Below are 69,562 nucleotides of genomic sequence, written 5' to 3'. Positions count from 1 at the left end.
AGCTGCTGTTCCTTCTGCTATATTTACATACATTCTCTGGTAAATACCTTTTTCAGAAGTACATGACATGTTTTATAGCAAAGCAGTGCAGCAAAACTCTAATTGTAGTATTATGACTCTTGTTTTCTCATTGTCACAGATTAGACGTAGAATAACACACAAACAGGAAAGTGGGCCGTTGAAACACCCTCTTGGATGAAGCGTATGACTTCCATTACTTCAGAGCTCGTACCCGCTGAAGGCTGCACACAATCGGGCAAGTGTTTGTGGGCCGTGACCCAGATACTTATTTCCAGTCCGGGACTTTGGACACTGCACCGCGACATCATCTCCCATTTCAGTCCACACAGTCATGAGCAAGCGGTGCGCCCACTGAACAAAGGCACTGTGTTTCCTGTGTGAGCTCAGAGACGACGCTCAGGAGCGTGAAAGCTCCCTTTAGCGGTGAACATCTGGGAGGGCTGTGATTACGGCCCAGCCGGGGATCCTGTTTACTGGGTGTCAGCGAGGAAATGAAGGTTTTTTAACTTGACAGCAGGACTTTCACCGGTTTGATCTGTGGGAGGTTCCCAAACCAAACCCAAAGCCAAGTGTAGTGGACCAAAATAGAGTCATTTACTGCATGAAAAACACCCAAACTCTCAGGCAGCAGCAAGCTCCTTGTTCACAGGAACTTCAGTGCATCAAATGTGTTCATTACAAGTCTAAAAAAAATGAATTCAGTGACCACCTTTAAATGCAAACATTGTTTGAGTGTGTGTCTGTAACTCAGCGTGCTGCAGGTTCAGTGTTTGTGAATATGGCGCCATCCACAGGCCAGCATGTAGAATACAAACCAGGTGGTTTGATCTGTTCTCACCATGAGGAGAAAAGAGCAAAGTGTGAAGCAGCCAGAGAGATCACGCACATTAGAGGGATCCTCACACACTTTTAAGGGCACATGAGGTCACTTGACAGCTATTTGGTGGCTGTGACTCATTCTGTAGACTTCAGTGGAAAGTTATTGTCGGCACAACAATCTGCAACCGTATCGTGATCTTTTTAAAGCCTTATAAGGATCTAAAAGTGACATTTAAGTTTTCAAACATGATCTGAATCTAATGAGATGAACAGTGCAGCTGAAATATGACACTCGCAGATTTAGAGAGGAGGGTGTCACAGCAGACTTTAAAATAGAAAAGCAGGGAAACCAGTTTGCCTATTAGCTCACTAAATGTCTAAATGGCTCAGAATGAATGAAGTGTAGTAACAGACACACCCAAAGCTCGTCTGCGTCCTGCAAAGCCTTAACAAATAAAAGTACTGTTGTGAGGACCGGCCACCTGATCGTTCCCGCGCTGATTAACATTTGAGCTTCTGGCTGAGTTTCTGCAGAGGAAAGCTCAGGTTGCCTTTTTCATTGTGCAAACCTGCTGCAGCTGTAATCCTCAGGACTCTCCAGGCAGCCGTGGAGTGTGTTTGTGTGTGTGTGTGTGTGTGTGTGAGTGTGTGTGTGTGTGTGTGTGTGAGTGTGTGTGTAGGTCTACCTATGAAAACAAATTTTAGTTTAAACCTTCATCGTGTGGACATTCCTGTGTTGTGAGGATGATTTGTCTGGTGCCACAACCTCAAAGGGCTGTAGGTTAAGGTTAAGGTTAAGGTTAAGGTTAAGGTTAAGGTTAAGATTAAGGTTAAGGTTAAAGTTAAGGTTAAGGTTAAGGTTAAGATTAAGGTTAAAGTTAAGGTTAAAGTTAAGGTTAAGGTTAAGATTAAGGTTAAAGTTAAGGTTAAGGTTAAGATTAAGGTTAAAGGGCAGGGGATGCATTATGTTATTGAGTGTCCTCACAACTATTGAAAGACATGTATCTGTGTGTGAGAATGTGTGTGTGTGCGTGTGCGTGTGTGTGTGTGTGTGAGTGTGTGCGCGCGCGCGCGTGTGCGTGTGTGTGTGCGCGTGTGTGTGTATGTGTGTGGTGTGTGTGTGTGTGCGTGTGTGTGTGTGGTGTGTGTGTGTGTGCGTGTGTGTGTGTGCGCGTGTGTGTGTATGTGTGTGGTGTGTGTGTGTGTGCGTGTGTGTGTGTGGTGTGTGTGTGTGTGCGTGTGTGTGTGCGCGCGTGTGTGTGTATGTGTGTGGTGTGTGTGTGTGTGCGTGTGTGTGTGTGTGTGTGCGCGTGTGTGTGTGTGTGTGAGTGTGTGTGTTAATTTACTCTTTTCACTCCTCTGAGGTTTTCATTGTATTTTTGTCTTTTATTAAAACATGGCTGTAAAAGTGTCTGCAGCCACCAGCACAGTTTTCCTCCTCACTTTACATCATTAAGTGCTTTTACAGTCTGATTGAACAACCTGATGTGCATATAAACAGAAAACAGTAGAAAAGAAAAAAGAAAAACAGGGCGTCTTTGACTAATTAACATGTTGTATTTACAAAAAGGCACACGGTGGCATGCAGGTGCGTTTGTGGTCTCAGTAAATGTTACACATTGGATGTTCGTAGCCGCAGAGAAAATCTGGCCACAGGGCGAATTTCCGGATGAAAGGTGCTTTTCTCAAACATTTGGCAGCGTCTCTGTCACACTTACACAGCACCTTTTCACATGTGTCCTTCAAGTCATCTGCAAAGAAGAGCAAACGTGTCCGGGTCTGAAAAGACGATTTCCACTGAAGAAGCCTTTTTTTATACTAGTTTTAACATTGCTTGTTAAGTTTGTTTGCCTTTTCTCTGAAAAACAGTCAAATGTGGCCACTGAACAAACAGTAACTGTGGATATTATGAATTTATTTCACATAAATCTCATAAAGAAGAACCACCCACTGCTATTGGTGCTGAAGCCGAGATCTTTTTTATGCACTGGTGAATTTTGGAGATTCAAAATACACATTTTGGTGTTTATTTCATTGAACTCTGTCTGTTTGCGTCTGTGGATTTCTTTCTGAATTCATCTCTTTAAAGTCTGTTTTCTCAGAATTAGTTATTTTCTCGCCTCAGCAGCTCTCACAGACGCCAAACCCTCCCGTTTCATTCCTCTCTATACTCTGAATGTTTTTACAGATCAGTCCGAGCCTGATTTATAGAACATTTCATTCCTAAAAACATGGCGGTATTACTTTTTTTATGGCTGTTCATGGTGTTTTCTGTGATAACAAAATGTATCTTTGCCCAAAATACAAAAAATAATGTAAATAATCAGCTGGGGAAGTTTCACGCTGACATGTATTAGTTATATTTTTGGACTTTCTTCACTCGTAGCGTCCGTCCTTAAATGTGGCTCCCCCATTAAGGCTGTTTCTATATATAACCAGAGCTGACTGTGGTTTCTGGGGGCGTAAAATACCATTAAATATATGTTATACATCCTTCCCCGTCAATCAGCTGCCTGCTTTCTGTTTTCATAAACTCCATGGATATTTGTGGACCACACACATGGTGTTAAACTGGGAACAAACAAGTTTTCATGTGCTGCCACTATGAGAAGAATGAAAAATGTTCACTACCACACTCAGCCGTCTTGTCCTCACACGTCCACCGATACCGGTCTGTTTTGGTTTGGCAGCCGAGGCGCTCTGCATCTCCGTAACAGCAGTCATGTCTGTGGCAGCACCTGCATACAGGCAGATTAATGTTTTGAAGGCTAAACAAAACAGGGTGAAGACAGCAGTAGGTGGAGCGTCACAGCGTTGTGGTTTAACTCACACCAGGGCTATTTTAGAGGCAGGGTTGGGGTTAGGATCACCACACGAGCCTCCCCAACAGATAGTTAGCAGTTAACCAGCCTGAGGGGGTTCGGTGTCTTGTGGTGAAGAAGGAAAAGAAGCAGACGGCAATTAGGATTTGGGTGTGGAATTTTTTGGGGCCTATTTTGAAGCGCCCGTTGGGCCGTGTGAGTCTGCTGAATTTGGGCATCATCCCCTCTCCTTCCATCCCGTCGCACAGCATTTGCGGTTCGTTCAGAAACGGAAACTGTGTGTACACAAGCAAGATGTCGGACGACTGAGGAGGACCAAAGGCATCCAGGAGGAGCACATAATGTGCACACACCATCCGGGGGAGTGGAGGCCTAAACATCACCGTCGCGTGCTGAATTATATCTTTAACGTGATATAATGTATAGGTGGACCATATGTAGAGCTTTGCATGCTATCATCAGGTGATACTCACCAGTCTGCCCTGTCTCTGGGCCAGCCTTCACCCCCGAGCCCACAGTAGCATCCGTACATCATGTAGGCTAAGGCGGATCTCCCTGTGCTGCACTTAATGGCTCCTGCCAGCTCCAGTAACCCTCTTTTTGTCCGCTGGGAGCTGCGTGTTGCCACAGATGCCACAGCCACTGCAAAGAGAAATAAACAAGAGGAGAGGAGGAACAAACTCATCTCTCTCCTTGTAAACACATCTGTTTTTGTTGTGAGGTTTGACATTCAGGGAGTGGACACAATAACAGAAACACTGCCGTCTCTCTGACACAATAAACACTGAGAAGTCTTCTGTTCTTTTTCCCTTCGTCCAAACTAACGCAGTCTAATACAACAGTCCTGCAATAAACCCCACCTTCAAAGGATTTAATGTTCACTTATTGTGTGCAGTCGTTGGCTCAACTTTATGATCACTTTGGAGGTGTTTGTGTTCGTCTGTCCGGCCTGCTTGAATCAAGAGGAGCAGGTTAAACAACAGAACCAGCTCTCTGTGTAATGTAATAACATCAGAAACATGATGATCATAATGATAATAAAGGTCAAAATAATGGCAGCTGAGTGTGTAAACAGCTTCGTGTCTGAGTGGCTGCAGAAACTAAGAAATGTGGACAGAAATGGCACCTTTCAGTCTTTTTCCACACACACACACACACACACACACACCTGTGTTTCTGCCGGCCCGCTGAACCCCCACAGCACACCGGTGAAAAGGACTCCCAGGAGTGACTCTACACTGACTCACCTCTCACACCAGGAAGCTTCACCTCGGCCGTGGTGAGACGGTAATGTTATAGAGCAAAATGACTTTACTGTGTTTGCTCAGGCTTCTATAGAACAACTCTGTGACTGAATCACTGAGCATGAGTAAACACAGTCTCCCCCCCAGGCTGGTACACCTGCAGGGACTCACTCTGAGCCCTCGGAGTAACTTCTCCAGTCTGCTGCATTTCATCAGAAATTGGAGCTTCCCTACAAAGTCAATAATCAGCTTACCTGACAGCAGCAGAAGTATCCGGTAAAACGCAGCCATGGCAGGAAACAGGCAGCTGGACTCGTTCACTTACTCTCTGTGAGCGTAGTATAGAGGGAGAGCTTTTTTTAGATGCTGTTGGACTAATCTCCTGAGCATCACTATTGGCCAGAGGGTAATCCAGGGTTTGAAAACCTGTACGCCCCCTAGAGGGAGCAGCCTGGAGGGCGTTTACTGCTCGGAGGGACCAGAGTCAGAGTGTTAGCATCTGAGAGAGAGACTGAAGAGAAACCGGAAGACTTTTAGGTAATTAAGCATAAATCTGAGTTTACGTCACATTTCAGAGTAATACTGTAGTTTTTACTGCATCACATTTATCTCACGGCTTTAGTTCATTCACAAGTTTAGATTTTTGCACACAAAATACATGAAGATCTTACAAAATATGAAGCTTTCTTATAAAGTAAACTGTATATTCAGGTACTGCTAAAACAGAAAATTAGCTTTCAACTATTCTGATGATGGTTTAAGTCATTTTAAATGTAAAAACATTTCCTGTTTCCAGCTTTGGTTCCAACTTTTGCAGTTTTTCCTTTTTAGTTTTTTGATAATTAGTAATTAGTTATTAAAAATTTGAAGGAATTTTAATTTGAGTGGGGTTTTTTTTAGTTTGTTTTTAATAATTTTTCAACTGTTCACTTTGGGCTCCAGCTCACTGTGACGCCATTTCTCTCTGATTTCACCATTTTCCCAAACCAAACAATCAGTGTGTTGATGGAGAAAATAATCAGCAGGTGAATCCAGAATGAATAATCATCAGCTGCAGTCTGATACTGAACAGTTTCAAAATGAGCTCCAACAGTAAAAACCTACTTGTCCATCAAAGATGAGGAAAAAGAATCTACTGATCACACTTTACCGCATTGCTAATTAATACTTAAAGTTCCAGATCAAATGTACATACGTTTACTTAAGGAACACTTTTGATGCAGAGTTTTTACTGTTATTAGCACTTTTACTTTAGTAAAGCTTCTGAGAGAAGATGATTAATGTTCATTAATCATCTCATTTAGTTATTTGGGGCTTGTCAGACGTCCTGTATTCATCCAGTAGGCTGTGTATTAGGTAGAATAGACAGATGTGGGACACAGAACAGCTCGTGGTCCCACTTCTTTACAACAACTGCATCCAGACTTGCAGATTATGGTACTTATACTTTAATGATATAGTTTTCCCTCCATAATGATAAAGATTCACGCCTGACATCCATCTTCCTCCTGTGCTGGGCTAAATAAACATTTCACTCAGGACACACTGCGGCTATCGTTATTGTCACCATGATTTACTGAGCAGCCCTCCAAATGTCTGACTTTAATAGCTGGGATTGTTTTTTTTTTTTGACAAATTGCAGAAGGGATTCTGAAAATGGTTTGCGTTGCGTCTTATCATTGCATTTCATCTTTTTATTATGTTTTCTGAAAGTGTATTCTCGGCCCTGTCTCTCTCTGGACCCTGTTGTCATCCGTAACGTGGTAATGTCAGGGCAGCTAAATCAAAAGCAGACACACGCTCTGGCTTTTGATAACAGGGGACGTACAGTTTAGTCACAGTGTTTTTGTGATTCAGCTCCTCAGTGCTGCTTCTGCACAACGTGAGATAAGCGCCTCCTCCTGGCAGTGATTGTAGCTGCCAGGACGGCTGAGGAGCCGCATCCCTCCATGCCTGCATATCTGATTATTGGCAGCTCGGCCAATCCGGTGCCACCGAGCATCCAGTCAACACTTAGATGGTATCGAGGTGAGCACACCTGGCTGAGAATTTTAATGTCAGTCTGAAGCCTGAATAAGACACACAGTGAACTGGACAGACAGACGAGCACATCCCACACAGTTAAACACTGGTTTAATAGCAGAGTGAGACTGTGTGTGTGTGTGTGTGTGAGTGTGTGTTTGTGTGTGTGTGTGTGTATGTATGTGTGTGTGATTCAGAGATGCAGCGACCAGGAGACTCACTTCAGAGGAAGCTCTGCAGGCTCGGTGGTCTGAGCTGTTTGTATATGGAAGAAAGATGGAAACAGGAAGGAGAGATAATTAATGTTTGACTTAAAATGGAGTCTTCTGTGTGGATTTTTAAGGTCGCTGCATAAATAAACTACTGTTATTAACATTATTTTCTCCCCCACACATGCACATTCATGCATAAACACATTAGATATAACAGATCTCTCTTAAAACAACTATTTAATTTGCAGTAACTGCAAAATGCCACTGTTTTATTATGATTACAATGACTGTTAACTCCACGTTTCTTTCAGTATTTGTTCTGTTTTATGTACTGTATCATTTCTGCACACCATCCTTTCCCCCCCACACCTTTCTTCTTCCTCCCTTTTCTTTTCTTTTCCTCCTGTTTCATTCATTGCCTGCCTCTATGTTTTCTAAAGTTGTCCCTTAAAGTCAACACTGTATTGTTTCTGCACCAATAAATAAAAAAAAAGTTGAATTACATAAACTGGCAAATGTACATTAAAAAGAAGAAATCAGTCAAAGTTGCGAATGAATAGATTCTGAAATGATGGATGGATACAAATATATTTCATCAACAATGGTCATTTATTATCACATGTGTGTTTATTCTCTAGTTATTCTTCTAGTGTTTGATGATATTGGCAGCAGGAGGGAAGAAACTCTTTGAAACTGCTGCTGACTGTGTTACTGGTCAGTGTCTGCAGCAGCTAATCTGATAAGCTTCTCAGTCAATAATAAAATTTAAATTCAGTGGAGGCATTTATCTAAAGGAAGTCATTACTTTTATATCCACTCACTGGTTTGCTTTGTTTCCTCTTTAGCATATCAGGAAGACAGATTAAATGAAACTACACGATGCAACAACAAATTCAATGTAGCCATAAAAACACTGATAGTAATAATTAATCATAATTAATTCATTCATCTATATAATATATTTCTTTGTGGCCTTCATTTAACCTGTTTTATAATGAGGGACGCCAGGCCAGGAATTACAGCAACAGTTCGTTTCAACATGAAAACACATAAATACATAAGTGACATTAAAACATTCCCACACAGACGACCTGGATTCAACAGGTTTCACCGCAGCACTAAAACCAGACTGGAAATTCATCCATGTGGTCGGTGCCGAAAACCTAAAAGCTTTCTTATCCTGTTCAGTTCAGGCATCATGAATATATGAAGAATAACAAAATAGGTTAATATATACTAATAACATTATTATTATTACTAATGTTGTTAATGTTATTACTAGTAGTAGTGGTGATAGTAGCAGAGAGATAAGACCTTTATTTGTCACATACACAGTTATACACAGTATAACAAAGAGAAATATATATATATATATAAATAAATAAATCATAACGTCTAAAACTGTGCAAAATATGTGGATGTATATACAGTAGCAGTAGTAATAGTAGTAGTTGTAATAACATGATAAGATTTGTGGTTTATTGATCTATGTTTGTTGGAAGATGTACAGATTCAGATGACATTAACTCAAAACCTACATGTTCAAACATATTCTCCATGGCTCGCTGCACTTTCCATTGCCAGTTTATAATGTATTTTATTGTTTTTATATTTATAATCATAACAATAACAATAATAATCATAATAATATCGATTTATTGATATTTAAAACTGCATTGTCGTGTCCGGCCACTGCCTGTAGGGGGCAGCAGTGCGCTGCAGTCGCCGTTGGCGGCACCTCGTCTCCCCGTAGAAGAAGAAGCAAAGGGCGGCCTTCAGCGGTTCAGCACATCCAGTCAAGTAATTTTAGCTTTAGCGAAAAACCACTTTCCCTCCTTTTAGACAACCGACGTCAGGTTTGTTTGGAATAAAGACACATTAATGTAAGTACACGCAGCGGAGACTGTTGGGGAATCTGTGTGGTAGGCGGCAGGTTTCGGGCAGGAGCTAAACATGTAGTGATCGCTATTGTTTGCGTTGGGGAACTAGTTAAACTTGGACATGCCTGAGCTTTGTTGGGTTCAGTCTACTTCCTAGAAACTTAGCCGATGAGGTCTGTGTGTTTCCAGCGCCTGGCTCCCGCCCGCCGAACTGAACTGAACTGTGCTGTGACTGCTAATCTTTGCTAGCAGATGATGTTTGCTAACGAGAAATCTACACTCGGTGGTCCCAAGCCGCGGGTAACACACGTGCGCTTAAAGACCGTGCCTCCATTATCGGACACCTCCGCCTACGAGGCTCTTCCTCATTCAAACAACTTAATTTAAAGGATGTCCTCCTCCTCAGTGAATCAGTCGTCTTCTCACACACGCGATTGTTTAGAAATAAAAGCTTCCCTACGCTTAAAATTCCCAACAATGGAGTTAATTTCTGGCTTTGTTGACCAAAACAGAGCGGGCGTTGGGAGCTGACATCACCATCTTCCTGACTCATGAGTTGGGCTCAGTGTGGTGATGTAACCTGGTGTGTGATCTAATGTGCTGCTCACTTCTCAAGAAGTGTGAGGAGAAATGTTAAGTCAGAATAATAGATTTAAAACAGGGCAGTGCTGATGCCCTCTGACTGCAGTCCTTCTCATCAAAGCATGAAAAATGGCTGATAATAACCTTTTTATATGCTTAAAAAAACACTTAAAGTTCATTTTTTATATTCGTGTCGTGTGAATGACTTTTATTTTGACTTTATTCACACAAAAAGGCGTGAAAAGCTGAATATTAGTGCAATGGAAACGCTGTCCGATAATGGACCTCCTGCGTTTAGGTGCTATGATTGTTCCCCCCCAGGCTAATAAGCTAATAAGTGCTTCCTTTTACGGTCCACAGCTTTTATAAACGTGTAGTTTGAGTGTCCCGCTGGTCACAAACAACTGTTTTAGCTGTGTCATTAGCTCGCAGGCTAACAAAGATGTTTAGCTTTAATATCCGGAACTACACGTGTGTCGTCATGACTAAATGCGGAAGCGATGCACACTGAGGGATGAAGCCCATGAAGACTTTGAGTGAGAGACTGCCAGCTAGAGCTGAGCCCGTCAACTGTTAGTTAACCAGTTAGACAACCTGCTGCAGGTGACTAATGATGAGCAAGGAGTGTTTTTCTTGTCAATGTTGTCACTGTTTTTTTTTTTTTTTAAACCAGTGACTTATATGCAGGTTGATGTAGTAATTGTGTGCCATAATTTCAGGTGCTGACTGAGGAGTGGATATTAAAACACGCAAACATGTCCGAAGCGTGTCAGGACAGGAGGAGTCGCTGGCAGGAGATCCAGAAAGGCCTGCAGTTCATCCAGTAAGTGTCACTGGTTGTTAAAGAATGGGCGCTCTCCTTTTTAAAGGGTCCCCGAGTAACTGAATTCCACTAATACAGCACTTTAAATCCTATAAATATACACGTCCCGACATCTGGGAGATATTATGTAGGATAACTAAAGCATTAGCTTGTATTTCTTGAGGTGAAGAGTCACATCAGCTGTAAGTATTATTGTGTTTGTGGGTCCTTTTTTAGTGGAAAAGCTTTGGTATATCGATGCAGACCGCGTGATGCAAGAATGATTTGTCAGCCCGGCATTGTTGCTCCGATCAGCTGTGTGTCAGCGCTACAGCTGATTAGTGGCTTTACTTTAGTTTTGTTTTTAATGTGGGATATTTTCCAGATCTGATCTGAGCTTTGTATTCATGCGTCAGGCAGAGTCGCAGTATGTCCACGTATTGTTTCAGGGCTGTGCAGTGTTGCATTTCATCTAATCTGACAGGGCCTTTTATTCATAAAACAAAAGTGATACTTAAAATACTACTCTGCATCATCACTGCGCGGTTCACTTGAAAAACTCCCCTGATGTCCTGTTTCACTTTAACTTCAGTAAATATTTAAGTGCACCAGCCCACATCCTGGGGACCAATAAGTGACGCTAGAAATGTGTCAGAGAGAAAAGCAGCACCGTCAAAAGGAATTAGATTTAGTCACATTCAGCTGTTTATAAGAGTTTTTAATTGAGATCGTTTACACTCCAGCATGTAAACATTACAAAACTTTATTATACTGTTGTTGCTTCAGTATAAAAACCAGTTTTTAGTGATATTTTGGTATAATTGGCGCTTATAATTACAGTGGAAATCTCTTACAGTGATCAAAAAAGCCTCAGTTAGAAGACTTGGCACATAGCAGTGGAGTTGTTTGCTTACAGTGCTCAGTTTGGGTCTTTTCATACGTGACAACAAATGGAAGAACGTTTTAAAACTACATTACGTGTATTTTTTTACTCTCCCGTCTGCCTCCTGCTGGCTACCGGAGGCTGCTGCTGTGTGCACATTGAAATCATGATGGTAAAAAGTATGAATATGAATGAACAGGGTTCGTTCAAAGTCCTGAATGTTTGGAAAATAGGTGATTTTAACCAGTTTGTTTTTAATGCCAGGAATATGCTCACATTTGAATCTGAAAAGTGCTCGATTTCCAACATTATCTGATGTTTCTCCTACAGTCACGTAAACCAAAAGTCTTTTTAGTATTTGAAAAGAAACTAACCTGTTGTTGTGTGATGATAAATGCGTCAATAATCTGTTTAGGCAGCTTGAATTTTACTCTCAAACACTTTTAATGGGAAAAAAGTCATCTTCTCAAAGCTGCTGACAAACAAAAACAATGAATGAATGTGTGTTGATGGGGGGGGGGGTTGCTTTGGGATTGCACTGCGGACCTGCGTCGCGCCCTAAAAGCTGCCGCAGGAGCTCACAAGCGGCACGATTTAACCCCCGACCTCGCCAAGTGGATTAATGCCGGGATGTTTAATGTATTAAAAAGCAAAACTGTCCATTTCATCTCTTAATAAACATACAGATGTCAATTAGATGGTGATCTGCGTGAGTAATAAAGGAAGGAAGGGAAGAGAACTGGTCATAATAATAATCCCTTTATGGCGAATTCGAGCCGGACAGACGTGATCACTGACGTGTTTCCACAGTATTTTCAGTTCTGAGGCGAATCTTTTTGTTTTGAGGGTGAGGGGATGTTTACAGATTGTTGCTTCTGCTGACTTGTTAGCCTTGAGCAGCTGCACACTCAGCAACCTGTCAAACCACTGACACAACACACACCTACACACCTTCCTGTCTGGATGCCCCTGCGTCTTAAGTTCAGATCTGTTTTTTAATGATGGCACAGAAACAGTAGACGCTGCACCAGCCGAAGATATCCACGGATGACTCACACATGCTAAACTAACATATGATGACATTTACTGTTAATTTAAGTAGACGAGCTGATTCACTCAATTGATTTTTGATAAATATGACAAATTGTTGTGTAGGAAGACCAAATGTTTACCTGAAAGAGTAATTGGGTGGATCAATAATAATGAAAATCATTACCTTGTACTGAATGAATGAAAAAAACGAGTGTAACATGAACCTTTTTTTTTATTTTTTAGATCAACGCTTCCATTTCCTGGAAATCAAGAGCAGTATGAGGTAAGCTATGCAAATTTAAATGTGGGTTTTCCAGCGTTCCTCTCTTCTATCAACACACAGATGATGAACGGGTCACATGAACGGCAGCCTGTGGTTTTCTTTCCTCAAATACAGGTGGCCTGAATTAAAGGACCAATCAGCTGTTTAGTAGTGACTCCATTCTCCTACTACTCCTCCTATTTTCAGGTGTTCATTAAGGATCTGGTGTGGAATCTTTTTGGAGAAGGGAATGACGTGTTTAAAGAAGGGGAATGGACTAAATCCATCGAGATGTACACGGAGGCCTTGAGTATAGCTGAGTATGCTGACTCTGAAGAAATCTGTGTTCCAACGGGTTTACTGGAAAAACTGTATGCAAATCGAGCTGCTGCGTACCTAAATATCGTCCCGGTAAGTAGAGGGTGACGGTCACACTTCACTTTCAGGTACCCCGGTAGAGTTAAAAGGGGGGGGGGGGTATTGAAACACTTGACACGTGCACTTAATAAGTACAAGTTAAGCTCAAAACACAGTTTTTGGTCTCATGAATTCATTTGGATTCTTACACTCTTTCATATTATGTAAAAATATCAGTCTGGGTTCAATGTTAAGGTGTTTTTTGTCATTTAAAAATCAGAAACCAACTTTTAGACTAAAGTTAATAGTTATGTTTAATCTTTGTTGACACAATCAAAAATTAAAACCGACTTTCACTGTATTCATGCCACAGAGCTCCTGTAGAGTTAACAGTAACTCCAGGGTTACTCCCAATAGTTCTCCTCACACACACTTAAGCACGATCGAAACCAGCTGTAGAGTTTGTCTGAAGTCTGGATTAATTTATTCCAGCCTCTTAAACAGCAGCCATGTCGGGTAGGGGGGGGCGGCAGCAGCAGCCCCAAAACACAGGAAACATTAGCACAATAATCTCATGGAGTCTGTTTTTACTACCTGACTGGTTGGACAAGGGAGTTTCTAGATTTATTAGCCTGATTGGTGTTTTACTTGCCCCAGGCAATCGGGCAAGCCTCATTATTGAACCAGGCAGCCTTCCTTTAAAATGAGCTGCACCGTGTCTGTCCTGTGAAAGCACAAGACGAGCACAAGTTATGGTGCGAAGGGCCGAGAGGGCACCTGAAGCAGCTCCATATCATAACCCCCGTCTGACAGCCTTTCCTCTGTTGGTTTTGCCCTGATGGTCTAGTGTTTGGGAAATATGCTTATTTACCTTAATGAGAAGGTCGATACAATCCATTATGTCTGTGTGAAGCTGCATCCAGCAGCTGTTTAGCTTAGCTTAGCTTAGCTTAGCACAAAGACTGAAACCTGGGTGAAACTTGCCTAATCCTGTTCAGCTCACTAATTACCACTTTAGGGCTCATCTGCTAATCTGCAGTGCAACATTAAACAATAGTTTGGTACAAATTTAATTTCTGTCCTCTTGTTACACAGAATTACTTGGAAATAACCTTAGTTTTGCAGCACAATGAGATGCTTCGAGGTTCCGAGAGATGAACAATAATTTGTCATCCAAAAAAAGGAATCGATTACCAGAAACAAAAAGAATGAGGTTAAGGGAGGAAGTTGCTGAATTGCTTGTTTTTAATCAATGATCCATCTGAAAGGTTTGAGCAATGAAGTGCTGTATACTTTATACTAAATCCATTATACCTGCTCCATCTTAAGCATCCCTGGGGGGCTGGGAGCGAGAGGCGGGGGACACGTAGAGACAGACAACCACACTCGCACCTCAGGACAGTTTAGAGTCACCAATTAACCAGAGAGCACACATACAAACTCCCCACAGAAAGGCCCCAGAGTTGAACCTGGAGTCTTCTTTCTCTACTCATATATATACTTATTATACTATATAATAAGAGCAGAAGGTGAAAGTTTAGCGGTGAAGTTGTCAGTTTAGTAGATAATGTCAGAGATTGATGGAAACACTATTTATTCATTAATGGCATCACTTGTTTTTTGTTGGCCAAGTTTTGTATGAAGCATTTTTAATTTGTTCCACACATGTTCTTGTACCTGTTGACGTTTGGCCGTGGGGCCAATCAGTCAGCTTCTTCCTGCTCCAAGCAGTCGAACTCTAGTAAATGTAATTCCTGTGCGTTTGTCGGACGTCGAGGATTATTTCAAGTGGCGTTGCTATGACGAACACAAAAACAAAAATCTGAAAACAAAAATCCAGGAAAGCAGGCGGTATTAAAAGTGAGTAGAGGAACAGTCGGTCCGTCTTCCCGGCCTCCGTGTGTTGAATCGTGTTACATGGCAGTAAAAACTGTGCTGTCTTCAGGGAGACCACACCTAAACCTGACTCGGCTCACCCAACACCTAAAGTCAATTTGTGATCAGAGTGGTTTCTTTGTTCTGCGCTCACACAGCACTCGGGTTAAGTAAAGCTCTCCCAACTCTGGAACATGTTTTCCTCTCCGTAGGGGCTCTATGACCAGGCATTAGAAGACTGTGAAAAGGCTCTCCAGCTGAACGAGGGAAACTACAAAGCGCTGTACAGGAAAGCAAAATCCTTGAAGGAGATGGGGAGACATCAAGAGGCCTACGAGGCTGTTGCCAAATGCTCTCTAGCAGTGCCTCAGGTAAGGTGCAACACCTGTGTGTGTGTTCTGTTAATTCATTAAACGTGCAGAGGAAAGCCGCTCACTTCTTTGTCTCAGCAAATTTGTCAAAAATTAAAGCAAATTGGAATGCAGCCAGCAGGAGCAGCACACCTGGTGCAGTCAGGCTGTTTCTGGCGCGATGCTTGATGACTGAGTCCGACGGCTACATCAAAACATGAGCTCATCATCGGAGCATGTGACCGTCGGCACGTGACTCTCATATATAAATTTACATTTCATGTAAAACTGCTGTAGGCCCGACTTTGGTGTCACTAGCAGCCACGTTTGATTTCTTTTAAACATCAGGCCTAAGAGCCTTTTTTATTTTTTTTTTATGTTGCAGTTGCCCGTCTTAATTTATTATATTTATTTATTTTCGTGCAGCGCCTGCATGAAAATGAGGAAATCTGTGTGCTTGGCAGCTGAGTATCTCTGCTTTAGTAGCTTCACATCTACATCTCTCTGCATTACTGACCTGAGAGTTGTGTGAGACCTTATATGGATTTTATATGATTATATTTTGAGATCTAGACCTCAATTCATCTCCAGTATGACAAAATACTAAAGTTTGAGGGCAGTTTGCACAGCACTAGTGGTGTGATCACCCTCTAAAGGAAGCTGAAAGTCATAAAAGGTTCACAAAATATGTAAAGATTTTAATCATGCATGAAAAAAATATTTCAACATGTCCGTTCAGCTGCCGGAAACCCTTAAATGCTTGAATTTTAATGTGGCGTTTTCAAAGTTTGGAAAGTGCTTGTAAATAAAATAAGTCAGCGAGAGCCTAATTGATCGAAGTGTTTTTAATTTACCACACGTTTAAAGTGCTTGAAAAGCTTGAAAATGCTCAAAGTGCTTTAATTTCACTGCTGAAAAGTTGTGTGAAGTGAAGCAGGTGAGAAAATAATGATTCACTGCCTGTAATTAATATGTAGAAAAACCAAAATGCAGAAATATTCAAATAAAAGTGTTTTCTACATTTCCATGAGCATGACGTGTGATGTAATGATAGAAATGCACAAACATCAAAGGATGCGTCTGAATCAACATTGGCTTGGTTCCTCCAGGACTCCAGTGTCACGCAGCTGACTCAGGACCTTGCCAAAATTTTGGGATTGAAAGTCCGTAAAGCTTATGTGAGGAGTAAGGTACGTTTGTCCCAGGAGTCTGAAACATTTTTACTCTGCATGTTATAGCTGATGCTTGAATCTCTTCTTCACCCGAGTACAACGAACATTTGAGTTACTTTGAGGGGGGTTTCCTGTTTTCACAGCCTGTTTTGCGAGGATCAAGTTATCAAGATGCATCATGTGAAAAGGTAAGCAGCACCTTTTTTTTTTTTTTCCATCTGCGCAGTTTAAAATACGTCATTACATCTTCATCCTTATCTAGTCTCTGCTGAGACGTTGATCAAAGAATTTCTTCTGTGTTTCCTCAGTTTGCTCATGGCTTGTCTTCAGTTGAAGATATAGAAATTGGTAAGTTTGAAACTTAGAACCACTCTGATTTGGTAGTTACAGTGGAAGAGTGGCTCACCCTGTTTGTTCCCCTGGTGTGTTTTTAGAAGTGCCTCGGCTGACCCAGGAGAGCAGCGTCGGGGCTCCGGTGCCGGAGCCGATCCAGGCTCCGGCGGCTGTGCACCTGCCTCTGAGTGAAGCAGTGGTGGATGAACTTCCTCCCAGCAACAGTATCTCATCCGTGACCCCGTCTGAGCCGCCGGGCTTCGAGTCCGTTCCCCTGCCTGGGTCTGTACCCACGTCAGTCCCTCTTCCCGTACCCACATTTGTTAATGGGTGCCGAACCAGTAAGCCTTGCCAAATGCTTGAAACCAGCCAAGATTTTGACGCCGACATCATCGGGGACGACCTGGATGACCTGTTGGACCAAGCTGGCTCTGAATCCGCCATGGTCAGTGAGCAGAAACCGCCGCGGGGTCTCAGCCGGGACTGAAATTGTAGCGTTGATACATGAGCAGAAGTGTGACTCTTGTTTTTCTCGCCCCTTCCTCCAGGTTATCCCCACAGTGAAGGGGCCTCTTCCTTTGCCAACCAGTATTGCCTCGGGCAGCTCCATGTCGAGTCCATTCCTCATGCCATCACACATCAATCCTTTTCTCCACAGCAGTAACCAGCACTGCACTGTAAATCTGCCCCCGCTGTATCACAAGTCAGGGTCAAGTGCGTATTTTGGTATGGACACTTTTGACCCACTCCCCCCTCCGCTGGACTCCCTGGATAGTCTCTCCATATCAGACTTCAAAACAGGTATGCAGCTCTGTTACCTGGCCTGACAGAGCAGAGTAATCATAACTCTGTTTCTTACTGTGGTTCCAATCAATATTTGATGTACTACTAGTGATCAGAATCGCTGACTAATACTCTTCGTATTGTCTTTTTCTCCCTTCTGTTCAGATTATGGTCAGAGTCCATTCATTCCACAGGTAATGATTGTTTAGTGTTATTACTGTTTAGTTTTTATTATTAGTCTAAATATTGTTACAGGCTTTTTAAAAAAAATCATATTTGGTCTTTTTATTTCCTAACAGCTGAACAATAGTGAAACCCCGATGGGAATGGCTGTGGGTATGCCTGAAGTGAAGGGTCTCCCTGCTGCTGTGGACTTAGCAAAGAACCCCTTAGCTGACACCCATGAATTCAAACAAGCGTGCTCAGTCTGCTACATCAAAACCGGTGAGCGATCGTTCTCACGGTCCGCGTGTGTGTGTGTGTGTGTGGTGGTTATCATTCAAAGGTCAGGCCTGATGTGGTGTTTTCTACCCACAGGGCCCGGTGTGCTGGATTACACACTTCACACAGAAGAACACAAATGCAAAAAGGACGCTTTACTCGGCAGGATTAAACATTCGGCAGACAAAACGTGGAAGCTCATCCGGCCCAGACCAACGAAAACTCAATATGTTGGACCTTATTACATTTGCAAAGGTAACACTCATGAATCTCTCAAATTAATTTCTTCACATTAACACTAATAATTTGTATCTCTGCCAGACGTAATCCTGCAGGGGATCATGTGCTTGGTTGTCTGTTCGTGACTAATATTTTTTTTTTCCTGCTGACTCTGAACATTAGAGAGCAAAAGAGCAAAAGTTTGTTCTGGTTTCAAACTGGAGCCTCTGCAGATAAATTCCATACCTGATCCGATCTGATCCGCCAAAGTTAATCACATTTGACAAGACTGAATGTTTCTGTGTCTTTGCTGCCGTCTTGACTGACTTAAGTAAGGTTGTTTTTTTTTTAAACAACTTTATTGAAACAGTTTACAGCTTGAGTCTACACTTATGAATGCACCAGAAGGACCAAAGGTTGTATTAATAAAAAGACAAACAAAAAAAGAGTTAAATACCCCTTTAAAGCTCACAGGGGCTATAGCTTCATGTTAGGTTATGGTTGGCTGAAGCAGAGATTTGCCTGTGGGAGGTTTGCGCTCTACTGAGTGCACTTTTCTTGCTTTCATTACCTACAACTCCCGTCGCATCGCATCACGTCATGTCTGGATAACGGCAAACACCAAAATGTTCCCCGTGCCGTTTCAGAGGTGGCTGTTGGAAAAGAGTGCCTGTACCCCGGCCACTGCACGTTCGCGTACTGCCAGGAGGAGATCGACGTTTGGACTCTGGAGCGAAAAGGCTTCATCTCCAGAGAACTCCTCTTCGATCCCTACGGGCCCAACTCTAACGTCAGGCTGACTGTCCCAAAGATCCTCCAGGAGCATCATGGGATATTCATGTTTCTCTGTGGAGTGAGTATTTAGTGAGTTTATTGTTTTAAGAACTAGTCTGAGGTCTGATACTGCTGCACCTTCATGTTGTCGCTTGGTGCACCAGCTGTTGGGGAGTTTTCCTGATATTTGATGGTATTGTCTCGCTGCAGGATCAAACTAAAGTATCAGCCGTGTACCATTCTTTTAGTAAATGTTTTGGTTTTATAGAAAAAGTAAAATTTCCAAATGCTTTAAATGTGCAGGTGTGCTTTGACCACAAACCCAGAATAATCAGCAAAACCAATAAAGACGACCCCTCACTTTGCTCTCATCCGGTGACGAAGCACGACTTTGAGGATCATAAGTAAGTGATTTCACTTTTTTTACAGCTCTGAGTCCATAAATCGGCTTGTGGATGTTATAGTTCAAGCAAACACTCGATTAAAATGTGTGGATGTCGTTGCGTTTGTCTCTTAAAGGTGCCTGGTCCACATTTTGAAGGAGAATACAGTCCGTTATTCCAAAATCAGACCCTTGACTCCTCAGTGCCAGCTGGATCTCTGTCGCCATGAAGTCCGCTACGGCTGCGTGAGGGAGGACGACTGCTTCTACGCCCACAGCCTCATTGAGCTCAAGGTCTGGATGATGCAGCACGAGCTTGGTAAGGCTGCTTCTTTAATAAAAATACTCCTCCAGGGACGGGATGGTGTTCTTCTAAAATGTTCTTTAACTTCCCAGTAGCCAACTAGAACTCCTTATGCAGCGTCTGTCACTGCTAAAGTGAACACGAGTCACACAAAGTCTGGAAAATGCTCAACTGTTCTCAAAGGTAGTAATATGGCTCCATTTTCAACATGATGTGGTGTTTCATCAACACAGTATGTTCTTTGACACCACTAATGATTCACACTTTGCACTCATTTATCAGCTGGAAAAGATCTTTGAGCTCTTACTCTGGAAATTAGCAAGAATTAAATCCTGAACATCAACAGCTGGTGAAATAAAGTGACAACATACATTGTTTTCTGTGACTTTAAAGGAATTGTTCAAACTGGAGTCTGGAAATAATTGGTTTCTTTACCTTAAATGCTTGAAAAGTGCTTGAATTTTACACTCTCACTCATTATTGCTTTGTATCATACAGGTATCACCCATGAAAGTATTGTCCATGAAGCAAAGAAGTTTTGGAACTCAACAGCTTCGTTGCAGGGAGCCCAGGTCAGCCGAACCCCCCCACTGCTTCATATTTATCATAACCTGTTACACGTTGTGTACAACGATCTTAACCAACCCTTCGACTGTGCCCTGCAGCTTTCCGGTGCACAAAGGAGGTTTGGGCCTCCGAATCTGAAGATGATGTTTGTCTGTGGCCAGTGCTGGAGAAACGGCCAGCTAAGCGAAGCTGACAAAAACAAGAAGTATTGCTCAGCCAAGGCGAGACACACGTGAGTAGAGGCAGCCGTGTGGAGCACACGAGGAGCCGTGCGGCCCAGAACATCAGCACAAACCGCCTTCTTCTCTGTTTCAGGTGGGCCAAAGACAGGAGGGTGGTGCTTGTAAGTTCCCATGAAAGAAAAAAGTGGACAACAGTTCGACCGCTTCCAACCAAAAAACCCATCCCGTCTCAGTTTGAGGTATCTGTCGACCCCTTTTCTGGTTTGCTCTGTGTGTTTCTGATTAAGATAAATCCCCAGGAATGCTCACCAAATGTTTTTCTGTTTTTAGATTTGCATGCACGTGACAGCTGGCAAGAAGTGTCAGTACATTGGGAATTGCACGTTTGCTCACAGCATAGAAGAACGAGACCTTTGGACCTACATGAAGGAAAACAACAGTGAGTTTTGTCCAGGAGATGCACTCTCTTACACGTGATGCTCCAAAGGTAACGGCACTCATCCCGTCTCCTGCTTCAGTTCCAGATATGGATCAGCTTTATGAGCAGTGGCTGCAGTCTCAGAGGCCTGGCTGGGGCGAGGAGACCTCCAGTAACTCAGTGAGGGAGAACGGCAAACAGATCCACATGCCCACAGACTACGCCGAAGAAGTGGTGAGTTTAGCGGAGCAGCAAATACGAGGCGAGGCTTCCCTCTGGTGATAAACACACGGCCGGAGTAGGAAGTGGTCGCTGGTGTTTGTTTGTACTGGGAGTTCTGGTGAAACCCTCCAGCAGGAGCGCTCAGAGTTAAGTGTGGCAGTTAAGGGAGCCACAAAAAACACACAAGACAAAACACTTCCACAAGCAGCGTTTATTTATTCAACGTTAAGATGGAAGGAAGGGGAGAGATTTTCACTTCTGGCAGTTATAGGAGCTTAACATATACAACACAATATTATTATTATTATTATTATTATTAATGTGTGATATACAGATTTATGCTTTGGCTTTTTCAACAAATGTTAAACTTATTTGATCACATTTAGAGCAAAAACATTCCACTAAATTCCACAGATTTTCACTCTATAGGAATAAATAAGTTTGTTTGGGTCTCTTGATAACTATGTTGATAACATTATGACTTCTACACACCTTGTAAGATTTACGGTGCTGATAAGACGTAACTACAGGGCAACCGTTTGAGCTTTGTACAGTTTGAGCGTCATTTTGTTTGCTTGTGTCAAAATGCTGTTAGTCATGTCAACACTGTTCTGTAATGAGAACAGACTCATTAGAAGCTGCTGGTGTGTTTTGTTTCGCTAGAGAATCAGTTAGTTGTCAGAATCAGTAAAAACCTACGAGGGCCTAATTGTGCGAACAGTTTTATAATTTTTCATGTCATTTGCTTCGTGATTCAAATGAACAGACTGTAATTAGTCACGTGTGTTTTTGCAGGCCGGCAATCACTGTTGGCTGTGTGGTAAAAACTGCAACAGCGAGAAGCAGTGGCAGCAGCATATCACGTCAGATAAACACAAAGACAGAGTTTTCAACTCTGAGGATGATCAGAACTGCTGGCAGTACCGATTTCCCACAGGCACCTTCAAAGTTTGTGAGAGGTAAGATTACCAGAATGCTGCTTGGCTCCGGTTTCCAGTCTGATCTTCCAGCCGCTCTTGATGGCCGACATTTGATCTTGTGTTCGGCAGGTTCGTCAAAGGCACGTGCACAGAGGACGACTTGTGTAAGCTGGCGCACGGAGCGCTGGAGCTAAAAGAGTGGATGGAGCGCAGGGAATTCCTTTTGATGAAGCTCGCCAAAGCCAGAAAAGACCATCTTATAGCCCCAAACGACAATGACTTTGGAAAATACAGTTTTCTGCTTAAAGACATTATATAATGATGTGACGACAGTACTCGTGCTCCCTTGCAGTTAATGCAGAATTGAAACTGTCTTGAGTCAGGTGACCCTTGAGGGCCTCTGAGGTGCACAGGAAACAGCCTGGCATGATTTTAAAGAGGGCGCTCAGGACCAGCCCTCTGATTGGTGGCTGCTTTACTCTGATCCGCACCGCAGGAGAGATCTCGTTAACAGCAAATACTGAGTGTAGGACACTTGAAGCTTTGCTATGCACCATTCAGTAGAATATCTGAAAACGGCATGTGTAAACCTTGATCAGAGACTTACAGTTGACCTAAAACTTATTTCTTTTCATACAGTTTGTATATGTTAATTACTTTTACCCTTCAATAAGTTGAAAGTATGGAATACTTAAATTGAGAGCTCAGTTGACACTCATTTTCCATTTATCTAATAGTGTTACCAGTGTATTGGGCACCACACCAAATAAAGCCTCTTTTTTAATCTGCGTTTAAACTGTTTTTATTATTTACATCTGTCACCAGTGGTACTTCATTACAAGTGCATTGAAAAATAAGGTAAGTATTATTCAAAGGGTTCTACAAGCATCAAACATACACAACATGACTGTTTCATTATATTCGGCTTTTAATACAACCATCCAACATCTTTCCAAAAGTAAGTTAAAGGAGAACTCGTGTTTTTAACCTGGGCCCCATTTTTACATCGTTTGGTACTGAAACGTTTGGTACTGGTCCAGAGACTGACCTGGAAGATCCATTTGGTTTAACCACAGATAGCTGTTCTTTAAAGCCACCAGACTTCATTGACAAAAACAGTAATTTTACAGTTACTTTGTGTTATTGTGTGAAAACTAACTCTTGTTTTTAATGGTTAGTTTGGATCAAACCAGTATTTGTATAATACACAATAACACAAAAAGCTAACTGATTAAGGCAGCAGTAGAAAAGCCCCCTGCTGTGATATGTGAGGTAAAATTACTGTTTTTGTTAATGGTGGGGTTATATCACTCTTTAAAGCCTGTGTAATTTTACACAGGAGCTGCTGCAGACAAACTAGATGTTTGAAACGGCAGTAGACCAAAACTCCTGTGTTCTGCAGGGTTACTAATTAAAGTACTTGCAGTAAAAGTACTCATTTCTTTCAATTGAGTCTGGTGGCTTTGAATAACGAGCTATAACGGCTCTTTCTGGTTAAACAACAAGGATCATCTCGCTGTTGGAAAACATTTTTGTACCTACCAGACATTTCGAACCCAAAACATGTAGAAAAATAAATAGGGCCCTGGTTTAAAAACACCAGAGATATCCTTTAAAGGAGCAACATGCCCCGAAGCATTAGCTGATCAATAGAGGGAATAATTTAAGGAAAATTGGTGGTGAGATCATTAATTTAGCTGAATAACCTAAAGTTTAACCACGTGTTAAGAAGAGGGGCACTTTAGCTCCACCACACAAACCCTCCGGAGGCTGAACTATGAACCTAAATCTCTCCTCCTCTATCGGACCATCTGTTATTCTGGCATCATCACACTTCACAGTATAAATACGGTTTTCTCCCGTCAAAGTCTGTGTCTGTCAGTTTGCATCATACCTCCGAGTCAGGAGCCTGACATCTCCGCAGAATCCTTGGTTCAGTTTTTCTGTTTTGTCAAGAACCACTTCGGTGCTGCACGGCCAGCTGGACACACATGACAGGAGCACGTCGTGCTGCCGCCAGGAAGACCAGCAGCTCAGCTCTCAGGCCAGCACCTGCTGCAGGTCCTCCACCTCCAGCTTCCACATCCGTCTGTGAAGCGCAGTGAGCGCCGAGAGGTCTGCCATCTTCACCGCACGGATGACTGGCTCCGGGGAGACGGCCTGGATGACACCCATCACCATGACATATTTGCCTGTAAAAACAGCAGCAGGCGGTCAATCGTTCAGTGACAACAGACTCGAGGAAACAAGGACGGCGACGCTGGGAGATCTGATGTTTTTTCTTTCATGTGGGTATTATTTTAAAGCTTGTGTTCCTGTTCTCAGGGCTGGCTGTGGTCGACTCGTAAATAAACCAGGAATCATATGAATTGAACGATAAAACAAATATAATCAGAGGTGAAAACTGACTCAGGTATCTTTAAAACTGGGCTCCATTTTTACACAAAATGACTGTCAGTGCTTGTTTGATCCACTGACAGGCTCAGAGTGTTATTCTAAGTGTGTGACAGCATCATGGAAAGGATCCCTACAGAGAGAGACCTGGAAGATCCTTTTGGTTTAACCACAAACAGCCGTTATATCGCTCTCTTCAAACACACCAGACTCCATTCACAAAAACAGTAATTCTACAAGGGAGTTGCTGGTCCGCCAATGTTTTGATCAGTTAGTTTGTGTTATTGTGTGAAACCTAACTCTTGTTTTTAATGGTTAGTTTGGATCAAACCAGTTTTTGTATAATACACAACAACACAAAAAGCAAACTGATTAAGGCAGCAGTAGACCAGCCCCAGCTGTGATATGCAGGGTAAAAGTACTGTTTTTGTCAATGGAGTCTGGTGGGGTTGAAAAGCCTGACACCACAGCTGTTTCAGTATAAATAATAAAGGATCTTCCAGGTCTCTCTCTGTAGGGATCCTTTCCATAATGCTGTCACACACTTAGAATAACACTCTGAGCCTGTCAGTGGATCAAACAAGCACTTTTAGAGCTTTTAAATATGCAACTAATAATAAATAAATCAATAAAATGGGTCCCAGGTTTAAAAATACCTGAGTTATCCTTTAAGCTTGTGTGACTGTGTTAATATCATTTATTTATTATAATAAAAGCCTAAAACATTTTCTCTTTGTGAATTTTTTTTTTAAAAAAAGGGAAAATTAATTTTTTTCCTACTGAGAAGATCAATGTCTAATGTGATCTGGATGGATTTTTTTGTTCACAAACATAATAAAGGTTTTGACAAATAAATTAGACCCCCCATGTGTAACTGGTCCAAGAACAAAGCTTTTTGATCTCAACCTTGATTTATCAGATTTACGTGAACTGGACAGAAAAAACAGTGAAATCACCCTTTTGTCCAGAATAGAGGTTTTAAAGTGGGTTTAAAATATCATTTATTTGACACTGGAAAGTAATTTTTCAGGAAAAGATATCAAATAATTAATTAACTTAATAAATATTTAATTTAATAATAATAAAAAAAATCTTGTAATTATTTTAAATGAACAAAATGAGACATTTGAAGAAGTGAGCTTCACTAAGAGGACATTCATCAACATTTTATGACTAAATAACAAACAGCATTTAATGAAATTACTTATTAATGGAAAACTAATTTTTACAATAGCTTCCATGTAATATAAGTGTATCAGTACGACGACCAGACTGGACACATCTTCTGCTTTTTATTCGGTTTCATGTTCATATTTTTTATGGAAAAGAACCACGAAGATACAATTTAAAAAATCTGTTAAAAACTAATTAAAGAAAAAAGACTCAAACCCATTATGTGTCCTATTTGTCCAGTGTAGTACTTATTTCTGGTTTTAGAAAAGAAAAAATATAGAGAAATAAAATTATTTTAAAAAAAATACCAGTAAAAGTGTCCTATTTTCTCCTGTTTAGTGGCACATGGAAGATATTGGGAGGGAAATAATCTTGAATTCTACATTAAATTATTAAAAGCAACCATTAAAATCCAACATAAACAGGTGTGTCCTATTTGTCACTGCCTCACATTAAAATATAGAAACTACTTTAAAAAAAAAATCATGAACTGTCCATAAAAATATTTATATAAATATTTAAATCCATTATGAAGAGCTGGGTCCTATTTTTCCTGTTTAGGTGTTGATTCAGAGTCTGTAATCCACATTACATGAAGATATTGGGGGTAAAAACATTAAAATATTAATATAAAATAGATTAAGCACTATAATCCAACATGTGTCCCATTTGTCTGGTGTTTTTAATCTTAATTTCCACTAGAAACAGCTGAAACAAACTTTATTTACCTTGGGACAAGCATGGCTTCCCCTTGGGGATGTTTTTAACGCCCTGGACCGTGAACGTCCCCGTCTCATCCACCAGCAGCGCTGCGTCTCCGTCCCGCTGCAGCTCCAGCACGGTCCCCTGCATCCACACCAGCGAGGCCGGCAGAGAGCGACCCGCGCCCGGCCTGATGACACATCCGTCGGCTGGCCCCAGGCTCTCCGCCGTCCTCAGCTGGCCGGACAGCACCTTAACGGGCGGCGGTCGCTTCCGCTCTCCGGTTGTTTTCACCGAGTTCAGCATCACCAACTGTTCGTTCTCCTCCCGCCAAAAACTAAGACGTACCGGAAGTGGAGGCGTGGCATTTAAAGGGGAAAAACGTCACTTCCTGTGTGGAATCCTTCAGAGTAAAAGCCAGTGTACAAGTTTCAGAATAAAACACAGGACTATTTTTGGAAAATTGTGCAAAAAGAACGACACTTTAATTTAATCGTTTTTCTGCAGGAAGGTTTTTTTTGTGTTTGTTTTAAATACTTTTGCCTATTTTTGTGATAAATTTAAAAAATTACATAAAAATTAAATTAAATTTGTATTTTTTAATTAAATTAAATTAATCAGAAGAAGTTGCTTTTGATCATATTTTCATGTTTTAAATTACAAGGATGTTCATGTATCTGTTCAGTCCAATTAACCTTGCTAGTCATTCAAATTAATCTTGATACTTGACTTTATCAGACAGTAAATTACTGGATATTTGACACAAAGGCAGTATTTTTTCATGTTGACTTGACAAAACTGAATAGGTGAAAATTATGATTAAAATATTATATTAGCATAAATGATTGCTAATGTGTAATTTATTGTAAATAGATATTTTAATGAAAAATAAATACTTGAAACTGTAACAACACATGAGACAAAGAACACACCTAGCATATGTGTATAATATAGATCGAAATATTTTTAAGGAAAATTCATGTTGGGTTTTTTTCGACGGATACATGAACACAGAGTGGAATATAGTTCCATGGCCTGAGACTATTGTGGCCTTCATACCAAAATCTATGAGCCAAACATCATACGTCAGCAGACCTGAGAGGCTTGTCAAGGTAAATACAGACACATCCTGGAGGGGAAAGTGCTGCAGTGTGCAGGAGAGCTGCTTCTTCAGAGTACAGAGTCAGAAAACTCTGTTACACCAAACTTTCACTGCACCCGTTTCCTCTAAAGTCAGTTACTGCAATTTATGAGCACAAATCATTAAAGACAGATCTAAGCACTGTCCTGTCATATCATCTACCTTATGTACATAATAGACCTGCACAGAATCATCCCTTATGTACTCCAGCATCTCTGCAGCTTTGTGCTTCTTTTTCTAATATTGGTTTTTACATATGTGTGTGTATATGTATGCTAACACACACACACACACACACACGTACAGTATTTGCAGATAGCAGTTGAATGTTCATGATTAAACCAGATGTCTGTTTAATCACACGACAGCAGTGGAAACACGGGACTCAAATCTCTTATATGTTGGGAATAAAGCTGATTGTGAGATTGATTTTTCATCAAAACAACCCCTTAAAAGAATAAAGGAAATCTGGACCTCGGTGCACGAGGGCTTTCCTTCAGGGCTTTCTGTCAGAAAACCTTAGAGTGACCTTAAACTCTGACCCCAACCCTGGAGGCAAGGGGCTGGATTTCTGCCAGAAAGCCCTGATGGCAAACGTCTCCCTCATGTGACCTCAATCTAATCCAGTTTGTGGTGTTGCTGCTCACTCAAAGCGCCTACACGACTGGTCAGTTTGAGATTTGGATCAGAAGTGCATCAAAAATACACGAAGACAAACGACGACGACCTCCTTCATTCATTTCATTAAATAAGTTTTATTTCTTTAAGAATAACTGAAGAAAAGTGTTAGCAATTTCTGTACAATTGTTTCATCATTTTCCCTTGGATTTGCTGAAAACCTTGAAAGATCAACAGGGCTGAGAAATGTTACGCTGCCACATAGTGCACTTTAAACCTAAAAACATTATGATTAGTCCACAGGCGTCCGTCCGTTTCCTTCCAATATACTCGAGGAAGTTCCTTGAGCCTCGCTGTTGACTCCAGTTTCATTTTTCATCGGCTCCTCCTCTCGATCCCAGTTCATCGTCAAAAAAAGAGGCACATTAGAAATACTGCCATTTTCCAAGGACTGTGTCTTTGATTGCATCGACAAACTGTGCAGGCACCCAGTAGACCCAGTATTGAGAAGCTTCTGTTGGACCCAACTGAAAAGCCTACGAAAGGGGAGGAAAATGGCGATCATGTTTAACGACTTCACGGATGTTAACGTGTTCTACAAATGCAACTGTAAATACCAACAAACCACGACACCTGCAGGTGTTCAATAAGGAATATTTCTGCATGTTTGCAACATAACAGTGCTTTAAATAAGTCAACATTCAGAAGCCAGATAGCTGTGCATGCTGAGCGTCACATACAGCCTTTCAATGAAAAAAAAAAAGTTCCTTTTCAGCCGTTGTATAGTGCTGTTCAAACTCACCAGACTCCACTGACAAAAACAGTCATTTTACCTTGCAGAACATGGGAGCTGCTGGTCTACTGCTGCCTCGATCAGTTAGCTCGTTTGTGTTACTGTGTGTTACACAAACATTATGTTGGATCCAAAGTAAACCTTTAAAACACCAAAGTCACACAACAACACAAACAGGCTAACTGATCAAGACTGAAGAAGACCAGCAACTACCATGAAAAATCCCTGTTTTTGTGAATGGAGTCTGGTGTGTGTGCAGAGAGCGATATAACGGCTGTTTGTGGTTAAACCAAAAGGATCTTCCAGGTCTCTCTCTGTAGGGATCCTTTCCATGATGCTGTCACACACTTAGAATAACAACCTGAGCACTTTTAGTGGACCTGCTTTGATCCAGCACAGCTGCCCCGAAGGATCACATGGTGCCTGTTCTCAGCTGCCAGCTCAGGCCATCTACTGGGCCGGTTCAGAAGTGTTTGTACTTACCCGTCACTTTGAACCCAAATGACATAAAAAAGGTTTTGAAGTACCCATGTTTTCCTTTAAAAAGTTAAAGTAAAGAGGATGGATCACTGCTGTTTTAGAGGCACAGCTCCCTGCCCACTGTGACTGCATCGACCCACCGTGGTCAACACCACGAAACACAGCTGAACTGTGCAGGAATAAACTCCAACTTCATTTTTATGGGCTACAGTCTGATCTCACCTGCGTGTTCAGAGGGGGTCAGAAACCTCAACAACAGGGAAGCAGGAAAATCTGGAAATTCCCTCAAAATTCCCACTCACACACACACAGAAGCTTAAATGTTCAACTTCATGATTAAAATACTCGCTTCAATGGATTTGTGACCAACAGCCGTGACATTCACACATTATACTGTCAGTTTGGTGACTTTCCTGGTTTTGCTTACTTTCCATTTATGTTTCAAGTCTAGAACATCAATATGAAATACAGGATGCTGTTAGTAGTCATAGTTATAGGCCTTCCTCCAGCCCAAACATCAGCTTTACTACATTCTCCTAAACTGTACATCCTTCATATCAGTGCTGGTCTGAGGCTTCATTTTGTCCTCTTAAAATAAATAAATATTGAGCTCCATGAGGCAACGTGATTCAATTAAGTCGCTTGTTCTGGGACTTCCATTTCTCTGACAGTGAAAAACAGGAGTGCCTTTAGAGAGGAAAGGTTAATCTAGAGAAAGCGCTGACATTTCCCGCTCCACTGCAGAGCCCCCAAACAGCACACGCTGACCCCATCACTCTGACGCGCACATACGACAGCGACTTCAGCGGCCGGCTCGACCTGCACACTTGGTCTCCACAAGCGACCTTTTACGGACAAAAACAGAATTGAACTGAATGCATTCATAAACAAACTTTTAAATAAACTGCCCTCTTCATCTCGCTCAGTTACAGTACATGACCCACATGAACACACACGTCAGCCTCGCAGCCTTTGGCATTCAGACTTTTCATGAGGAATTACCATCATGTGATAGTCCTCGTGGCCTTCGATGGGTTCAGACACTACGTTTTTAATGGAGCCCATCGGGACTTTCTCCGTTCTCTCTGTAAGAGAAAAACACACAAAAGAGACAAAACATTTAATTGTCAGCGTGTCTGTGTTTGTGATGGATTTGGCTAAACGAAGCCGACTGTAATCTCACCCTTTGTTCCGATCCACAACTGATCCTGCTCCAGTTTGAATGTGAGTCTAACTTTTCCTCCGGACTTGTTGAACATTCCGGTTAAAGGCACTGTTGGTAATCGTTCCTGTTAGTGGGACAGAGCAGGTAAGTCACTGTGTCCGGTATTAAAGGATAAGTCAAGTGCTTTTAAACCGAGGCCCTATTTTTTTTTAAACATATTTTGGATTCTGAATGACTCGTAGGTACACAAACTTTGGATTTGGTCCCGTGGATCGCCTCCGCTGGCAGCAGAGAACAGGCGGAGCAGAAGCTACAATTGCTCCCTCTGTAAACCTTTGGGGTAATTGCACCCCATCGAAGTAGGTCCACTAAAAATGATTGTTTTCTCCACTGGCAGGCTCAGCTTGTTATTCTAAGTGTCTGAAAACATTATAAAAAAAGATCCCTACAGAGAGAGACCTGGAAGATCTTTTTGGTTTAAACAGAAATAGCCCTTAAATCGCTCTCTTCAAAGCCACCAGACTCCATTGCTAAAAACAGTAATTTAACGTGGAAGTTGCTGGTCCACCGCTGTCTCAATCCGTTGGTTTGTTTGTGTTACTGTGTGACTTGTGTGTTTTTAAGGGTTAGTTCAGATTCAGTACAATATTTGTGAAACACACCATCTAAGTGACCAAGGCAGGTTTACACCAGCCACTCCCCTGTTCTGAGATGAAATTACTGTTTTTATCAATGGAGTCTGGTGTGTTTGAACAGCATCATACAACAGCTGTTTATGGTTACACATGGAGGATCTTCCAGGTCTCTCTCTGTAGGGATCCTTTCCATAATGGTGTCATACACTTAGAATAACACTCTGAGCCTGTCAGTGGCAAAAACAAGCACTTTCAGTGGATGAACTTTGATGGCGTGCACCTGCCCCAAAGGATCACACGGCAGCTGTTGCCCTGTTTGTCGCCTGTTCTTGGCTGTGGGCTGAGGCGATACACTGGACCAGTTCCAAATGTTTTTGTACCCACCCGTCATTTCAAACTCAAAATATGTACAAATGGGGCCCAGGTTTAAAAATACTGCAGTTATCCATTAAAATTATTCATTCGATGTACTTCTGTCAAAACTCAATACCAAACAAACAAGAACGGAGGACTGGCCTCCCTTCATCCGCTCTCACCTTTGTTCCTTTAATAGCTGCCATTATGTCGTCTGGTTTACCTTTGTCCAAAACTTTCCTGTGTTGCTGAAATAACAGTGCGGGTTTAAAAATCACAAAACTCCGTAAATATTTCACTCTATTCTGCAGAATTGTCATTAATCTTACCTTTTGCCTGCATAAAGGCTCTTTCTTGTTTTCCTCAGCTTTAACTTCCTGCTGAATGACCTCTTTGGGCGTATTCACGGCTAATACATCATTTATTGTAGATCCTACCACCATTATTTTTGCACCATTTGTAACCTTTATCTCACGTAGCGTCTTGTCCTCTGGAAGCAGTCCTTTGTACATCACTTTCTGCATTGCCGGTGGAAGACCTAAAGGGACAAAAGAAAACACGTCTCTCTGTGAATCCCTCCAAACAGCCAATATAACACTTATCTTAAAGTGAACTACTGTGCGTTCTCACCAGTGAGAGAATGGATGCTCTCTTTTAGTTTGGCTCCGGTGCTATCAACAGGAATTCTCAGATCATATTTATTCTTGTTCCAGATAATCTTCAAGTCCACCATCTCCTGCTTGTCGTCTGCCCCGTCCCCATTGCTAATACTAGAGTCCTGAGTTGTGGCGTTTTCCGCACCCGTGTGAGACGTAGTTTCTGTGTCACCTTTTACAGCATCGTCACCTGGTCGCTCGTCCTCTTTTGGCTTCGCCTCAGTGTCCATTACAACTTCTTCGCTTCCTGAAAGAGCATAAAACCGCCGATTAAGACTCTTTAGATGAGATTCTGTGTGGCTGCTGGGTGCCCTCTCAGAATAGTGCATCCCACTGTTTCCCACATAGGTGCAAATATTCAGAAATGCACACCTAAGCATGTCCTTCTTACCAAAGAGACAGTGAACACGCAGCAGACATATCCATGTGCAATTACTACCTGAACTGTAACTAGTTTTTCTGTATATCTACTGTTTATTTATCTCCTTTCTTTTTCCATTTAGCTATTTAATCCTGAAGCAGCACTGAAGACCACCACTGTGCGGTGAAACTTGTTCTTATCTGTACATATGACAATAAAACGATTGACGGTGACGGTCTAATAAAAGTTACACTTAAACAGTGAACGTATTTGTTGGTGCAGCCTGCTGGAGGCTGATATCTGTGCATCCAGGAATCCTAACCCTTCTTCTTTTCTTTCGTTTTTGAAGCTGAAAGTGAAACATACTCCAAGTAATGACACAAACAAATCAGTTCCTCACTTTCCATCAGTCCGCCTCTTTCACTGAAACACAATGACTCTTAGATTAGTCCTCACAAGTGTTTCCTTCAGTGTTTTAAACAGGACGTGCCTAAAATAGTAACCACCTCCATTGAGATTATACTAAAAAAAAAAAAACTATGTTACGACATAAAATGTTATAGAAGACGCTGCATATTTAGTTCGAGTGGCTGGCCGAGAAATATTAAAATTATCAGCAGACAAAATGTGTCTGGACTGAGGCGAAGAAGCTAAATTAAATATTACTGAAATCACAATATGGCCAAATTGGCAGGAGTTGCAATTTTCTGATAAAAGTATGATGTTTTAAAATATACTATTGTAAATGAAGCACTGTGGTTAGGGCTAGTTTTTTACTATTTGCAATATATATATTTCTCCCCCATAACGTTTACCAGGAAATCCTCATCAAATTCCTCTCAAGTCATATTAACTATCATCTATCTTCAGCAACTTTCAGGTAAAAAGTAGTTTTTTCTTGAAATCATAAATGATTTAATTTTAAAAAAATGATTTAAATGAAGCTTCAGCAGTGAGTTAGCTGACTTCTAAAGCTCACAGACACTGTGTCTCTGCTCTGAGGGGCTAAATAACACCTGTTTTCTACTCATTTCCTCTAATAAAGTGTCTGAGAGGTGCGCACATGTAGAGTCTGCAGCACAAAGTGAGGAATCAAGTCTGGTTTCGCTTTTTCTGCCCTCTCTGTCTCCCTCTCTGTCTCCCCCTCTGTCTCCCCCTCTCTCGGGGTCTTTCTAGCTCTTTCCATCGCTGTTTTTCACCCCCCATCCGTACAGCAGCTCTTACCTGAGTGTTGGGTGAGCGGATAAAGAAGACTGAACCACAGCACACACATTATTTTCGAACACAAATATGAAACGTTAGTCTCAAAAAACACCGGATCTCATTCTACGGTTGGCCTTAAAACACTCAACGTCAACGTTACACACTGTGTGTCGCTACTTCGTCGTTACCATTCACAGACAAACCACGTTTTGTTAGCTCTTTAGCAGCTAAAGTTAACCAATCGAGCCCTAACACTAGTTTAACAACCTAAAATTAACTTTAGCGCTCCACAAATAGCTAAAATGGACTGATGCTAGCTACCGTCAACGTTAGCTAGCTACAACACTGGTGGACAGTTCAAGAATAACGTAACGGAAAGACGTTGATTTAAGTCACACTGCATTAATGGCGTCATGCATCAACATGTCAGTTACAGACATGTGTTATTTTACTAACGGTGTGTCGGCTCGGAGTAAAGAAATGGAGAAAACAGTGCAGTATTTTCTCTATACCCACCATCCTGGGTCGCCATGATGATTGTGTACAATCTGCTGTAGGTTGTGGCAAAGAGATAACAGACAGCGGGATGAGCGCTGATATCCAGGAAGTAAAAGTCCACGGGCGACAGTGGCGCTCAAGCGCACATTTACGGGTGTCAGCAAGGGGGGAGATAAAACCACCGATGTGTGTTTTAAAATGGCATAACAAGTATGGCTGCACTTACCGTGACAACGTCAAAATATTTGTAATTTGAGGTCGCCGGCGGACAGGGCGACGGAATGGAAATGCGCATGCGCTCTTGAATATAACTGAACATAAAGTTGGTTTTTTTCAGGATTTATTCAGGATCAGTTACATGTTGTGTCTAGATAATGTTGTCAAACGAGTCTGGATTTTCATTATAATCACTAAAAACACGAACGGTACAATGCCGCCACATACGGGCGTTCTGGCAAACCGGGAAGCGAGTGGTAGTGAGTCCTCTCGCTTTGCCGAGCCTCTTGGTTGAGGTGGCAGCCACAGCAGATACCGAGAGGTGGCACTTTACTCAGGGGCTATTGGTTCACATTTTCTTCCTCCTTCATAATGTGGGACGTCTGGAGTTCAAAATTATCCATTATCGCCAACTATTGGATTTAATGAACATCTCCAACCGTGACAAATTAAAATGTAACCCCTCCCAAGCATCTTTTGAAGACTCCACTTATATCACCACACTTTATATCTATGTCAGCATTAGTGGAGGGCAGCTTTTTATTTGCGCCTTTGCACTAATGTGATAAACTGTTTCACCTAATCAGGCCTGTTTGATTCATGTGTGCAGATAACTGGACAGGCTACACACTCAATTAATGCTGTGAATCACAAAGCTGCACCAGGAAATGGGACAAATTCACCAAAAAGCATCGCCTGAGATGCATTTTGAACCATTTTAGACGAGTTACTCCATTAATGGACTCACATGACCTGACCCCCCCGCCTTTCAAACCACTTATCAATTGAAAACAAATTCTGAGAGTGCTTTTTAACACACAGCTCATTGCTTTTGCATGCTTTTCCGACATGATCTTCCATTATTGTACTGACCATCTGCAGGCATGTGCTTCTAATTAAAGCTCTGAGCAGGGTTTATTAGCCTGGTCATGACATTTCCTCTAATAATCAGTCAGTCAGTGAGGCGGACAGTTAATCAATAATAAAAACACAATGATAATCACATCACTGTCTTATTTCTCCTTAGTTATTTGGTCAAAAAGTGATGCCACCTGATCTTAACATTTCATCTTTTGCAGTTTATCCTGTAACTCTAAAGTCTCCATTGCCTCCTGTTGTCCCTGTCATGGGAGGATGAATGTTCCTCCTGGTTTCCTCTGGAAGGCAGCAAAGCTGAATGAGTGGAAAAGACCGCAAACTGCACAAGAAGCAGAAGAAGAAGAGGAAGAAAAAGAAGAAGAAGAAGAAGAGGGGGCAGCAGGAGAGAGGAGTGAGCACAACCATGACGAGGAAGAAAAAGGAAGCCCCCAAAAAAAAAAAAAAAATCGCTCCTAATAAAAGTCACAAGTTGTCATGCGTGCTTTGCATGAGAGCAGGGAAGTGATCTGAGAACAGTTGCTGTCTGTGCTCCACTCTGCGCTCATAACGCAACTTTCTGCGCATTAACCTGCAACTAAACACTTTAGGAAAGTTGTCTTACTTAGTCAGGATGGATTTACCATCTCATGGAGCCACAGGGGGCCGTTTGGTGGATCTGTCCCAGTGAGTGGGCAGCGCGACTCTATCTGCTGAGAAGGTAACATGTCTTGTTAAGGAAAGGGGAGAAAACCGAGCCATGGCAGACAGAAGGACCGTCAACGTTGTGATCTTAGGTTTGGGCTTCTTGTTCATTTTCACCGCCTTCACCACCTGTGGCAACGTGGAGGTGAGATCAGCTGTATTACTCAGCTCTTGTTCATCCAATATTTTATTATTTATTATTATTATTATTATTATTGTTTCTGTTTTAATGCATGGAGCAGATTTCCTGACTCTCAGCTCTGGACTAACTCATCCAAAACTCTAGAGATAACCTCCAGGCTGCTCCCTCACACACATCTTCATGCCTTAATGTGCAATTAAAAATCTGTAGACTACAATTAAACCTACACAGCCTCATTGTTATCTACTATTATGCTTCTATTTTTTTTTTTGTCTATTTGCTCCTGAAGAGTTACTAATATTCAATAGGCGGCAGGAAATCAGGCCAATCAGAGCTGTCTGTCAGGCGCATCTCGTGTTTCTAATTTTCTTCAATGGTCAGTGAGATTATCAAACCCGATGAATGACTTGAGGTCACCATTAGGATCCATTTAGTCTGCTCTAACCTTGTGCTTCACTCACGGCTTTTCTTTCCCCTGCGTCTTATTTTAGCAAACTGTGGTGAAAAGCCTGGGGAATGGTACTTTCAGAGGAAGCGGGTACCACAGGTAGGCCATCAGGATGGAGGAGGGGGGGGGAGAAACAAAAGGGGCAATCATGCTGCTCATTCTAACAAACAAGTGGGCCTTCATTTGAAAGAGAAACTGGAATAATAATTCTCTGTGCCTCCTTCACAGTCTGGGAATCATCTACGGGGTCTTTTCCTTCTCCAATTTACTTGCACCGACAGTCGTCGCAGTAATTGGACCCAAAATTACCATGTTTTTGAGTGGCCTACTCTACAGGTAAACATCACCGTCGTCATGGTGACTGCACGCAGGATGCCGACAAAGATGCTGAAGCTGAAACATGTTGCTCCTCCCTGTTCTGTGTGTTTTCGGTCCAGTGGGTACATCGCTGTGTTCATCATCCCCTCAACGTGGTCCTTTTACTTGACCTCTGTCCTGATCGGCGTGGGAGCAGCCAGTGAGTTCCTCCATCTTTCCCCTGCAACCTCAGATATGTCACTGTTTTTACATTTTGCTGTAGTAATGTTGAAGCCACTACTGTACCTGTAACATGTTTTAATTATATTAGTTACAGTTAAAGGATAACTCCTGTATTTTTCTTTTAACCTGGTCCCCATTTTTAGGTATTTTTGGCTTTAAAATGGTAGGAACAAAACTTTAGGAAGTGGTCCAGTAGATCGACTCTATCAGCAGCTGTGCTTGTTTTTGCCACTGACATGCTCAGATTGTTATTCTACATATCTGACAACATTATGGAAACGATCCCTACAGAGACAGCAGGAAACCAGCCCCTCCTGTGTAAAATCACTGTTTTTTTCAATGGAGTCTGGTGTGTTTGCAGAGAGCGATATAACGACTCTTCAAACACACCAGACTCCATTCGCAAAAACAGTCATTTTACACTAGAGTTGCTGGTCTACTGCTGTCTCAATTGCTCAGTTTGTGTGTATTATTTTGTGACTTTGGTCTTTTAGAGGGTCAGTTTTGATCCAACAAGATATTTGTGGAACACATAATAACACAAACAAACTAACTAATCAAAGCAGCAGTAGACCAGCCACTCCTGTGTTCTGTGAGGTAGAATTACTGTTTTTGTCAATGGAGTCTGGTGGCTTTGAACCAAGAAATACTACGGCTTTTTCTGGTTAAACCAAAAGGATCTTCCAGGTCTCTCTCTGTAGGGATCCTTTCCATAATGCTGTCAGACACGTAGAATAACAACCATCAAACCCAATGTGTTATATCTAACACCCTAAATGTGAAAATAGGGCCCAAATTTTAAAATACCTTTCCTTTTAACAGGACACCTGGAGTTCTATCTTGCTTCTTTTGCTTACAGAAACTGTTTTATAATAATAATTTTCATTATCGACTAATTGCTTTGTCTAATGCCAGAAAATACAAATGCTCCAGAACCCAAACTCTACCATGCATGAAAAAGAAAAGCCTCAAATCCTCACATTTAAGAAGCTGAAACTAGGAAATGTTTGGCAAACTACAGAAGCAATAATCAATTATCTTTTTTCTTTTTTTTTTTTCTCAGCTCTAGCTTACAGTTGCTGTCCATATTGCAGTTATTATTCAGGATAGGCATTTTTTCCATTTGTTGGATTCGGCAGATACTGAATCACATCCAATTTACAAAAAAAGTGCATATCAACATTTGGCCAGGATGCAGTGTGTCAACAATAGCCCGAGACACTGAGGGCACACAAATACTTCAACTTGGTTCCTGTTGGTTTTTGCAGCCTATGCAAGCTCAGCTTCTGTGTTAAAATCCAAATAGTGTTTAATCATGCTTACAGGGATTATCGTGACTGGGACGTGTTGATGCATATAAACAGTATGTCCCAAATTAGACATTAAATGGGTTAGGGGCTGTCTCTGTAAATGGTACGCAGCACTTTGAGCTTTGTGCTCATAGATGTAAGTGGAAATACTGAGAAAGCAGCCCTCTACTGAGCATTTACTGGAAAAATGAAGAGAAATGATTTGGGGCTGTTTTTAATGCAGCATCAAACCATTGCAGTGTGATGAATTTTTATCATGTCCCAGGGCTACTCTGTGGTTAGATGCATTACTTACCAACACAGAAAGATAATTTTTCACTTCATGCGGCAATTAACTGACTGGTTAATTTTTCCCCTCAAACGACCTCTCTTCCTCACTTTCCCGCAGTGCTCTGGACAGCTCAAGGACACTTTCTGGTGGAAAACTCTGAGGCTGCCACCATCAACAGGAACACTGGGATGTTCTGGGCTCTCTTACAGTGCAGGTATGCAGCTCAGTGATGTCAGAGTCCAGTCTTTTAGTCCAGTCACTACTTATAGATGGAGCCCCATGTGTTTAAATCACACTTTACAGGACAACGCTGGTATTTTTTATTTTTACATAAAATATTTCTAATGGTTGAAATGTAATCCTTCGGAGCAATTACGGCCTATCAAAGTAGGTCCACTAACAGTGCTTGTTTTAGCCACAGACAGGCTCAGATTGTTATTCTAAGTGTGTGTCAACATTATGGAAAGGATCCCTGCAGAGAGAGACCTGGAAGATCCTTTTGGTTTAACCACAAACAGCCGTTATATCGCTCTCTTCAAACACACCAGACTCCATTCGCAAAAACATCATTTTACACTAGAGTTGCTGGTCTACTGCTGTCTCAGTTGGTCAGTTTGTGTGTATTATTTTGTGACTTTGGTCTTTTAGAGGGTCAGTTTTGATCCAACAAGATATTTGTGGAACACATAATAACACAAACAAACTAACTAATCAAAGCAGCAGTAGACCAGCCACTCCTGTGTTCTGTGAGGTAGAATTACTGTTTTTGTCAATGGAGTCTGGTGGCTTTGAACCAAGAAATACCACGGCTTTTTCTGGTTAAATTAAAAGGATCTTCCGGGTCTCTCTCTGTAGGGATCCTTTCATAATGCTGTCAGACACTTAGAATAACACTCTGAGCCTGTCAGAGGCAAAAAACACTTGTAGTGGACGTACATTGATGGGGCGCAATTACCCAGAAATATTACATTTAAACCATTGCAGCCTCTTCACTGCCCATTCTCGACTTTCAATCCTACTGATCCCATTCCAATACCAGTCATTTCAAACTCAAAATATATAAAAAATAGAGCCCAGGTTTTAATATTTGTGAGTCATCCTCTAATGCCTGGATTATGCTACCACTGAAAATGAGTTACCTATGGCCTTTAGTGAATTAAATATTCATTTTTTATTTGAGGATCAAAATATTCTCCTAATTTGCTTTCTAAACCAACCCAAGGTTTCTTTTAAATGAGCCTGCATGAAATTGTTTTTTCGGCTCATTACAAGCAGAGCATGCATAAAACACAATTCATTACCTCGGTTTTCATGTTGCTTTTTCTCTTTTTGTTTGATGCAACTATTCCAGTTGATCAAAGATATAATTACACTACAGAAGCCAAAATGCAGTGCTTCCTCTGTTTATTTTATAAAATATTTGATAAGTCTCGTTAGAAATAGAGATATATGTAAAAAAAAAATAAAATAATAAACACCCATGCCTTTTTAAAATCAGAGTTCTGCAGGTGAGAGTTTTGGCCTTTTTCATCTCTTGTATTCAGCGCCCTGCTGTTGCACCCCGGCTTGGACAACTAATTTGTATTTGTTAAAATATGCAAATTGATTTTGTATAATAATTACATTGGCTGCCACCTGCGCCAAAGCTCACAAAAGGGCAATGTTAATCTGACTCTGCAGTGGTGATCCCTGCCACAGTAAACTTATGAATCAGTCCTTCCCAGCCTGCAGACACTCACAGAGCACAGCCACCGCCGTGTGTTATGAGAAACCGTGTTATCCCTCACAGAGGATTTAGGACAGATTAATTGCTCATCTACATATTGAAGTTTAGGTGATATGTAATTAAAGACAGAATTAGATGGCAGCATTTTATACTTTACTGCTCCGTTCACCATTAAAGGTAAACAGAAAAGCAGATTATGGTGTTTACAAAGTCAGTGTTTGAGTCCACAGTCCTTCTTGCTGCTTTTTCTGGACGTCAAACGTGATTTCTCTGATGACATTTCACCTGCTGCTGTCCAGCCAGTGTTTCTTAATTACACAGATTGCCTTAATGGGAGCATTTTATAATTATAGGTCAGTATTTTAAACTGTGAGTCTGACACCAGAGGCTCCATTCACATGACATTCATAGTTTCATAATTTGTTGTTTATGGTACAAACACCCTCCTCGAGGCCCTTTTTTACTGTGACATCCAATAAAGTTTGACTTCACTTGACACATGATCTACATCCTTGAAAAGCCTCTGACGAAGATCATGTAATATGACTGAAAGCAGCTACAAATGGACCCTTGAGGTGGGATTGTTTCTTCAAATTAAAAAAAATGTCCCGTCCTGTCATTTACTCACAGCATGCTGTTTGGCAACCTCTACATTTATCTGGACTGGAATGGAAGAACGGAGATATCAGGTAGGGTTAAACCTGAGAAAGCAACACATCATGACCATAACAGTGAAATCTAGCATGATGCCGAAAGCAAAATACCAAGAGGATTATGTGAGTGATTAGTTATTCTGAATACGCTCCAGCTTAATGCTGTTAATATATCTCGTGTGTTTTAATTAAGCGCTCTATTTTAATCTTCCTCTCTCAGACAGCAGCAGGAAAAACATTTTTCTGTCCCTGCTGGTCGCCTCCGTACTCGGCACACTCAGCTTCCTGGTGCTGAGAAGGTGCCGTGATGAAGAGGAGATGCTCTCCGAGGAGGAGGGGCAGTCGCTGCTCTCAGCTCGCATGATGTAAACGAATATCCTTTGGATAATTACACGTTTTAGTCTCACAGAATCACTCGGAAAGAATAAAATAAACCACAGCTGAAAAAGGCCACAGAGGGTTTGAGCCTCTCGTGATGAATGAAAAAAGGGAAATCGTCTGTTTTATGTTACATATTCAAATATATTAGCGTGAATTAATGATTAGTTAATTCAGCCTTCATCCAGTTTAACCAAGACACCTAAGAAATTATTACTTTTTTTTTCAAATAAGCCACCTTGAATTTTGCATGTGGTGTCAAGATGACTTACCACTGCAGCTCTGCAGCGCTATCAAACCTCTCCCTGTCCTTCACAGAAATGACACTGACCATTTTTCTCCAGATTACTGCAATTTTGACAAAGTCGGGCCTAATCACTGCACTTCATACAAGTAGGGTGCAATCAGGCATATTTAAGGGCAGCTGACGACGGCGACGTTCTCTCTCTCCGAGAGTGACAGCGGTTAAAGACCCCCAATTCTCCGGACACGCCGCTCAACATTATCTCAGACGCGTTTAGACTTTTATGACTTGAATCTGGACAAATTCTGACTCAAATAATGAGATGAAGAGCAGAGCTGGCTTCAAAGACCCCTGAAAGTCACAGAGAAAGTAAACGGCCCAGATACGAGGACGCATGGACGCTTTTTACACATGAATAATAATAGATCATATAGAAATCTATGATCTATAAATCTGCTTTGTGGCAGCAGATTGTGTTTACAGACTGTTTGGATGCAGGTATTTGATCCTCGCTTACTGGCCGAGTTACTGGGGAAAACACTTTTCTTTTTTTTCCAGTGTGTTGGGATTTTTAGGAATACTTGTGATCTTCATGCGGCTAAAGTCTCTTTGATTTGTAAATCACTTCCCCCGTTCCTCCCTTGAAGGAACTTATGGTGTTGTTCATGTGTGCGGTTGATTTCTGTTCATTAATATCAGCGTTGTGGAAGTAAAGACTGGTTTATTTTCTGTTTTGCAGGTATAAGCACAGAGCAAACACTGCCATGCAGGATGCCAAGTCAGAATTCAGTAAGTTTTTATAGATGCAAAGGCACCTCACAGAAATATGTTATTTTCCTTTTCTTTCTCAGTTGTTTGGTAACCTCCAGTTACACACTTCACTGCTCTTATTCTGAAGGCAGCAGGCGGTTTTGTTTTTCTTCAAATGAAGATTGCTTTCATCTGGATAAAACTCTTCTAGCATTACAACCGAGTACACAAAAACTGCCTCTGCTAGACTTTTATTTCAGATTATATCTCTGTTTGTCGACGGGAAACTCTGCTGCAGCAGCACCTGCCGTCAGTGCAGCCTCCAGTTGTTTGGATGCTCAGATTGCTCTTTGTCTTTAGTGCGTCTTGAGTGCATGTAGACTTGTGTACACCTGCCTTAAAGGTATCGGGTTTATCGAAGATGCACACTGATTTATGTCAAGAAGGAGCATCCAGGCGTACATAAACAAGCCAAGTGGGATTTCTCCTTTTAAAAATCTGAATTTCTCTTAACTGCGTACGGAGTGAAATTATCTCTTGGGTTTTATTTTACCTGTGTCTTCTTTTCTGGCTTATTGGGAGGGAATCATTTCCAATCTTCTCCCTGCATTGAACTTAAATTCTCAGCAGGTAATGGGGCCTTTTGTAGTTTCATCTGAAGTATTGGGAAATTGATATGTATCTATAATCAGTGTGTGTGTGTGTGTGTGTGTGTGTGTGTGTGTTCTCCTGCTCAGAAACCATCCTGCAGCTTGTGAAGGCTAAAACTGTCCTGCTCCTGAGTCCCTGCATGGCATACAGCGGTAAGTCGAGCGGAGAGAGTGCATTCATGTGAATAGGATCTTAGCCTCCAGTGACGGCTTGCAGCTACAGCATGAACCTCCTTGTCCTCCAGGCCTGGAGCTAGCCTTCTACAGTGGAGTGTATGGGACGTGCATTGGAGCCACCACACAGTTTGGGGAAGCAGCTAAAGGCCTGATTGGGATCTCTGGGATTGTGGTAGGCGTTGGAGAAATTGTGGGTGAGTTGGCATTCCTCTCTCAGAGCCTGCTCAGGTGATTTTAATGTCTCTGGATTCACAAACAAGCTCCGTCTCATCAGGTGGAGGATTGTTTGGGTTGTTATGCAAGAACAACCGCTTCAGACGGACCACTGTGGTGTTTCTGGGAATGGTCGTGCACTTCGTCGCTTTCTATTTGATCTTCCTCAACATCCCAGACGATGCCCCCGTCGTCTTTGACACCGACACCCAAAAGAAGCCGTATCTAAATCCGAGGTAGCTCATTTCTCTGACAGATTGACAGTAAAAGAAGAGCAAACACAGGGAAGGCCCGTCACACTGTCTTGTTGTAATAAGAACTACATCTCCTCCCTCTCAGCGTATCCATCGCCCTGCTGTGCAGCTTCTTGCTCGGACTCGGGGACAGTTGTTTCAACACACAGCTCTACAGCATATTAGGCCGTGTTTATGCCGAGCAAAGCACGCCTGCTTTTGCCATCTTCAAATTCATCCAGGTAATCCCGAGTTGCCACTTCTCACACATTGTTAGCGGAGCTGAGCAAAGCTGGGTTAAAACGTTCTCTTGTCAAGGATGAAATAAATTCACCTGAAGCCCCATTAAAAAGGAAAAGAAAAGAGCCACATGTGTCTCTGCAGCCCCCTTTTCCTCCTGTAAAATTGCTCTCTAACAAGAAATAAACCCCACAAATTGTGGTGTTTTGTCAATGCTGGAACTGAAATTAAATTGCATTTTTTTTGTTTGTGTTTGCCGGACACACTGTTTTCTGAAATAACATTTCATTTCTGCAGTGTAAATCCGTCACCCTCTGTTCTCTTTTGAGACAAAATCACAAAGCAAAAGTTGGAGACTTATATTTAATATTTTGAGCCAGACAGCAGCCTCCTACACAAGACTGACGACAACCCACAGTCGCTTTCCTGTCATCTTCTCCAACTCACACCTCGAGCTTCATCTCCACAAGTATTCACTGAGGGAAAAGTTCACCACTAACGTCAGGTCATTTCATATTATGATTCAGATTCATTACACTAAACAAGATCAGCTATAACAGTTTAAAACAGTGAATGAACCCTCTGGCCAACGATCATGGATTTTATCAGCTGCTAGCATAAACTAACACTAAAACTTTTTTTTTGTTGTTTTTGTAAAGGTGAAGGAAAACATACATGACAGCTGTAACTCTTTACAGAGAATATTTGTCTTATTTCAGCCTCATAAACGCCATTTCAACACGACTTTCCGTGGCTGGTTACGGTTGCTAAGCTGTGATTGGACGTCGTTGTTGGAGGGAGGAGTTAAGCTAGTGGTCAGAAAAGGGCACCACAGGGAAAACCTATTGTTGTAGGCCAGTCAGGAAGTTATCATCACCCCGGTTCCTTCAACAAAAATAAGATTTTGCCTTTGGATTAAGGATTACTGTAGAGGAGAGGCTCTAACCAAAAAACCTGACGCCATTTCTGGGGTTTAGGACTCTTTAGGATCTTTTCAGTTTCACAAAGCACGGTAGACTAAAAATAAAATATGTTGCATCCTAGTGGTCTGCCATGAATTAAAACCTGCTGCCTTCTGTCAGTCTGTTTTTGCAGCGGTGGCGTTCTTCTACAGCGGTTACCTCCTGCTGAAGTGGCAGCTCCTGCTGATGGTCATCTTGGGCTTCGCTGGAACGCTCTGCTTCTTCGTGGTGGAGAGGATGCAGAACGTCTCCGTAGATTTGCTGGAATATTAGTCATTTCTGTGTCAGCATGGAAACAATCCTGCCTCTTTTAGTCCGTGAGGGTTTACTTTACAATCTATTATTATTATTATTATTATGCACTGTAGGTCATTTGGAAAACTTTCACAGTCTAAACTGAAACCGAGTTGCCTTAAAAAAACCTTTAAATAGCATTTCATGGTTATCAGCCAGCCTGGATTGTACCTTGCACGCTTTCTGTTCTAACAACCCAACAATACACAGCCGTCGTTAATCATTAACACTATTTTTCCGCTGCACCCTGAAGGTCTCACTGCAGGATTTTAAAGAATAACCACTGACTGTATCTCACTCTTATCTGCATTACTACCAGCTCAGGTCTGATATTAAGCGTCATCTTGTTGAAAATATTTTATATGTAATTAAAACTGTTACTTTATAACTTTTAAAGCTGTTCATAGTTTGAATTATTGACCGTCTGATCAGTTAGATGTGAGAATATAATGTTCCTGTCATGTTTCAGAAAGTAAGTTGACTAATTATTAATGCCTGACAATCATTGTTCTTAACTTTTTTTTGTAAATTTTGCATGTCGTCAGTGTTTTTTTTCATCAGTTTTGTGAATCTTCGATGAATAAAGTTCTATGCATTTTGCAGTTTCGCTGATTTAATATGAAAACGTGTTAAATGTGTATTATTTGTCATAAGCATGTAGTTCATGTAGATGTAAAACTGAAAAGATAGATAAATGTTAATACAGAGGAACATTTACTGAGGTCATGCTTATTGATTAAGTTGTAAATGAGATGCAGAGTTATTTAAATGCTCCCTTCAGTGTTCAGCTTCGGCTCCCAAACACTTAGTTTGACGACAACGTGGCTTTTTCAGAGCAGAGGCCAGTTTTTAGAAGCAGGTTTACTGAATTATTTGGATTTCTTCCCTGAGAAACACCTGGAACTGTCCTTTTTCTGTGTTTTCTCTTTAGACCGTCGTTTGGGGGTTTTCTACACATCGTTTTCATGGCCAGCGTTCATCCAGCGGCTCCTTTACTGTAACACAAAACAAGATAAATCTCCTGAATTTAATCCTGATTTGCCAGATTTATTTGGAAATCCATGAGGCCATTAATCAAAAGAGGAGCAGAAGGAGAGAAGGTGGAAGAGAAAGGGTTATAGGCCCAGAGGTCCCACATTACTTTACTGGTAATTGAGTATTGATTACATTATAATGAGAGTAAGCACTTTTGTGTGATCTTAAGTCAATTGTGCCACTTACTTGACAACCACAAGGCGCTGATGGCCTAAGCGAAGTATACAGCGTTTACTCACAGAATTAAATTCTGGCAGGGTTCATATTATCGTGTTAGAGAGATAACCTTGTAAGGAAAGTAACTAGGTTTGGATAAGTCTATTACCTGAACACGGCCATGTCTAATAAATCAGCCATTAGTTATTCAATTGAAAATCATAGCTTAATAAATAAGTAAAAACACACATTTTATCTGCAGCACGATCATGGAAAGCTGTTGAAACGAGTAAATCTACTGACTATTCATGATTTAATATGCAACTGTGAGCACATATTCATCACGTTTAAGAGCACTAAGGGAAAACAGAGATTCCAATTTCAGTCACGAAGCTTTTCTCTCATAAAGTCAAACTATTTAAGCCCATTATACGTTTTTTTTTACATTTGCAGCAAATTGCCTGCATTAGTTTTAGCCACTTTCTCACATTTCAGACTCTTAATTTCTTCGCTCAAACTCAACATTCTCGCTCATCCTTTCAAAATGAGGGAAAAACAGCACATTTAATTCACTTTGTGTTCACTAAGAAAAAAAACTCCTCACCTTCTCCCTCAGAAGAACTCTACCTCGAGCAGACCTGATTTCCCAGAGCACCGCTTTCAGCCGACTACGAATTTGGCTGGGAAGCAGATCAAATGTGTACATCGGTGCTGATCTACTTAATTTTGTCACATCCTCACATACTTCATAGCTCTAATTAGAGGGCTTGATTGAAACGGACCTACGGGATACATGACTGGGGCTCGTCAGAGGTCTGAAATCTGAAATGAAGTGCTGCCGTCTTTGTAGTCGGGGGTTGTGTTTTTGGTGCTCGACAGGAGTTGTACTGTCAGGGTACTTAACCAATGAGACAGTTTTAATTTCAAAGTCTGTCTGCGCCCAGGGGATTAATTCATTTAATTTATTAATTTTCATCTGTGACCTGCTTGATTGCCTCAGACTGTCAGTTTCACCAGAGATTCGTGTTTATTACCACATTTTCGTACCTGTAGCTTACTCAGTTATTAAATTTGAAGACTTGCCTCATTTCCATGAATTATGGAAATCACACATCTGAGGATATTTGTAGGAATAAGGTTGAGAACACAATTAAATAAGCCAATTTGAAAAGAGAAACATATCCTATCAAATTAGATGACTAACAACCCTCCAGAAATTAGATGCAGGATGAAATGAACACAAACAGTTTTAACTGCTCATTTGATTGTTTTTTTTCCCCTGCTGCTAGCTTTCCACACAATAGATGTTGTTGTAATCATCAGTAGTACAATTAAACTAATCATTCGTCAGTGTGTGTTCATTGTTCATGGATCAAAGGTTTGTTTGATCAGTAGTTGTCCTAAGATTTATGAGAATTAGCCTCGCATTAGTTAAAAACTCCAGATTGATCTTCCTCCACGGCGGCAAAAAACAAGCTTAGCTCAAAAAATGATTCTTTTTTATTGCTAATCTGCAGTCACGACCACCAGAAGCTGACAGAGAAGCTGAGCTCTAAGGATCGGACATAATGCCAGTGCCGGACTGGGATGAACAGCACGTCTCCGGGTTGTAACACACATTCGAGGTACGGAGCCTTGGCGAACTCTGGAAACCGCTCTTTGTCTGGATTCTCCACCTCCACCTGCATGGAAGGAGGCAGAAACTGGTAAAACTGCATATATTTGCAGGCTCAACATGTACTGTCTCTACGGACTGTCAATCCCACCTGACTGGTGTTGTGAAGGAGCTGGGATTGATGAGGGTACAGCTTGTCTGTGTCCTCTGGGGAGTAGAGGCGAACGTATTTGCTTCCCACCACCTGATGGATATTCGAGGGGGGAAATCCCATGTGGTAAACGAACTGCGGTCAGGTGACACGTCCTTGACACTAAGCAGATTCACAAGGCGGGGTTGTTGCCGTCACCTGAGCCAGGAAGTTCTGCTGAGGGTCTTGGTGAAGAGGAGACACCGTACCTCCGGGCCCAAACCACGCATTCACGGTGATGTCGTCTTCTTCTCCTTCGCCAAGGCAGCAATAATCAGGGAGGCGGATGTCTTCCTTCAGCTCTGGTATCTAAGGCCACATCAAACAGGCAAAATCTCATCAAGGAGGCGTTCAGAAGATTAATTTAACTGACTAAATAATACCCTGTTTGTTACCAGGACATTTACCGACGTTTCCCAGCAAGCAGCATGTTATAAAAGTGTTTTCAGTTGATGCTCACTGTTCCAACACGATGAAATCTGGTCCACACGTTCATGCTCCCCTCTTGATGAGCTGCAGTAACTTTGGTGAAGCTCTACGTTTATTACCATCAGCCACAGTTTGCAAGATGCTAGCATGCTAACACAGATACCTGCTAAGCACCGGCCTGTTAGCGCCGTCACTGTGAGCATCTCAGCGTGCTTAGCTGATATCACCATCGCAGCCTCACAGAGCTGCAGACTCTTAGTCCTTTTAACATTTATTTATTCATTGGATGCTTTTATGCTCATGTTTGTGTGCTGAATGCTGATTTCCTACCAGCTTTTACTGAAAGGGCAATTAGGGATCTACCTGTCTGACTTTTTCTCGCCCCAATACTGATTCTGATTTCTCAGTTTAGGAAATCTGCTGATTCAATACTCTGCTCTCTGTTCCTCCCACATTCAGAACCTGTGATCACTTTCCTGAGAGGTAACATGAAGCTGGACACTGCTGTCACATTAATAATAATGAAGAGTAAAGAGCCTCTTTCATTCAGCCTTCAGATTATTCTATCTTTTCCAGGTAATAATGTGAAACTGGAGACAGTTCATAGATTCATATAAATAACAGCTGATTACAGGTAAGGAAGTGGCATAAAAAACCAGGATGAGTGATGACCACTCACTCTGATCTATCAAACAGACCAAAAATACCCAACTTTTAGCCTGACAAGGTGCCCTTTTCGTAAAGTTCAGTGCAGACAATGTATTGACCTGTGTGGTAAAATCAGGACTAAGAAGTCAATACTGTTCACAGCGACGTGGTGTGAAGATACCGGCTGGAGAAAATTACAATTCTGTTCTTTAGAGCGCCTGAAAATAGAAGCTGGATAATCAATTAGGACACAATTAAAAGATGTTCATAATCATCACGTGGTCATTTCCACCACAGACTGTCTATAAGAAGTGGATGCAGCCACTGTGACGTCCCCAGACTGCTGTCTTGAAGCCTCGGGTTCGGCTTTGTGGCCGTCGCCATCTTAGTTTTGGAGCCGAGCCCCCTTCCTGGTCTATCTTCCTCTAAATGGGACCCTAATTTACTAAATGAACATCCTGCTGTGCTGAAGAAGACTGCAAACTAGAGACTGAGAGCAGAAACTCATCAGGAAAATGTTCACTGAGCTGATTGACTTCCATCCAATCAGACTCCTGTTTGGAGCCAGTGGAGTCGCCCCCTGCTGGACACTAGAAAGAACGGCAGCTTTAAGGCCCTGCAGCGTCGGCTTCACTGTTCAGACCCAGAAACCACGTCCACTTCAGTCTATAACTTCAACAGTACAGTTTAAAAGACAAACAGCACCTCACCTGATCGAAGAGCTGGTGTTGAGCGAGGTATCCCACTCCTTCTGCTCCACCCTGGGTGATTTGGAGTTAAAATAAAAACACCATGTTAGAAATCACACGGAGGCGTCTTCATCTCTCTTTGAACACGTTACCAGCGCAGGAGAAGACGCACTTACTTTATTTAAAATGTACTGATCGATGAATTCATTGACTGTGAGCAGCGTCTGTGACCACGCCTCGTCCGTGTACCTGGATCCCACCTCGACAGGAACAGTCCGACAACCAGCAACACACCTCAGGTATTCTATGCTTTAGGGAGGGAGGGAGGGAGGAAACACACAAATTAAATGCTGCTGTAACAAATACAGCATAACTCAGCAAAATCTGCTCAAAAATATGTCATGTGTGCACTTGTGGACGTCCTTCCTCCCCCGTCAGATGCCAGGAGCCGTATGTCAGGTGCCAGAGTGAATAGTCAGCTGTCAGGAGGCAGCAGTGAGAGGGAGGACAGTGAAGGATATTCTTAAATGGGGAGGCAGTTATATCAGACAGTAGAGTCACGAATCAGGAAGTGTTTTGACAGGTAAGCCAACCTGGGCTCCGTTTATATAGTTCTCACTTACCCACATCAGGCAGCAAGGCTGAAACTCAGAGATCAGAGTGAAAACTATGATAAACTAATGTGAAATGTTTCCTTCTGCTGGTTTTCTCTCCTGTCGGCTAAATAAACGACCAGACTGAACACAACACCGACCGTATAGAAAAGATGGACGACGCATCCTCTCCTCTTCCTGCTGTACAAAAATGAAGCCAAAGTATCCGGTACGATAAAAGGTACTGGGTCCTGAGGTGGGTCTCCATTCTTTGACCCGTGAAGACCTCTACTGATTACTAACTAACACTTGCTTTAGCACATGATTACACTGATTTAAACTGATCTGGCCGAAGAGTTTAACATCCTAATAATGACAAATGGGAACCTAACAGGGAAAACTGATAATAAATGAAAAGAATATGAAACCGATATTGATGGATGACACCGAGCCTCATAATGTGGCTCCATTCTTTACTTAAAGTCAAACACAAACCTCCAGGGGTGCTGGTTGAGGGCGGGCCAGTGGTCAATGACGCCCTCTAAAATCACGGGTTTGAGGGGCAGCAGGTAGTTTGTGTTGAAGCTCTCCAGTGAAGGACGCTTTGTCCTGGGAACTGTCACCTCCTCTCTGATCAGGGGAACACGAGGGCCCTCGATCTTTATTCTCTGGTAAAGAACAAAAGGTTTGTCACGTCTTTCAATCAATTCCAAAATTGGGAGCTATGAAAAACTCTGTGTGTGTGTGTGTGTGATCATATTTCTCTATATTAGAGTCCAAATGAGGAGTTGATTAATCAATGACTCACTCAGAAAAAGTTCTCTGCAACTATTTTTAAAATCAATGACTCATTTAAGTCATTTTTCAAGTTAAAATGCCAAAAACTTCCACCTTCTCAGACGAGGAAGTGCTGATTTTCTTTGTCTCGTGTGAAAACAAATTCATAACCAGGAGCTTTTGGACTGTTTGTGGGGCAAAACAAGCAATTTGGAGACGTCACATTGGGCTTTAGGAACGTTTGATGTGCATTCCTCACTACTTTCTAATCAAAAGACCAAAAATAATTGGCAGATTAAAAGATAAGGGAAATGTTCTTCAGTTGCAGCCTCACTCTAGGGTGCAATTAAACATGGACAGTTTGACTATATTAAAGGTTTGAATGTTGCTCTTCAACGTAACATTTCACTTTTTTAGTTTTTATTTCATTTCATCCTACTTTATTTTGTCAGTGACTGTAAACGCTGTCCATTTTTTTTTTAGCTGCGTCAGATGTTTCACTGATGATTCAGATACAGTGAGGGTTCTTGTTATTACCGTCGTTAGTAGTTTTAATGTTGTTGATTCTGTTTTTTCTTTTAGTTTTGTAGTTTTTCTCATTTGTTTGGATCTTTAATAACATCATGGCTTTACTTTATAATGAAATGTTTACTTGCGTGGACCCCAGAAAGAAAAGCTGCTATGTTGATGAGTAAATAAATGAATGAATGAATGAATGAATGAATATATAAAATGTGATGAGGGGCAATAAAGGAAATACCTCTGTAAACCCTCCAAACTTTAAATCACACAGAATCCAGAGAAGAATATTTTCTTTCTCTTTCTTTCTTTTTCCATGGATAAGTGGGCAGCATTAGGAAAAGACAGTGGAAGCAGTACCTCTTATTTGATTTCCTTCCCTTTATTTGTGTAACATTGATAATAAATGTGCTTTAGCGTGAAGCTTTAAACAACAAAGGTGCATTAGACTCTAATCACACTGAAGCATCACATTATTGTCCTTCAGATAAAAGGAGCACTGACCTTGACCTCATGTTCACTTTCCTCTTCTTCTTCAGTGGATTTCCTGACTTCGCCCTGCAGGATCCGAACAACCACCTGAAGTATACCGTCCATGATGGCCGCACCCATCAGTAAACCCATGTCACAAGTGCGTACAGCCTGTCGGACGTCATCTGCTGACGGATCTTCGCGACACAGAGCGGCCACTTTGAACAGGCAGCCGTAAGAGTAAACACGCCTCCATTCTTTGTCCACGTCGCGCCACGTTCCCGTGTTGAGCTTCTCCCAGGAAAGATCCAAAATGATCTGAGCGCTGAGCGTTGGGCTGGTGCTCGTGGTGTCGCTGTACAGCTGCCGTCTGGACCGCTTCAGCATGTCCGTCACGCTCGACTCCACTTTGTCGCTGAACTGCAGTGGAAACTGTTCCTCCTCAGCAGGGAGAGCAGCGGAGATCTTTGACCACAGTGTAGCCATCACTGACGCTGTGGGACAGACGGCGAAGGTGAGTTAAGTCATCGCTCGCTCACACTGACTCTCCAAGGATGATGCACTTTTAATTTAAAGTGGAAAAACATGACTTTTCAACTTTTACCCCACCCCCCCAAGTGTTTCCATCTTCAAATATTCAACCATCTGCCTGTTTATCAGCTCCCTGATCCCACAGACTATAATACAGCAGGGATTTAGATGCACCAGAACATGTTTTTAATGTTAATGCTTTTGCCACAGACATTGGTTGACACTGACATTTCTTAAGACATTATGTAATTGAAAGCAGAGTTTAAAAAATAAAGACTAATGACTCAAACTCAAATTACTCAAGCTAAAGTGTGCACTGTCTATTTAGGGTAATATAGTAAACGGTAGCTCTTCTCTGGCTGTATCATAAGCAGTGTTAAATGTTATCATCATTTGTGACCCCCCTCGCTGTGGGACACGTTTCTTGGACACTTCCTTAATGTGTCATTATGGTGTCATTATTCTGTAGCCATTACAGGGCGCCATCAACATTTACCTCATAATAACAATAATAATAATGATAATAATAATAATAATAATGATAATAATAATAATAATAATGGCAAGTTCAGGTAAAACAGTCATCTGCTTCCACTTTAAGCTGAATTTCTGCACCTTTTTCCGTCTCTTCTGTTGCTGTAACAAGTGATTTTCCCTGGTGTGGATAAATTAAGTCTCTCTCCCTTTACATAAGGTACCACTGATTACTACTGTCACATCTTGCTAACACTGCCCACCACACACACACACTTCTTCTGTTGCTCACAGGCTATTTACTGCATTGCAACGGATGCATACACCTAATTTCCAAATTGGCAACCGCTAGGCGCAGGTGAGGACATCGGGAGCCAGAACTCTGAGTGTGACACATGCACAACGGTGAGGTGTCACTCACGCCACGTGGTTTCTGAAAAGCGCCAACTCTGCCGCCATGTGACTCCATCCATGTTTGGATGCTGTGTGAGGCTGCAGACGGTGCCAAAGTGTGAGGCAGCCAACTCTGAGCACCTGATTCATCCGAGTAGAGGAACACATCCTTGTGAACTCGGAGGGGCTGAGTGAACAGAACCAAACTCAACGGTGTGGTTTAATGTGATTAAGTGAATCATCAGTGTTTGGGCTGCTGTAATGTAATGTAATGTAAACACTTCATGCAAAAAACTAATAAAACCAAACAAAAACAAGCAGAAGCTGCAATTATTTAGAACATTTGGGGGATTATGGTCCTATTGCTCTTTGTTTTTATGGTTAATGACTCAAAGTGCACCTCCAAATTCAGCAGCGAGAGGAAGACAATCATATATTTCTCTTATTTGTCTCTTATTTGGATTCCGTGCTCATTATCTCATAAAACACATGAAAAGATGCACTGAAGGATCTGATGTGAAGGAATATAAAATATAAAAATACAACCTTAACAAACTGGTACAGTTAAGATCTCAACTGCAAGTTAAATATCTAGTAATAATAGTTAAATATATAGTTATATTTTATAGTTTGACTCTGAATCCTTGAGGTATCAAATGTGACTAAATATACACATTTATATTTATAATATTACAGCAAAACATTTATTTTTCTTCATTATTTTGTAGCTAATAATTTACTCATTTTAAATCACGATAAATTATAATATAATAAATTATAATACAGTTTAAATATATTAAATATAATGAGGAACATTTTAAATGTGGCATTCAGAGAAAATATGAATTATATTTGACAACATAATAAAAAACTGGTAAATAAAGTGACAGTTGAATTATTTGGGTTTTAAACTCATAAACACACAAACAGCCCGATTATCTGAAGCTGAATTAAACACATTAGAAGCTGTATTTACCTGTTAAGACGACATTCACACAGTTAATCCAACATTTTCTGTAAAAACACTCGACTGTTCCGGAGCCGGAGCTGCAACAACTTGGCGGCCGGTGGGACAACAAAAACATTCCGGAAGGGAACTCGGAGTAAGGAAACAATGGTTCCGCTTCCCGTCCAGAGCGTCTAAAACTGAATGAAACGTTTCCAAAAATGGTGCAAAAAATTCATGAACTGAATGAATGAAATTTTAAGAATGTGGGTGTTTTATGTGTGGTTGTTTTTTTTGCAGCAACAGCTTTGATATACATTCACTGTGTGCGCCAGTAGAGGGTGGTAACATCTGAGGCTGGTCCTCCAACCTGTAAAAGACACCAGACACAACATCCAGTTTAGCATTGAAATGAATGACATCTTGTTCAGTGATAGGACTCCCCCTGACACACACACACACACACACACTCACACACACGCACACACACACACACACACACACACACACACACACACACACACACACACCTGTTAGTCAGCATCCTCCTGTGCACGTACCCTCCTACACTCTCCCATCTGTCGACAACCTCTCAGCCCCATAGCTGCACAGACATCTGTTTTCCTCTCTCTCGTCTGACCTCTTTCTTCTTCCTCTTCCTCTTTTTTATTTTTTAGATTATCAACCAGCTGTAGTAGAGCTCAGTCAATTAAAATAAAGCAGTGCACCTGTGTCAGCAGAGCCTGGATGGTCTCTACTGTGTAGACGTCAGATACTGAAGGGGACGGAGGGACATAACCTTTCTCTGTAGAGAGTGATGCAAACAAATATGAATTCAATCTGATAAACAGTGAGCCCATCCATCATGATCGTCACCCCCCCATGTTCAAGCCAAAAGAACAGCCGAGGAAACACCTTTTTTCTCCTTGTTATGGTTGAAAACAGGAACTAGTATAATAGCCAAATGTATGTTCCCATCGCCAAGTGTGACGATAACTAGTCCCTCTGAGAACAAGCTCGAATACGGTTAAATAAATCTGCCTCAACAGGTGAGCAACATCCAGTCGTTACGTGACACTGAGACAACAGTTCCTCCATCACGATAAATGATGGTACAATTGTCACACAAGCATTTGTTTTCCACCTCTTTTCATTGCACCTGCTACTCAAAGTGTTTTATGTAAATACAGATATTCCAAGAGGGCTGATTGGTATGTATCTGCTCACGCGAAGCTAAAACAATAATTGGGTTCGTCTTTTTGATGTCATGCAGAGATATTTGAGTTTTTTGTATTCAATTGCTTTTTTTTTTTTATTTTTTGGAGAAGAGAAAGGGAGGGGAGGGGAGAGGAGGGGGGAGCCTGAGCAAACATGATAGGAAAACCTTCGGCAGGGAAGTCTAGAATCTATAAACACAAGGCACTATTATCAAATGTCAAACACTCTATGAAATTCAAATAATCTCAGTGCAAACTGTGGAGCTGTTCCTGTATGTAAAGCAGATGGAAACAAGAGAGCCACGGCCCGCCTTTCAGGGAATCATAGGGGATTTTAAAATGTTTCATGCATTTCTGTTCATTCTCACAGTGTAAACAGCAGAATTCTCGTGGCTCGATCTATTGTTCACTTACTTGCACGGAGGTGAGAAATTACTGCGGGGGCCAAAACTGCAGAGTGTTGTGTTTTTCTCTGTTAAGCTTTCGCTGTTGCTTTTGGAATAAAGCAAGTTAATTACAAAATCTAATGTAAAGGAATAAAGGAGAGCAGACAAAACTTTTAGGGTGTTTGACAAGCTGAAGGTTTCGCCTGCACAGGAAGCTGAATGAAGGATAAAAATGTGTGTGTATAATGTCAAAAATGACTATACACCAATAACATTAAACATTTATACCAACCTGCACTGCAGCAAAAAGCCGCTGGATAACCTGTAAGAACACACTGAAGGATTCGGGGACTTGGCCTCAGCTGGTCAAACACACCGAGTTCATTATTGTATGGGATGCTGTGGGAGACAGATCTCACACTGTGACGTGAACGCTGTGTTTGAGTGCCTCTGTCTGTGTGAGCAGGGGGGGGGGTGGGGTGGTCCCAGCAGGGGAGGCCGATGTATTATTCAGATGTGTCTGACTCTGTGTGGTTGTAAGACGGTGTGGAGCTACACTGAAGGTCAGAGGCCCAGCGATGTTTTGCCTCCCTGTGCTGTCTGCGCTGACTTCATGCGCCGCCCGTCCTCCCAAATCTCCATCGGCAGGGGTCAGTGACCTTTCCCAGGTTTTACGTGGAGAGGGGAGGCCGATCGCTCCATCTGTTCCTCCCAGGGCCTCGTTAGCCGGTGTCACTCTGAAGATACTGAAAGATTTCATTTAGAAATGCATGTGTGTGTGTGTGTGTGTGTGTGTGTGTGTGCGGAGTTTTACATCTTCAATACCGTCTGACCCACTGAGAAAATCTGTACTTTCTGCTTAATTTAAACCAGCGGAGTTCTTTCTGCTCCTCTTAAATGAGATGTTTTATATTTAAAAAGAAATGCATTTTGAGGAAATGCACTTATTTTCTTTCTTGCCCAGAGTCAGATAGATGATAAGATCGATATCACGGTTTTAAAGCGGCGTCAGTCTTCTCACGTAGTTCACAAAATGCCGGACTAGACCTTTAACTTAGGTTGAATATTTTAACACGAGCGTTTAATTCTCAAGTTAAAACTCTGACAGCTGCATCCTCATCAATGACACTATTTTGGAAAGCAAATTAATTTTGGAAGCCGATAGGGAAATTAAAAACATGTTTTCTAAAAACACATTGGATACAGTAGAAAAAAAAATAATCCCACCATCCTGGTGATTCATCCTGTTGCCATCTGACACACTCTTCCTCAGCAGATGGAGCTGCCTGAGTCGCTGAGGAAGAGTGTGTGATGTGACTGAAAGCTCTGGGAAAGCAACTGAGTGGACGCTGCGGTGAGATCCTTTTGTCAACCGCGGCTTTCACGGCCAACAATGAACTTTGAATGTCACCATTTAAAAATGTCCCTGCGAAAACACTCTGTTCAGATTTACCCCGTCTTGTGATGTCACACCCGGGGATCTGTTGGTCATGTGACCTCTGTCAGCCCCTCGGCAGGCTGAAGGTCCCGCCCACTGAAAACCTGAATCAGACTCATTGCTGTTACCTGGCTGATGCCGCTCTGGTGATAAGGTGTCAGCTGCAAACACAAACAGCCTTCAAGACCAGAGGATTTATTACATTTCAGAGGGAAATGTGACGACAAAGCGTGACTCTTCAGCACAGGACGAGAAAAACTATGTGTTTTTTGAACATTACAACATCTAAATGTTTTCTAGTCGGACCCCAAAATACAAGTATGAACCTGAAAATGAGCCAAACATGTCTCCACCCTGTTTGTTGCTATCTGACCTGACCCTTTTCACCCTGAAGAGAAAAGGTTTTCATGTTCAGCGCTCCTCCCCCCCAGAATAGTTTATATATGTTAATATTCTCTGTAACCACCGTTGCTGTGAGCTTGGTTTGTTTTCAGAAGTGAATTGATTGGGTTACATAAAGGTTCTCTCAAAGTAAAACTAATTTACTTTGAAGTAAACACTTCTCATTGTATGCTTCTACAAATGGAAGCCTTTTTTTTTTTTTTTTTTTGTTGTTGTGTTGTTTGGAATCTCGACTGTGCCTAAGTTTGTGCAGTAAACAATTAATTTGGTTTGTATTATCATGATTCCCTTTGAACCGGGGTTTGTCTCAGCAGTGCTGTAACACCCCCACCCCCCCTGCAGCAGCAGCAGCAGCAGCAGCAGCTCAGGGTTTGCCAGTAGCCAAACAGGGCAGCAGGGCAGCACGGAGCGTGACTGTCAGCAGTGTATTCCCACAGGCCTGCGAGGGCTGAACCACCAGGACGCCACAGGAGGGATGTAATCAGCACCATTACGCTCCAGGTGCTGCTGAAATAAAAGATGGAAACAAGCCTCCGGTGGTGTTGCCATGGATCGGAATCCAATTAAACACTGTTTAGCTCGACACAAACTGCCAGTCGTAGCCTGTTGACTCATGAAATTAATGTATTGTCGTGGCACAAAGAAACTGTTGCAACAGAGAGTGCAGCATGACCCGAGGCAGAGCCCATTCAAACTGCTGGAGCTTAATTCTTGGCTGATGTAAATTTCATTAGACAGCCGAAGTGTCGGAGAGACGGCGTCTTTGCTGCTTCTCTAATTCCACAATCTTGGCATTTTTGTATCGGCTCAGTTTTGAAGGTCATCTGTTTACTTACGCTTGCACACAAACACACATGATGTCAGCAGCACCAAGTGCAGTGTCACATTCACCCCCAGAGGGAATTTATGCATACATAAAAGCCAGTGGGGGTTAAGGGTTGCTACCTTACTTGGAAACCTGTTAATGGATATTTGGAAATACCCCGAGGAGGTAACAAATGAGAGGTGTTAAGTTAAATGTCCTGTGAAATCATCAGGAGATCTGAAACAAGCTGCCTTTACGGCCTCTGGGAGCTTTCCACACACAATTATCCTGGGCGCCCCCGGCCCCCGGCTCAGTGTGGCTACAGGTCAGCGACGCACGTCTGCTCACTTACACGTGTTGCTGGTAAGTCAGAGGCAGGGATGACGGAGCCGTCCCCGGGGTCACCGTGAAGACACGGGCTCACCGGCTTGGCGTACCTCCACACAGAGGTGTTAGTGGAGCGCTCCTGCCCGCTCGCTCCGAGCAGGTGCTCAGTTCCAGTGGCTTAATGTGGGACGCCAGAGTGCAGGCAGTCCGTCAAAACCACTTTGGATCAAATTAATGCAACCAGGTGTGCCCCTGCAGTTGGGGCTCAGGTGACACCTGCTACTTCCCTTTAATTAGGGCTCAAACAGCTGTTTCAGGATAGACAGAGAGGGAGAAGGTCCCCGAGTTGGTCTGCTGCCTCGCAGCTTGACACTGGTCACATTTGATTATTGCTGCAAGTTTTGGGTAATGCTGATACATAAATCAATACCTGGCAGGGGGAAATTTCAATATCACCCTTCAGTAGTGAATAAAAATGGAATAATGACACTGAATGTGTTTGCCTGCTTGAATAATCCACTGTTTTAACTCTCCCCCAGTGCATTTCTAAGAAGAGTATGGCACTTCTGGCCAAAAAAGACTCAGTTCTGACAAATATGACTCACTTGCTAGGTGAAGATAAAAGTGGAGGCAGTCTACACCTCGTTATTCTAGTACTGTGAAGAATCTGCAGGGGGCTGCAAGCTCTGAGGGTAGTTTAGGCAGCTTTGATCTTTCTTGGATGCAGTAATAAGCATAGTGCAGATGAAGAGAGAAGGAATCCATCTTGAAATGTGATTTCCCTTTGGTTCTTTAACAAGGCTAAAAAGAGGTGGGTGGTCAGCTTCAGGTGCTCGGCAGGAAATTTTAAGCTCCCGACAAGGTGCGTATGTAGAGCTCAAACGTACACACTGCAAGAGCTGAACAAAGCAAAACTTACTCTTAAATGTTGCCAAGGCCCCTGTGAATCATTACTAACCCCCCTCCCCCCCACAGTCTGTAAATCCACACGTCACAAGGTGGAGAATCTATGTCATAAACCTGCACAAGGAGAAGACAGAACATTTCTAAACGTGCCTACAGTCTCTACAGAGCTTGGCTGACGTGCTGCACTTCAGAGGTATACAGGAAAAAATAATTAATCACACTGGTTTGGTGATTAATCTCTCTTCATACATATGCAAATACACAGCATATGCATTTTTAATAATACGGGGACGGGGCACACTCACTCAGGGATTTGAATTTACTCGTGCATTTAAAAGGAGATCTTTTTTTGAAAATGACAAAAATGTGTCATTAAAACATTTTCCTCTCAAACCTGAACGCTCATCCTTCCAGCTCTGTTTCGAGTCGGTTCAAAGGTCAGTCTAACACAAGAAGTTCATTTACCAGCAGAGAGCAGTGTTGTGGCAGCAAAGCCCTCGCCCATCACGGCTTAATAATTTAGCATGCAAAGAGGCAGCAGAGATAGTCGCGTATCTCGTGCTTCCTTTTGTTGACGGTGTTTTGACTCCAAAGGCTTTTCATCAGGTCAGATTCATGAATGACATCTGCAGCGTTACAGAGACGGGCTGTAAAACTGAGATTAAGACTTCAAAATCCTGCCAGGAGACAGTCAATCATTATTAGCTATGTAAACTCCCTCACACACTTTGTATTAGAAATATAACTGAATGATTACTTCAGGTATATCAATATTTGACCCAGCAGAAACAGAAAAATGACCACTGTGGAACACAAGTTGACTGCATCCAACCTTGGATCTTGGCTTAGATCTCTTTGTCCTGTGAGCATATCTGTTGAAATTAAAGATAAACAAAACAGGAGATTTGAAATATATTTCTTATAGCAGGAAGAAAAAAGGACCTTTTCTCCTCTTCTTTGTATTGCACAGGCTCACAAAAGGTGACAGAAAACCACAAAGACGTCCAGAATTGAAAATAAAAACGCACAAAATCCACGTAACTGCATGCACACCTGAGTGAAGAATGCCTTTTGGCGGTTTGAGAACAAATAAAAGCTGTGGGTGTCTGACCTTGGCACACGTTACCAGTTTCCAACTGGGTCAGCAGTCGCCTCGACTCGTGAAAAGAAGCCTATTCTTCATTTGCGCGCAAGTTGAAATCTAATGCAGCGGCTGAATGCATCCACAGAGCTGCACGTCCGTATATGGGAGGGTAAATGTTCGCACTTGTTTGCAGTGGAAGGAAGAGGATGGTTAATTTTCATGGCACCTGTGACCTGCCACTGTTTCTGTCACAAACAACTGCCTCGGTAAATAAGGGGGGAGAGAGGAAGATGCATCGTGGCACAGTCTTGTTTTTTTTTTTGTCCCAACAGTCTTGGTGCACGTACGCAGAGCGCTGCCAACATGTCTTTACATGATATTGATTCAGGAAACCTGAGGAGCTGATTAATGATTTGCTCACTGGACAATGAGCTTCCCTTTCATTGACTCTCTGTTTGGTTCTGCATGTGTGACAGAGAGGCTCCTTCTGGGGGGGGGGGGGGGGGGCGGAGGAAGTCACCATACTACTAGTCATCATACTTTTTACTGATAATCATCCTAAACCCCTTTCATAATGCAGAAATAGACTGTGCACAACTTTCCTTGCATTATGTCAGGGATGCTTTGTGGGCAAAACATGAATAAAGCAAAGCAGAGTAAGTCAGTCCTTCAGCCACCTGCCTCTCCGATGGGCAAACACACAGACGCGTCCCTGAACATGCCCAAGGGCTCTTATCACATCCAGCTGTCAAATGGGTGCTGATACATCGTCCAGGTTCTGTGTTCACATCCTTTGACACTTTGACCCCTCTGAATAAATCTTTACCACGTCTGAATGAGTTGGATGTTCATGGGGGTTTCGTGGTGGAATTTACAGGGATGAATTTCCATATTACAAAATCTGAGTCACTTTTGTTATTTAGTACTCACGCACGCATCTCTGCAGCGTGACGCTTCCTGTGTGTACGTGTCATCCGTTATAAGGTGTCTTATTGGGGGGCAGTTCGGCAAAGACAGACACATCTTGACCAGACGTTGTTCCTTCCTCCACGTTTCTCCCTCACCACATTAGACTTTTACAGATTACCTATTACAACATTTTGCTCCTCATCAGAAAGAAATTGGGATCTTTTCTCAAGTCCTGCTACCAAAAAAACAAGATCATTACTGGTAACCTTGGAAACTGCAGTCTTGTTTGAAATGGCTGTAGCATTGTTCCCTCAAAATTTCCCATTCAACCACTCTTAACTTTCATGTATTACGCCAACTTTGCATGAGCTCTCGCCTCATCAGATTAGTCAGGATACAGTGGTGGTGCAGCGAAAACAAGAAACGCGTCTAATCAGATGTTTAAGAAAAAGTTTGATATTCTGCTCACATTTAATGTGTTGTCTGAAAACTCTGTTACAAGAGGAATCAATAAACGCCTAAAACGACACTCAGGACATGCAGCTGCAGAGGCTGAAGGACCACGGTCCTCCCTAATCTTCTTATTGCTTCTTTGAAATCAAAAAACTCGACAGATTCATTCGTTTCTTCTGTTTAGTTCAGGGAAGATTATCTTTGGCCTCACAGCTTGTTTCATGTTAACTTCATAACATTTCTGACGCTGACAGCTGAAGTTCACTTATTCAGCAGAATCTTAACAGCGCTAGCATTAAATAATAATAATTGAGCGTTAAGACACTTAGACTATCATCTTCCTCTCCACCCACCACCATTCCTCACCTCATCTTCTTTGCAGCAAAGTAAATTTAGGATTTAGCAGATCTGCAGTAATCAATAACATACTTTGTGGACCTAATCAATACAAAAACAGTTAAAATGTGAGTGGGAAGACCCTTTGATTCTCTGTCTGGCCACAGAAAAACATTTCCAGTTGCCATTTTTCTGTAGCTGAAACACTCCTTTACTTGTAGGATGTGAAAGATTTGGCAGTTCACTGACTCCAGGCAAACTTGGCAAGCCTCACCAGTTTGCATTTCAGCCCAGATAGACTGGAGTCTATCTGGTATCGTACACTCAAGCCTCTGCACTGATATGCCACTCTAATCTTGATGCTAATGCAAAGTTAAACATAGAAATATTGTGATTCATTATGGCAATATTGTAGCAGAGAGTAGCCTGTGTGAAATCATGAAAATAATTCAAGCTGTTCATTTTTCAGTGCAGTTGGTGATTCTTCCAGAAGAGAGAATGAAGAGAGAGAGACAGAGAGAAAACACTTCTTTTGAAGATATAGATCATGACTTGGACATTTTGTTTCAGAGAATTTCTCGCATCCGAGGTCCAGCTCTGTGGCGACGGGAAGATGAAACCTTTGCAGCATCAAAGGTCATTTTGTAATTATTCAGACACGATACATTAGCAGGTGTGGCCACTGTGATCATCAGCATTATTTCCATCACCGGCGTTATCACAGCAAATTAAATGTAACTGTGTGATCAGTGCAATGCAATAAAATAAAAGCCTCTAACACCAACAATCAATGACCGTACTGTGACACACACACACACACAACCTCACCAAGAAAGCAAACAACAAAATCAATGAAGAACAAACTAAATCAAGAACAATCAATAAGATGAACACATGTATAAATAACTAAGTGAATAAATGAACGTCTCCATACTATAGATGTACCTGCTCACGTGCACACACACATGTAAATATACTTGCACCTGCAAAACAAACACAATCTCCCAATATAATAATAACACACGCAGGTTCCACCTGTAATTATAGCACCGAGCACCAAGTTAGTATTAGCAATCGCCCCTAAATTACCACTCTGCAGAAATATATATATTTTTTTGAATTCCCCTGAGACAGTCTCACAAAATTAAACGCAGAGACCCTCCAGCTCTTCGGCGCTTCAGCTGCAAGTGACGACTTCAATTCTGGGAGAGAAAATATAAACAGTAGACGCTGCTGCTGCTGCTGCTGAGAAAAAGATGCTGATGATCTCTCAACTTTCCTCAACTGTTTTTTTTTTTCCTACGTGATTCTTCTAACTGTGAGGAGTCTCAGGGAGAATTTACTGAATTCTCCCTGAGACTCGTTCATACAGCTGTTTTCACCTTAAAGGATGAGGAGAAGGTATTCAACCACTAAGCGCATGGATGTTCTACAAAACATCCCTCCAAAGACTAGAGGAGAGGTTGGGCTCCAAAGCAAAAGATCAGAGCTCGTTTCGGAACATATCATTACCACAAAAAGAAAAATGTACACCTTGGTTTTTTCACTTGTGCTAAGCTCTGGTGTGTTTTATATACATGCTGTGCTGCACATAGACTTCTGTGACTAACGACTAAATGTTATTAGCTTCTAGAGTCTATTTGCAACAGGGAGTAAATAGACAGACTGCTGCTATTTGGCAATTCATTCCCCGTCCGGCCACACAGTATAAAGAACAATAAATGACTAATCAGGTTAATGTGAGCTCAGTGGTTTAGTTGCAGGACTTTCACTTTAAATCCTGCCTGTTACACAGATTCATTTTAAACTTAGTTAACTTGAACATTAAGGCACCAAAACTACTTGGTTACGTTTAGGAAAAGATAAATATAAAAACAGCAGGGTACATTAGACTTTTTCTGGTTTTGTCTACTTGCGTAACCCTTTTTTATTTTTATTTTTATTTTATATGTATATATTTGTGTATGTGTATGTATATGTATATATATATGTATATGTGTGTGTGTGTGTGTGTGTGTATATATATATATGTATATATATATATATAATATTTGTTTCATGGTTCTCAGACTGTTTAAGTTCTGCTGTGGAAAAAATGGAAAAACTAATAAAAAGTGAGTTACAAAAAAAAAACAAACACAAAATATCTCATTTCCAGCGCACATCTGCAAATAGTGTGTTGACTACTGACACTTAAATATATATATAATAGCACCAGCCTGCTGTTGTCGGCGTGGTGGGTATATCCTCTGAGGCAGCGTCGTCACGGCCAGATTCAGGTTTGAATCTGGGTTTATGAGTTTATGTTTTCATTTTAGAAAAAAAAAGGGATTTCCTAAAGCAGTTGTGTTGAGTTAGTGTTTAGTGAACATCACCCAAACAAAAGGAAGTAGTAGGAGGTTTGTTGGGGACTATTTTCAGCGGCGCTGGTGGAGGTTTTGCTCAGTTGTTTCAGGACGTGCCCCGAAACGACATGTTGACACTAAAGTGACAAAGAAGTCATTATGGCTGCAGCAAAGGAGGAAGTAATGTGACGGTAATATATATAAAAAAAAACATCGGACTGCTGCTGCTCCGTAGCCTTAACCACCTATTTACTGCTGTGACTATGACGATGAAGCTGCCCTAACATTAACAAAGTACTCAGTTTCACCCAAACCACCATCTCTCTTAAAACCTAACCTACTGATGGAGGCATCAGATCAGAAAAGGCTGGCATGTGTCTCAAAATGAAATTAATTCTCACTGTAAAGAACAAACATGATGCCAAATGCAGCTGTGCGGCTCATTACAGTGTTTCTAATGGTTTTTGGAAAACTGGAGCTTTACGACACCGAGGAATTTGTTATATTTGGCTCACTCATTACTAGGATTGTTATTCTGGGACTATTTATGGGATTTGCTGTCATTAAACATACAAAATATCACTACATTTATTCTTTAATCTACTTCTTTCTTTAAACACTGTGGCGTCTACCCTAAAGCACCTGCCTCTTTCCTTCCATGAATCCCTTTCTGTCCTCAGTCCTGCTCCCCACCCCGTCCAGACCACATCGCACCACATTTGTTTGACAGAAAGACACTTCAGATGATATTTACACCACAACATACTGCACCGGCCGAGTCCCCTGATCTGATCAGAGGTATTTTAGCCTCTCCTTCAATTTATAAGCTTTGCATTGTTGCCACACATTTCATTTTTTTTCCCTTCCCAGGTACGGTACACAGGGGCATGATTACTTCTCTACCTGTGTGATGGAGACATTTCCTCCATGACTTGAGGTCCCTTCATGCTTTCATTACAACACGACCATACATCTTCCCTGTATCTTGATGGTGTTCGGGGAGCGCAGCCTCCGTCTGGGGAAGCATACAGACATACAACACTGTATCATTTGTGGCAACCTATCAACACCAGCCTCACCTTTTTAATTCTGATTTAGAGGGAGAAGCGGGCGGTTGGGCGGAGGTGCTGATGATACAATCCCCTTCACACTGGGCCCACGGAACAAAAGAGACCACGGAGACCGACTCTCCTCCAAGAGACACATGAATCATCTCTGACAAGGCTCCTCCCCCCACGGTGTTGCCGTCATGAATTATCTACCTCTGTAAAGGCCTTGATCAATTAGTCAATCTCTCAACTGCGGCCCTCAATTAACAAGGTGATTCCCAATGCTGCTGGATCCTAACGTGTTGTGCATTACTTGACGCTGCCAATTAAAGCAGCGCTCTGCCACAGCTCTCAGAGCTGATACGGGTAAGTATACTGAGGGATTCATCTATAACCACTCTGTGCCTGTGAAGCTGAAAATGAGGGAGTAGAAAGCATCTCTCTCAGATTGATGTGCTCAGGGATGCTGTTAGAGAATTGATTTTGTTATAAATTTAGAGAGAAAGTGCCAATCACCTGTGTTGGCAGCCAAAAACACCCAGTCTGAACAGAATTTGAAACGAAAGCAGGGGTAAAAGGAGATGTCTGCGGGTTCAAACAGAATACAGATTGGCAGTGGGATGCGTGGGCCCCTGGTGCTCCAGAGCAACATACCACTACCCTAAGTCCACTCCAATAGACCGTTGCATGTGTCAAGGGGACTCTGGTGCGTGAGGCTTGCTGTAATTGGAGCAATCTGTTCCCTTGGCCTGGAGCTGCAGAGGCTGTTACACGTTTGAAGTCATAACCCTGGCAAGACGTCCTCCATTTCCCACCGCTGGTGAGCTGTGCTGCCGCCGCTTGTCCGAGAAGCTCCAACCCGTGCGCACTCTTCACTGCACCTAAACGCCCTTTGACATTTGCGCTTATGAGATGCCAGATTGCTGCCATCATGTTTGAATGCTCGGTCTATCCCAATTCCCATTTCTGTCTGTGAATTAGAGATATAACATCAAGAAAGTACAGTAGGTGCTACGGTGCTCGGATCCACGTGTGTTCAGTTGCCTGTGAATGTCTTGTTTTCTAACACTAAACCTGTTTTTAAAGAAGAGTCTGTAAGTGGTGACGATGAAATGTTATTGGCCATAAATCTCTTACTGATACAGCTTTCAAACCATGTTTGTACTGTAAATATTAAACTACAGCCAGCAGCTGGTTAGCTTAGCTTAGCACAAAGACTGGAGGCGGAGGCAAACAGTCAGCCTTGCTCTTAACAAACACAACAAAATCCACTTAGCACCTTTCAGAGCTTATAATTTAACTCTTTATGTCGTGGCTGTAATAATCTGTAGAGAAACCAAAGGTCAAGGTCTCAAACAAAGCTCATTTTCTCCTGATTTGTCTGCCTGAAAAATGTTCTTTAGTGCCACAGAAGACGTGAAGCCTGTGAAAAGTGGGTCCAATATTTGCTTCAGTGATTGTGGGATGGGCTGTAATCTGCGCTCTTCTTCATGTCTCCCTTTGAACTGAATAAACCCAGGACCCGTCGCCGGTGTCCTTAAGAAGTGGGACAGTGGCCGAACCCACATGACACAGAAAAATACTTTTTAGTGGGGTATGTCTTTCAAAAGCTCACCGACAATGCGGGGTAACACCAAGAAAATGGGCTTAAAGTGAGTTTCTGTTTCTTGTTCGATGAAAACTCGACACAGCAGGTTTTAGACAGTTCATTTACAGCACTCGTCTTCATCCAGAAGGTGGTGTGGTGGCTGCTAGCGGTAGCTTTGATATCCAAAGAAGGGTTAAATATATCACAAGTAGGCAATGTTGGGCAGAATATTGTTTAGACTTCCATAATATTTAGTTTTGAACATAAAAATGAGCTTTACTTGATTTTATTGTGCAGAAAATCCCCCCGTGTTCTTGTTAAATCAACCTGCGCGCTGTAACCATGTCTACAGAGCAGTCGACCGTTCGGTGGCCGCGAAAGAGCTCCAGAGTTCCAGAGTTGCCTCTTGATGAAACCATAAAAGCTTGAGTGAATCGAATAACGAATAGCATCTGGGATATTTTCAGGCTTACGGTCGGTGTTATTTGTTCCGACTTCACTCAGCGGAGCGGTGACAATGCGGGAGCGGACGTGGAGGGAAACTGTCCAGCAGGTCTCAGGTGATCTCTGCAGAAGTGCTAACCCATGTAATAGACAAGTGGTTTCTCAGCCGGAGAGAACGAGACACACGAGTGGTCACTCAGATCCCCACATTAATATTGGAGCTGATAGACTCCCATCAAAGCTGCTGGGCCAGATGCATTACATTTCCTGCCTCATTGAAATAGCTTCTTTTTTTCCCTCCTCCCACTTCATTCTTTTTCACATTAGACATGCTTTGTTGGAGGAGTGTCCTCCTCCGTAGAGAGACGAGGGCTGTAGATCTCTTCCAGAGCTGAGAAACAATCCTGCTCACACTGTGACACACCTGCCTTTGTCTCGAGTGGCTGTGATTGTTGGAAAAGACGAGAATGTAATTTGAGGTAATGGCCGGCTTTGGCACCTCATTCTGCTCCTTCAAAATAAACAAGCGAGGGGAATCTCGTCCAGACGTATTTGTTCAGTCTGCGTCTGACTCTCGGCCCGCGGTGATCCATAGGGTGCCTGAAACAAATCAGTTTCATTTTCTAATTGAATAGAAATGTTTGGTAATCCTTCAGTTTGTACACGCCGTGGTGCTGTTCGACATACAGGAACGCTGCTCCCTCCTCCTTCCGATACATTTCTCCATCTAAAGCCGTTGACACCGCCCGGCCGCCGTGTGAGGCCATCTCCATCATTTGGTGCATGTATCCCCACATGGCCTGGCTCGTACCTGACAGCCTGCATAATTGCAGGACTCCTGTGGGTTTTCAGGTCCTGATAAAAGTAAGTCAGGACACGTTTTTTTTTTTTTTTTTCCAGTAGCTGCAGATATTTCTTTTTAATCAAAAGCGAATATTACAGGTGTGATGAGAATAATTAAATGTAATTGGGACACCGCTGCATTGAGCTGTATGTACAGTTCTGCCCTAAAGAGCTCACACTTGTAAATGAGGACACCGCCGACGCCCTGCCCGATTCATCCATCCAGACTCCAGCCTGCTATGCACCAGTGTCACGTCACCATAAGACTGAGAGCAGTCTGTGAGATTTGGGGCGTGATGACAGCTCGATGGCAAAATGAAGAGGTTTCAAAAATCAGAAAATGAAGTTGGACATGTAAGAAGAGGAGAATACTGCAGCGGCGCAGAGAACAAATTTAAGGCTTCAGACAAACAATCTGTTCATCTGTGTCTCTGTACGTGGTAGCTCATGTGTTTGGAGCTGTAGTCTGGTGAGTCATGTGGTTTTAGTGCTATTCTTAAGGGC

General features: G+C 42.0%; 6 protein-coding genes across 7 annotated transcripts; 2 read left to right on the top strand and 4 right to left on the bottom strand.

Annotated features, from left to right (window-relative positions):
- Positions 1-2,271: 2,271 nt before the first annotated feature.
- Positions 2,272-5,280, bottom strand: pla2g10 (phospholipase A2 group X). The gene is made up of 4 exons (XM_070848578.1): positions 5,161-5,280; positions 4,136-4,304; positions 3,472-3,578; positions 2,272-2,591 (listed from the first exon to the last, which is right to left on the bottom strand). The coding sequence occupies exons 1-4, from the start codon at positions 5,195-5,197 to the stop codon at positions 2,443-2,445; spliced, it is 462 nt and encodes a 153-aa protein (XP_070704679.1). The 5' UTR covers positions 5,198-5,280; the 3' UTR covers positions 2,272-2,442.
- A 3,639-nt stretch (positions 5,281-8,919) lies between these two features.
- Positions 8,920-22,664, top strand: zc3h7a (zinc finger CCCH-type containing 7A). 2 transcript variants are annotated; one of them, XM_070848140.1, is made up of 23 exons: positions 8,920-9,023; positions 10,322-10,425; positions 12,563-12,602; positions 12,789-12,992; positions 15,026-15,184; positions 16,273-16,353; positions 16,479-16,523; positions 16,644-16,683; positions 16,770-17,113; positions 17,217-17,469; positions 17,617-17,645; positions 17,751-17,895; positions 17,989-18,147; positions 18,759-18,964; positions 19,189-19,289; positions 19,405-19,586; positions 20,070-20,143; positions 20,237-20,370; positions 20,454-20,559; positions 20,651-20,759; positions 20,839-20,972; positions 21,756-21,919; positions 22,010-22,664. In XM_070848140.1, the coding sequence occupies exons 2-23, from the start codon at positions 10,358-10,360 to the stop codon at positions 22,197-22,199; spliced, it is 2,967 nt and encodes a 988-aa protein (XP_070704241.1). In that variant the 5' UTR covers positions 8,920-9,023; positions 10,322-10,357; the 3' UTR covers positions 22,200-22,664. The 2 variants fall into 2 exon arrangements, with proteins under 2 accessions (XP_070704241.1, XP_070704240.1); XM_070848139.1 differs by having other exon boundaries at positions 20,070-20,370.
- Positions 22,665-22,714: 50 nt separating this feature from the next.
- On the bottom strand, positions 22,715-26,461 carry rmi2 (RecQ mediated genome instability 2). The gene is made up of 2 exons (XM_070848479.1): positions 26,176-26,461; positions 22,715-24,072 (listed from the first exon to the last, which is right to left on the bottom strand). The coding sequence occupies exons 1-2, from the start codon at positions 26,453-26,455 to the stop codon at positions 23,921-23,923; spliced, it is 432 nt and encodes a 143-aa protein (XP_070704580.1). The 5' UTR covers positions 26,456-26,461; the 3' UTR covers positions 22,715-23,920.
- Positions 26,462-28,040: 1,579 nt separating this feature from the next.
- Positions 28,041-34,206, bottom strand: ubfd1 (ubiquitin family domain containing 1). Its single transcript, XM_070848057.1, has 7 exons — positions 34,072-34,206; positions 31,966-32,238; positions 31,665-31,873; positions 31,518-31,583; positions 30,365-30,470; positions 30,184-30,266; positions 28,041-28,444 (listed from the first exon to the last, which is right to left on the bottom strand). The coding sequence occupies exons 1-7, from the start codon at positions 34,085-34,087 to the stop codon at positions 28,334-28,336; spliced, it is 864 nt and encodes a 287-aa protein (XP_070704158.1). The 5' UTR covers positions 34,088-34,206; the 3' UTR covers positions 28,041-28,333.
- Positions 34,207-35,665: 1,459 nt separating this feature from the next.
- Positions 35,666-45,661, top strand: LOC139216796 (UNC93-like protein MFSD11). Its single transcript, XM_070848028.1, has 13 exons — positions 35,666-35,974; positions 36,463-36,518; positions 36,648-36,755; positions 36,857-36,936; positions 38,658-38,754; positions 40,897-40,955; positions 41,140-41,284; positions 42,281-42,330; positions 43,029-43,094; positions 43,187-43,312; positions 43,393-43,567; positions 43,671-43,806; positions 44,887-45,661. The coding sequence occupies exons 1-13, from the start codon at positions 35,885-35,887 to the stop codon at positions 45,037-45,039; spliced, it is 1,341 nt and encodes a 446-aa protein (XP_070704129.1). The 5' UTR covers positions 35,666-35,884; the 3' UTR covers positions 45,040-45,661.
- A 2,060-nt stretch (positions 45,662-47,721) lies between these two features.
- Positions 47,722-54,642, bottom strand: kdm8 (lysine (K)-specific demethylase 8). Its single transcript, XM_070847994.1, has 8 exons — positions 54,557-54,642; positions 52,216-52,676; positions 50,911-51,083; positions 49,999-50,131; positions 49,844-49,894; positions 48,216-48,365; positions 48,018-48,110; positions 47,722-47,933 (listed from the first exon to the last, which is right to left on the bottom strand). The coding sequence occupies exons 2-8, from the start codon at positions 52,666-52,668 to the stop codon at positions 47,769-47,771; spliced, it is 1,218 nt and encodes a 405-aa protein (XP_070704095.1). The 5' UTR covers positions 52,669-52,676; positions 54,557-54,642; the 3' UTR covers positions 47,722-47,768.
- Positions 54,643-69,562: the final 14,920 nt, after the last annotated feature.

This window comes from Pempheris klunzingeri, chromosome 17 (genome assembly GCF_042242105.1).
Source record: "Pempheris klunzingeri isolate RE-2024b chromosome 17, fPemKlu1.hap1, whole genome shotgun sequence".
NCBI classification, from domain to species: domain Eukaryota; kingdom Metazoa; phylum Chordata; class Actinopteri; order Acropomatiformes; family Pempheridae; genus Pempheris; species Pempheris klunzingeri.
Note: the sequence above shows the minus strand (reverse complement) of the source record. Positions and strands in the feature narration are given on the sequence as shown.

What these genes read in the sequence shown, in the direction of transcription:
- pla2g10 (XM_070848578.1), bottom strand. Translation starts at nt 5,197, where the DNA reads ATGGCTGCGTTTTACCGGATACTTCTGCTGCTGTCAG. An exon ending in GATACTTCTGCTGCTGTCAG is followed by an intron (nt 4,305 to 5,160) that starts GTAAGCTGATTA and finishes TTCTCTTTGCAG; the next exon opens with TGGCTGTGGCATCTGTGGCA. An exon ending in GGACAAGACGGCTGAGTGTG is followed by an intron (nt 2,592 to 3,471) that starts GTAGTGAACATT and finishes TCTTCTTTGCAG; the next exon opens with ATGACTTGAAGGACACATGT.
- zc3h7a (XM_070848139.1), top strand. Translation starts at nt 10,358, where the DNA reads ATGTCCGAAGCGTGTCAGGACAGGAGGAGTCGCTGGCAGGAGATCCAG. An exon ending in AAAGGCCTGCAGTTCATCCA is followed by an intron (nt 10,426 to 12,562) that starts GTAAGTGTCACT and finishes TTTATTTTTTAG; the next exon opens with ATCAACGCTTCCATTTCCTG. An exon ending in ACCTTATTACATTTGCAAAG is followed by an intron (nt 18,148 to 18,758) that starts GTAACACTCATG and finishes GTGCCGTTTCAG; the next exon opens with AGGTGGCTGTTGGAAAAGAG.
- rmi2 (XM_070848479.1), bottom strand. Translation starts at nt 26,455, where the DNA reads ATGCTGAACTCGGTGAAAACAACCGGAGAGCGGAAGCGACCGCCGCCC. An exon ending in GAAGCCATGCTTGTCCCAAG is followed by an intron (nt 24,073 to 26,175) that starts GTAAATAAAGTT and finishes CTGTTTTTACAG; the next exon opens with GCAAATATGTCATGGTGATG.
- ubfd1 (XM_070848057.1), bottom strand. An exon ending in GAGCATCCATTCTCTCACTG is followed by an intron (nt 31,874 to 31,965) that starts GTGAGAACGCAC and finishes TTGTCCCTTTAG; the next exon opens with GTCTTCCACCGGCAATGCAG. An exon ending in ACGAGGACTATCACATGATG is followed by an intron (nt 28,445 to 30,183) that starts GTAATTCCTCAT and finishes CCCCTTTCGTAG; the next exon opens with GCTTTTCAGTTGGGTCCAAC.
- LOC139216796 (XM_070848028.1), top strand. Translation starts at nt 35,885, where the DNA reads ATGGCAGACAGAAGGACCGTCAACGTTGTGATCTTAGGTTTGGGCTTC. An exon ending in GATCGGCGTGGGAGCAGCCA is followed by an intron (nt 36,937 to 38,657) that starts GTGAGTTCCTCC and finishes ACTTTCCCGCAG; the next exon opens with TGCTCTGGACAGCTCAAGGA. An exon ending in TGGAAGAACGGAGATATCAG is followed by an intron (nt 40,956 to 41,139) that starts GTAGGGTTAAAC and finishes TTCCTCTCTCAG; the next exon opens with ACAGCAGCAGGAAAAACATT.
- kdm8 (XM_070847994.1), bottom strand. Translation starts at nt 52,668, where the DNA reads ATGGCTACACTGTGGTCAAAGATCTCCGCTGCTCTCCCTGCTGAGGAG. An exon ending in AGCAGAACTTCCTGGCTCAG is followed by an intron (nt 48,111 to 48,215) that starts GTGACGGCAACA and finishes AATATCCATCAG; the next exon opens with GTGGTGGGAAGCAAATACGT. An exon ending in TCCTTCACAACACCAGTCAG is followed by an intron (nt 47,934 to 48,017) that starts GTGGGATTGACA and finishes CCTTCCATGCAG; the next exon opens with GTGGAGGTGGAGAATCCAGA.